Source organism: Salmo salar, chromosome 04, assembly GCF_965601325.2.
Source record: "Salmo salar chromosome 04, fSalSal1, whole genome shotgun sequence".
Lineage (NCBI taxonomy): Eukaryota > Metazoa > Chordata > Actinopteri > Salmoniformes > Salmonidae > Salmo > Salmo salar.
Window position 1 is genome coordinate 90,554,284 of NC_138294.1, and position 72,089 is coordinate 90,626,372.

General features: G+C 42.9%; 1 protein-coding gene and 1 non-coding gene across 2 annotated transcripts; both read right to left on the reverse strand.

Moving 5' to 3' along the window:
• Positions 1–14,535: 14,535 nt before the first annotated feature.
• LOC145878685 (uncharacterized) lies at positions 14,536–18,383 on the reverse strand. Its single transcript, XM_082974813.1, has 2 exons — positions 15,705–18,383; positions 14,536–15,329 (listed from the first exon to the last, which is right to left on the reverse strand). The coding sequence occupies exon 1, from the start codon at positions 17,747–17,749 to the stop codon at positions 16,838–16,840; it is 912 nt and encodes a 303-aa protein (XP_082830939.1). The 5' UTR covers positions 17,750–18,383; the 3' UTR covers positions 14,536–15,329; positions 15,705–16,837.
• Positions 18,384–31,018: 12,635 nt separating this feature from the next.
• LOC106592572 (uncharacterized) lies at positions 31,019–48,238 on the reverse strand. The gene is made up of 2 exons (XR_014392234.1): positions 47,924–48,238; positions 31,019–35,243 (listed from the first exon to the last, which is right to left on the reverse strand). It is a non-coding gene; the product is annotated as an uncharacterized LOC106592572 (transcript).
• Positions 48,239–72,089: the final 23,851 nt, after the last annotated feature.

Here is a 72,089-nt window from a genome sequence, read left to right on the forward strand (position 1 = left end):
TGGGACATGAGGGGTAGGGAGACACTGTGGCCCCGTCCGACAATACCACCGGACAGGGCTAAACGGGCAGGATATAACCCCACCCACTTTGCCAAAGCACAGCCCCCACACCACTAGAAGGATATCTTCAAGCACCAACTTACTACCCTGGGACAAGGCCGAGTATAGCCCACGAAGATCCCCCCCCCCCCCCCCCCCCCCCATGGCACGAACCCGAGGGAGGCGCCAAACCTGGACAAGAAGATCACGTCAGTGACTCAACCCACTGAAGTGACGCACCCCTCCAAGGAACGGGAGGGAAGAGCACCAGTAAGCCAGTGACTCAGCCCCAGTAATAGGGTTCGAGGCAGAGAATCCTGGTGGAGAGAGGGAAACAGGCCATGCAGAGACAGCAAGGGTGGTTCGTCACGCCAGTGCCTTTCCGTTTACTTTCATGCCCCTAGATCATGTCCAATCAAATAACTTTACCAAAAGTGGACTCCAATCTAGTTGTAGAAACATCTCAATGATGATCAATGGAAACAGGATGCATTTGCAAAAAAAATCTAAAAATCTGTTTCTGCTTTGTCATTATGGGGTTTTAACCCGGACGCTTATAAGAAATCCCTCTATGCCCTCAGACAAACCATCAAACAGGCATAGCGTCAATACAGGACTAAGATTGAATCCTGCTACACCGGCTCTGACACTCGTCGGATCTGGCAGGGCTTGAAAAATATTACGGACTATAAAGGAAATCCAGTGAGCTGCCCAGTGACGCGAGCCTACCAGACAAGCTAAATGCCTCTTATGGTCGCTTCTAGGCAAGCAACGCTGAAGCATGCATGAGAGCACCAGCTGTTCCAGACGACTGTGTGATCACGCTCTCCGTAGCCGATATGAGCAACATTCACAAAGCCGCGGGGCCAGACGGATTACCAGGACGTGTACGCAAAGCATGCGGCAAACGTCTTCACTGACATTTTCAACCTCTCCCTGACCGAATCTGTAATACCTACATGTTTCAAACAGACCACCATAGTCCCTGTGCCCAAGGAAGCGAAGGTAACCTGCCTAAATGATTACCGCCCCGTAGTCCTCACGTCGGTAGCCATGAAGTGCTTTGAAAGGCTGGTCATGGCTCACATCAACACCATCATGCCAGAAACCCGAGACCCACGCCAATTCGCATACCGCCCTAACAGATCCACAGATGACGCAATCTCAATTGCACTCCACACTGCCTTTTCCCACCTGGACAAAAGGAACACCTATGTGAGAATGCTATTCATTGACTACAGCTCAGTGTTCAACACCATAGTACCCACAAAGCTCATCACTAAACTAAGGACCCTAGGACTAAACATCTCCCTCTGCAACTGGATCCTGGACTTCCTGACGGGCCGCCCCCAGGTGGTAAGGGTAGGCAACTATACATCTGCCACGCTGATCCTCAACACTGGGACCCCTCAGGAGTGAGTGTTTAGTCCCCTCCTGTACTCCCTGTTCACCTACGACTGCGTGGCCAAGCACGACTCCAACATCATCATTTAGTTTGCTGATGACATAACAGTGGTAGGCGGGATCACAGACAACGATGAGAGCCTATATAGGGAGGAGGTCAGAGACCTGGCAGTGTGGAGCCAGGACAACAACCTCTCCCTCAAAGTAACAAAGACAAAGGAGATGATCGTGGACTACAGGAAAAGGAGGGCCGAACAGGCCCCCATTAACATTGACGGGGCTGAAGTGGAGCAGGTCTAGAGTTTCAAGTTCCTTGGTGTCCACATCACCAACAAACTATCATAGTCCAAACACACCAAGACAGTTGTGAAGAGGGCACGACAACACCTTTTCTGCCTCAGGAGACTGAAAATATTTGGCATGGGTTCCCAGATCCTAAAACAGTTCTACAGCTGCACCATCGAGAGCATCCTGACCGGTTGCATCACCGCCTGGTATGGCAACTGCTCGGCATCTGACCGTAAGGCGCTACAGAGGGTAGTGAGTACGGCCCAGTACATCACTGTGGCCAAGCTTCCTGACATCTAGGACCTATATACTAGGCGATGTCAGAGGAAGGCCCAAATAATTGTCAAAGACTCCAGTCACCCAAGTCTTAGACTGTTCTCTCTGCTACCGCACTGCAAGCGGTACCGGAGCGCCAAGTCTTGGACCAAAAGGCTCCTTAACAGCTTCTACCCCCAAGCCATTAGACTGCTGAACAATTAATCAAATGGCCACCCGGACTATTTACATTCTATGGTTTATTGCGCCTGTCGGTTTTGCAGACTCAAATACAGTTGCAGGAAAAACGTACAGTTTGGAAAGCAAATACTTACTGCTGAAAAGAAAATACTAATCTGTCTGTAGAACCAATAGAAACCATTTTTTATCAACAACTCCCAATTTTATGCGAACAGGAGCACTGGTTTTCAAAGTAGCTCATCTTGAGACAGGCTATTTCCACGCCGAGCGCGTCGGCCATCACCGTGAGTGGTAGCCTGTGGCTTCAACTTCATCATTAGGTGAGTCACTGTGCCACTGGAAATGTTATTTAGTATCCTATGATATATATACTGTATATATATTGCCTCCTAAAATATTATACAATCTGTGTGTCGCTTCATTGGCCTGGGCTGATGTTTGTTTGAATTCAAGACTAGATTCATCTCAATTTGTCAGTCAGATAAGCCACTCATTTCGGTCATTTGTGTGTTATTAAAAAAGATTCAGCTAAGATTTCCTGTCATGTAAATTACATAGAATTGCATGAAATGTTTATTTTTTTTTATTTTTTTTAAAGGCTTATTTTTTTTCAGACCCAGCAACAACAACAACAAAAAAATCCCATGGTGTGGAAATCCTCTGCTCAACTGTAGCCTATGTCACATGTTACAAATGTTATTATGGCTTTATTGTAAAGGATCTTTTTTCTTCAACAGTACATTTACAATGGGCATCTTGGTGCATGGATTTGTTTACCCGAAAATGATGGTGTGCCACGAAACCAAAAGCCCCGGGGCATAAGATTTCTTAATCCGGCCCTGCTGATGGGAACCCGTGATGTCATTGGCCTCCCCCCATAGAATTAGGAATTTAATAGAATCTCTATGCTCCCTCCTTTGCCTGAGGAACAATAGAGGAGCAATAGTGATATGTCTAGTGCTATGTCTAGTGCTATGTCTACTGCTATGTCTTGTGCTATGTCTAGTGCTATGTCTAGTGCTATGTCTTGTGATATGTCTTGTGCTATGTCTAGTGCTATGTCTTGTGATATGTCTTGTGCTATGCCTAGTGCTATGTCTAGTGCTGTGTCTTGTGCTATGTCTAGTGCTATGTCTAGTGCTATGTCTTGTGCTATGTCTAGTGCTATGTCTTGTGATATGTCTTGTGCTATGTCTTGTGCTATGCCTAGTGCTATGTCTAGTGCTGTGTCTTGTGCTATGTCTAGTGCTATGTCTAGTGCTATGTCATGTGCTATGTCTAGTGCTATGTCATGTGCTATGTCTAGTACTATCTCTAGTGCTATGTCTAGTGCTATGTCATGTGCTATGTCTAGTGCTATGTCTAGTGCTATGTCTTGTGCTATGTCATGTGCAATGTCATGTGCTATGTCTAGTGCTATGTCATGTGCTATGTCATGACTTACCTGGACCCCCTATTGAGACCTTTTTGTTTCAGTAAATCCGGTGTTAAATGAGGTGAAAAGGAGACTGGAGTGCCACTTTAAAGGGTGTCTATTCACTCATCTAAGAGGTTTGGGTGGGTAGAGGTAGAAGGCTCATTATAATACTGTAGCATCCTTGGGAGGACATCACCTAACCACCTGGTCAAGAGGTTTGGTCCTCTTGGTGTAAGGTGTAAGGAGTGACCAAGTCAGAGACTCAGGTTTGAGTCATACCATATAGGCATAGCATAATCACATTTTTAAGGAAGGGAGACAAGTATATTTGGCTTTGAAGATTCTCTTCAAACTTATTGGGATTTGGGACAGAGAAAGTGTGTTTTCTGAGAAGAGGCGTGATGTGTTCATGGTTGGGAAAGGGTTAAGGATGGGCATTCCACAACAGGCTGCAGGCCAGGCAGCCAATCAGCATGCAGGACAGATCTTCCAGAGCCCTGATTGGCTGGTGGGTGGCCCCGTTGTCCTGACGATGGGAATCAGGTCCTGTCTGTGTGGTCTGTATCCAGGCGCTGGGGAAGTATGCTGCTGGAAGAGAGAGAGAGGGAGAGAAACACTGAACAACCGGTTCTCTCTCTCTCTGTCTCTGTCTGTCTCTCTCTCTCTCTCTCTGTCTCTCTGTCTCTCTCTCTGTCTCTCTCTCTCTCTGTCTGTCTGTCTCTCTCTCTCTCTCTCTCTCTGTCTCTCTGTCTCTCTCTCTGTCTCTCTGTCTCTCTGTCTCTCTCTCTGTCTCTCTCTCTCTCTCTCTCTGTCTCTCTCTCTCTCTCTCTCTCTCTCTCTCTGTCTCTCTCTCTCTGTCTCTCTGTCTCTCTCTGTCTCTCTCTCTCTCTCTGTCTCTCTCTGTCTCTCTCTCTGTCTCTCTCTATCTCTGTCTCTCTCTCTCTCTCTCTCTCTCTCTCTCTGTCTCTGTCTCTGTCTCTCTCTGTCTCTCTCTCGCTGTCTCTCTCTCTCTCTCTCTCTGTCTCTCTCTCTCTGTCTCTCTATATCTCTGTCTCTCTATATCTCTGTCTCTGTATCTCTCTGTATCTCTCTCTCTCTGTCTCTCTCTCTCTCTCTCTATCTATGTGCCAGGCTATGTGTGATTTCCCTCCATAACCGCCTCATGTTTTTTCTCAGACACGCCAGTAGCGTTTGCTATGAGTAGAATCTCATGACGTCTACAGCGGGTGGTCCCTGAAAACACATCCCGTCTACATCATGACGTCTACAGCGGGTGGTCCCTAAAAACACATCCCGTCTACATCATGACGTCTACAGCGGGTGGTCCCTGAAAACACATCCCGTCTACATCATGACGTCTACAGCGGGTGGTCCCTAAAAACACAGCGCGCTAAACGATCGGCAGACGATCGACTGATCCACAAGCCTTAACTACAACGGTTTAGCCCTATCCTGTTAATGTCAGAGATGATAGAGATAATTGAATTTACCCTCTACCTGGACTTCCTGACAGGCCGACCCCAGGTGGTGAAGGTAGGTAACAACACCTCCGCCACGCTGATCCTCAACACCGGGGCCCCACAAGGGTCAAAAACAGTATGATATTGTTGCCGCACACGTAGCATTGAATACAAAGGAAGGCAGCGAGAATTTGGCCTCCAGCATTGCCAATCATAGCCAATCAGCATTGAACTAAACTGAGCGAGCTCAGCTGTGAATGGTCCTGGCACACCAAAAAAAAGTGTTTAAGGGAAGTCAGTTTGAATTTGGCTTCGCACTATTCACATCACATCAAATGTCATTAACAGAAGAAAGAAAAAAAGCAAATTGTTGCATCTCGTTGTCTTGTTGTCCTCCGGTGGCTAGCTAGCTAAAATTGTAAATTTTCCTAAAATCGCAATGGATGGAGATGGGGATTTGGACTTGTGGTTTTACTTAATTCTCCATACTGGCTAATGATTATAACGGTGATTCTGATCCAACCATTAATTCATACATTGTTGTGCCCCTGACCTGAGAAGATGGAAGCTCAATATGTAGCGAGATATAGAAGGCTAATGCTAACTAGCTAACGTTGACCATGAATGGAAGTTAGGCTAGCGAGCGAGCATTTTAGCCAGGTAGCCAGGGACAACAACACATAAAAGTGTGTACTGTATGAGTCATAGACTGTTTCCTCAACATGAAAGAGAGGAGGATGGCATTAGGGTGAGTCAACAACACACACACACACACACACACACACACACACACACACACACACACACACACACACACACACACACACACACACACACACACACACACACACACAACACACACACACACACACATCACCATGGACAGCCACATCATATTTATCTTAGGTTGATTGGACTAAATTGTTTTTGTATCTTTTAGTTGTATTACACTAAGTATAGGTGATTTGATGATGTAACGGTGCTGGAATAGTGGAGGCAGCAGCTCCTTGTTTTCTTTGTGCCTTGAGGTGACTAACTCTGTGCTTCTAAATCAATAGTTGTTTAGTAGTCCGAAAATGTCGGAAACATTAACTTGCTTGATGTCACGTCCTGACCATAGAAAGCTGTTATTTTCTATGGTAGAGTAGGTCAGGGCGTGAACAGGTTTTTTTTTCTAGTTTAGTTTTTCTATGTTGTCATGTTCTAGTTTTGTATTTCTATGTTGGGTTTTGTTTGGGATGATCTCCAATTAGAGGCAGCTGGTCCTCGTTGTCTCTAATTGGAGATCATACTTAAGTAGGGTTTTTTTTCTACCTGGGTTTGTGGGAGATTGTTTTTTGAGTAGTGTATGTTTTACTCTGTGTCACGGTTTGTTGTTTTTGTTTGTTTGTTTGTTTGTTTGTTTGTTTAGTTTATTTATGTATTGCATAGTTTCACAGTGTAAATAAAATGTGGAACGACACACACGCTGCACTTTGGTCCGCTTCTCCTTACGACAACAGTGACACTTGACCATGCTGAAGGTAACTGTTTGTAACATGCAGTATGCTTTGTGGACTTCATTGGACAGATGTTGCTCTCTGGTTTTGTGATGAAGCACAGGTGTGGTTAAATGTATTCTGCCACTGAGTCTTCTTATTGTCTTGGCCTGTAGGCCTATATACAATTGAAGTCATAAGTTTACATACACTTAGGTTGGAATCATTAAAACTTGTTTTTCAACCACTCCACAAATTTCTTGTTAACCAACTATAGTTTTGGCAAGTCGGTTAGGACATCTACTTTGTACATGACACAAGTAATTTTTCCAACAATTGTTTACAGACATATTATTTCACTTATAATTCACTGGATCACAATTCCAGTGCGTCAGAAGTTTGATGTCATGGCTTTAGAAGCTTCTGATAGGCTAATTGACATAATTTTAGTCAATTGGAGGTGTACCTGTGGATGTATTTCAAGGCCTACCTTCAAACTCCGTGCCTCTTTGCTTGACATCATGGGAAAATCAAAATAAATCAGCCAAGACCTCAGAAAAGAAATTGTAGACCTCCACAAGTCTGGTTCATCCTTGGGAGCAATTTCCAAACACCTGAAGGTACCACGTTCATCTGTACAAACAATAGTGCACAAGTACAAACACCATGGGACCACGCAGCCGTGGAAATCAATCCCAAAACAACAGCAAAGGACCTTGTAAAGAGGCTGGAGGAAACGGGTACAAAAGTATCTATATCCACAGTAAAACGAGTCCTATATCCCATAACCTGAAAGGCTGCTCAGCATGGAAGAAGCCACTGCTCCAAAACCGCCATAAAAAAGCCAGACTACGGTTTGCAACTGCACATTGGGACAAAGATCATACTTTTTGGAGAAATGTTTTCTGGTCTGATGAAACAAAAATACAACTGTTTGGCCATAATGACCATCGTTATGTTTGGAGGAAAAAGGGGGAAGCTTGCAAGCCGAAGAACACCATCCCAACCGTGAAGCACGGGGGTGGCAGCATCATGTTGTGGGGGTGCTTTGCTGCAGGAGGGACTGGTGCACTTCACAAAATAGATGGCATCATGAGGCAGGATCTCAAGACATCAGTCAGGAAGTTAAAGCTTGGTCGCAAATTCGTCTTCCAAATGGACAATGACCCCAAACATACTTCCAAAGTTGTGGCAAAATGGCTTAAGGACAACAAAGTCAAGGTATTGGAGTGGCCATCACAAAGCCCTGATCTCAATCCCATAGAAAATTTGTGTGCAGAACTGAAAATGCGTGTGCGAGCAAGGAGGCCTACAAACCTGACTCAGTTACACCAGCTCTGTCAGGAGGAATGGGCCAAAATTCACCCAACTTATTGTGGGAAGCTTGTGGAAGTCTACCCGAAACGTTTGACCCAAGTTAAACAATTTCAAGGCAATGTTACCAAATACTAATTAAGTGTATGTAAACTTCTGACCCACTGGGAATGTGAAATAAAAGCTGAAATAAATCATTCTCTCTACTATTATTCTGACATTTCACATTCTTAAAATAAAGTGGTGATCCTAACTGACCTAAGACAGGGAATTTTTACTGTGATTAAATGTCAGGAATTGTGAAAAACTGAGTTTAAATGTATTTGGCTAAAGTGTATGTGAACTTCCGACTTCAACTGTATCACGGTGTCAAGACATATGAACTAAAAGGTTATAGAGCAAACAACTCAATCATCACAACACATAGATTGTAATATGGCTATCTTTTCCAGTGATTTTACCCAGACACCACTACTGCTGAGGAGCTGAAATTGTCCCTTCACACGACACCGTGGTGAAGAAGGCACAACAGCGGTCGCTTCAACCTCCAGGAGGCTGGAGAAATTTGGCTTGGCATCTGAGACACTCACAAACTTCTATAGATGCACCGTTGAGAGCATCCTGTCGGGCTGTATCACCACCTGGTACGGCAACTGCACCGCCCACAACCACAGGGCTCTCCAGAGGGTGGTGCGGTCTGCCCAACGCATCATCTACGGTGTCACAGGAAGGCCAAGAAGATCATCAAGGACCTCTTGGTATGTCAGTCATTGGAGAGCTATTTCTAACTTGTCAGAAATGTCCAGATCAACTAGCATGTTCTGTGCTGCTACCTTGTTGTGTTGCTACCATGCTGTGTTGTTATGTGTTGTTGCCTTGCTATGTTGTTGTCTTAGGTCTCTCTTTATGTAGTGTTGTGTTGTTTCTCTTGTGTTTTGTCCAATATTTATATATATATATATATGTTTTAATCCCCCGTCCCCGAGAGGAGGCCTTTTGCCTTTTGGTAGGCCATCATTTTAGATAAGAATTTGTTCTTAACTGACTTGCCTAGTCAAATAAAGGTTAAATAAAATAAACTAGCCCATGTCAGCTAATGTATTTTGATTTTGTTTTTTTAGCCCATAGATATTGTTGTAATTTTTCACTTGAAGACATGGCAAAGTGTATAGAATTGCAAGAAAAGTAGCTTTAAAACTGCAAAATGTGCTTTGCACCCTATGACAACATGTGTAGTATTGCAGGAAATAAGCTTTTAATCCTGCAAAATTCTCTCCACCAACAAGAGTGGTGTGAACAGTTTGTCATGTACCCATAGAAATACAGTGCCTTTGGAAAGTATTCAGACCCCTTGACTTCTTCCATATTTTGTTACGTTACAGCCTTATACTAAAATTATTTAAATAATACATTTTCCTCATCAATCTAATAGCCCATAATGACGAAGCGAAAACAGGTTTTTAGATACAATTGCAAATGTATTAAAAATAAAACACAGAAATACCTTATTTACATAAGTATTCAGACCCTTTGCTATGAGATTCGAAATTGAGGTCAGGTGCATCCTATTTCCATTGATCATCCTTGAGATGTTTCTACAACTTGATTGGAGTCCACCTGTGGTAAATTCAATTGATGGGACATGATTTGAAAAGGCACACAGCTGTCTATATAAGGTCCTACAGTTGAGAGTGCATGTCAGAGCAAAAACCAAGCCATGAGGTCGAAAGAATTGTCCATAGAGCTCCAAGACAGGATTGTGTCGAGGCACAGATCTGGGGAAGGATACCAAAACATTTCTGCAGCATTGAAGGTCCACAAGAACACAGTGGCCTCCATCAGTCTGAAATGGAAGAAGTTTGGAACCACCAAGAGCTGGTCTTCTGGCTGGTCTTCTTCCTAGAGCTGGTCTTCTGGCCAAACTGAGCAATCGGGGGAGAAGAGGCCTTGTCAGGGAGGTGACCAAGAACCCGATGGTCACTCTGACAGAACTCCAGAGTTCCTCTGTGGTGATGTGAGAACCTTCCAGAAGGACAACCATCTCTGCAGCACTCCACCAATCAGGCCTTTATGGTAGAGTGGCCAGACTCCTCAGTAAAACTACCCTAAGACAGCCAAGACAACGCAGGAGTTGCTTCGGGACAAGTCTCTGAATGTCCTTGAGTCGCCCAGCCAGAGCCCAGAGTTGAACCCGATCTCTGTAGAGAACCGAAAATAGTTGTGCAGCAACGCTCCCCGTCCAACTTGACAGAGCTTGAGAGGATCTGCAGAGAAGAATGGGGGAGAAACTCCCCAAATACAGGTGTGCCATTCTTGTAAATGTGATATTTCTGTTTTTCATTTTTAATAAATTAGCAAAAAAAATATAAACCTGTTTTTGCTTTGTCATTATGGGGTATTGTGTGTAGATAGATGGGGGGAACTATTTAATCCATTTTAGAATAAGGCTGTAACATAACAAAATGTGGAAAAAGTCAAGGGGTCTGAATACTTTCTGAATGCACTGTAGACATGACGAATGCGCAGGATAGACACAGGATGTTCACCAATCCTGGAAGGGAGCCCCCGAATGGAAAAAGTTTGGCAACCCCCGATCTAGAAGGTGGAGACAGTACAGGTGCATCAAAGTTGGGATGAGAGACTGATAGAACACAGAGACACTTTTAATAATGTTTACATATTGTTTGACCCACTTTATATACTGTATTCTAGTTATGTCTCATCCTTTATATAACTACTGCTGTACACACCATCAATATGTATATTCCGGGTCTCTGACATTGATATTGCTTGTTCTGATATTTCATAATTTCAATTTTTATTCAAAACCTTTGCTGCATTTTTGGAGTTAGAAACATAAGCATTTCACTGAACGTGAGAAAACATCTGTAGAACTGTGCACGCGACCAATAAACTTTAATTTGAACTTATCACACTAACCTCTAACTAAACACTGTTGGAGATTCCCCTCCAGAGAATCTTCAATAGGAACCCATCAGCTTAGTTAGTGTCCATAAACCTCCAGGGTTGTCAGAGCGTGAGCAACTGGTCGAAAGAAGTCAGGTGCAGGAGAGCAGAGATGAGTGAACAGGCACACTTTATTCAGGCTGAGGAAAAACAGCCGGACGCAGCCGCGTCACAACACTCCGGCCCAAAGAACAAAGCGATAGCGCGCAAATTACACAAAATGGTACAAAATAACCAATCCACGGGTTATAACAATACCCGGCGCAAAACCAGCCTGAAGCGACACGCACGTAATGAAAAAACAATACCACACACAGACATAGGGGGGGAACAGAGGATAATATACACGTAGAGTAATGAGGGGATGTAAACCAGGTGTGCGGGAAAACAAGACAAAACAAATGGAAAATGACAGGTGGAGCGGCGATGGCTAGAAGACCGGTGACGTCGACCGCCGAACGCCGCCCGAACAAGGAGAGGGACCGACTTTGGCGGGAGTCGTGACAAGGGTCCATAATCACAAACAACGACTATGGGTTGTGTAGGCAAACAATGAGAGTTCTGTTGTCTCCTGTTTCTGTGTGCATCCCAAATGGCACTTTATGCCCTTATAGAGAGCACTGGTCAAAAATAGTGCACAGAGGAGGTTGTTGGGGTGAGCTATAGGAGGATGGCTTATTGTCATGGCTGGAAATGGAGTCAATGGGATGGTACCAAACGCATCAAACACAATGGAAACAACGTGTTTTGACTCTGTTCCATTGATTCCATTCCAGACGTTACAATGAGCCCGTCCTCCTATAGCTCCTCCCACCAGCCTCCTCTGGTAGTGCACTATATAGGGAATAATAGGGCAGCCCCAGTCTTTTGCCTGCCTCCCAGCATTCCCTGCCCTCCTCCCTCCCAGCATCCCCTGCCCTCCAGCTCTGGGCTTCTCCCTCCCTGAGGATGCTACTAACGACTCGCTCTGGGACGGTTCTCCCTCCTGCTCTCTAAACTGCTCTGCTCTCTCTCTCTCTCTCTCTCTCTCTCTCTGTGTGGTACTTTGCTGCTGCTTCCAGGCATGACTGTATTTACACCAGTGGCCACATGAGGGGCTCATTGCTCAATGTAAAAAGAAATACAACAACTCCTATCACTGTTGATATGCAACAGGTACAGATGTGTATGTTGTTGTGCAGAGCAAAGACTTTTACATTTTTATTTTATAACTTGCTTCTTCCAGGAATTGTGTACAGATCGTATGCTGAAAATTAGGTGTTGGAGGAGGATGATTGGCACGACAATGGGCCTCAGGGATCTTGTCACGGTATCCTTGTGCATTCATATTGCCATCAATAAATGCAATTGTGTTGGTTGTCCGTAGCTTATGCCTGCCGGACACCCATACCATAACCCCACCTCCACCATGGGGCACTCTGTTCACAACGTTGACATCAGCAAGCCGCTCACCCACACGACGCCGTACATGAGGTCTGCAGTTGGGAGGCTGGTTGGACTTATCCCTAAAATGATGTTGGGGCGGCTTATGGTAGAGAAAGGAACATTCAATTATCTGCCAACAGCTCTGGTGGACATTCCTGCAGTCAGCATGCCAATTGCACACTCCCTCAAAACTTGAGACATCTGTGGCATTGTGTTATGTGGAAAAACGATACATTTTAGAGTGGCCTTTTATTGTCCCCAGCACAAGGTGCACCTGTGTAATGATCATGCTGTTTAATCAGCTCCTTGATATGCCACACCTGTCAGGTGGATGGATTATCTTGGCAAAGGAGAAATGCTCACTAACAGGGATGTAAACAAATTTGTGCACAACATTTGAGAGACTTTTTTTTGTGCGTATGGAACATTTCTGGGATCTTTTATTTCAGCTCATAAAACATGGGACCAACACTTTACATGTTGCGTTTATATTTTTGACTGACCCAATCTACTGGCCCATTCTACTGGCCCAATCTACTGGCCCATGCTACTGGCCCAATCTACTGGCCCAATCTACTGGCCCATGCTACTGACCCACCTACTGGCCCAACTACTGACCCAAACTACTGGCCTAATCTACTAGCCCAACTACTGGCCCATGCTACTGACCCAAACTACTGGCCCAAGTACTGGCCCACGCTACTGACCCAAACTACTGGCCCATTCTACTAGCCCATTCTACTGGCCCAAATTACTGGCCCATCTACTGGCCCAATTTACTGGCCCATCTACTGCCCCAACCTACTGGCCCAAACTACTGATCAAATCTACTGGCCCAATCAACTGGCCCAAAGTAGTGCATTGTATTCCTCAGAAAATGATAGAAAACAATACACAGTTTCATTTCATCACAAATCTACACTTCATATTGGTTATAGTCCACAATGACTGGCTGTTTTACCCATATCACTGTAATTCATCTATTGAATTAGCATATTGTTATAAAGTACTCTATTACATGCTTTGTAACGACCTGTTATTACACAAGTGGAATGAGGAACGATCCCTATTAACTACAGTCACAGTGTTGCTACACAGGGTCACACAGCAACTTCATATAAAATGTTTCCCCTTATTAAAATACCTCATATGTCCCACTCCCCAAAATGAGGCATTACGGAATCGGCCGGGGCCCCCCCCCCCCCCCGCGCCGGCCGGGGAATTTCTTTCCCCTTTTAAAAATACTTCATACATCCCACTCCCCAAAATGGGCACGGGGCCCCCCCCCCCCCCCCTGACGCACAAGGCATTACGGAAGGAATTTCTTTCCAAACCACCTCAGACAGATCGTAAATCTTGATTGTAATTTTTATTTATTTATTTATGTCTCTAAAAAAAACAGTTAATGTAGTTGTTCATGAAACCGCGCTCCTCATTAAAGCATCAGTTTGAGATTCTATTTCAAAAGTGGGTTAGATGACGGCCAATGGCGTTGAGGGGTCAGCAGGGGATACAATTGTCTCTAGTCACTAATCTAAAGGTCAGTATTGTGATTTTACACCCTACTCATGGTTGATCAACTAGTGGTTGATATTTGACCTTTGACTGTCTGGATCTATCGATGACAGCTCCGCGCACCATGGCGATTGCTGCCAGGAAACATCCAGCGACGAACACCAAGTTCTGGTTTAAAGCCACATCAGCAGCTGGAGAGAGAAAATGAATTGATTTAAAAAAATACTAGAAAGGTATTGACATGAGATATGAATCAATATAACACAATATAACAAAATATCTACAGTTGTTGGCTATATACTTTATCCCACCTGACTAAGTATTGAAACCATGACCATATACTGATTCGAAATCTGATTAAGCCATTGACTTGAACAGGTTTTTCAGGATTACCTTTCCTGTCACTGTCAGCGCTCCTCCTCACACGCAAAGGCCCCTGGGAGATGGAGTGCTTGGCGGTCTCCAGGATGGCCTTTCTCCCGTGGCGATGCCGTGCTGACACACCGGGTGCTGGGGTCCCACGCCTCACACAGGATCACCACACAGCTGATGTACACCTGGAAGGGTTAGAGGTCACAATCAAGCTCACAGCCAATCAGGATCAGAGGTGACTGAACTCAAGACACAAAAACAAGGTAGAAAACTTTGTTTACCTTCTCTGAAGTAATGTAGTCTATGTTGATACAGTGCCTTCGAAAAGTATTCAGACCCCTTGACTTTTTCCACATTTTGTTACGTTACAGCCTTATTCTAAAATGGATTAAAAAAAAAATTAAATCCTCATCAATCTACACACAATACCCCATAGTGACAAAGCGAAAACAGTTTTTTAGAAATCTTTGCAGATTTATTGAAAATAAAAAACAGATACCTTATTTACATAAGTATTCAGACTCTTTGATATGAGACTCAAAATTGATCTCAGGTGCATCCGGTTTCCATGAATCATCCATGAGATGTTTCTACAACTTGATTGGAGTCCACCTGTGGTAAATTCAATTGATTGGACATGATTTGGAAAGGTACACACACCTGTCTATATATGACAGACACAGTTGACAGTGCATGTCAGAGCAAAAACCAAGCCATGAGGTTCGAAGGAATTGTCTGTAGAGCTCCGAGACAGGATTGTGTCGAGGCACATACCTGGGGAAGGGTATCAAAAAATGTATGCAGCATTGAAGGTCCCCAAGAACACAGTGGTCTCCATCATTCTTAAATGGAAGAAGTTTGGAACCACAAAGACTCTTCCTACAGCTGGCCGCCCGGCCAAACTGAGCAATCGGGGTAGAAGAGTCTTGGTCATGGAGGTGACTCCTACTGTTGTATATGCTGTGGTATATAAAGTATTGTATATAGTGTTTTAACCGGCAGGAGCGCTGCAGTAAAGTATATAATGAACGTATACAACAAGGAACCAATGTTTTTTTTTTTTTTTTGTCCCTGACCCATTTTGGATGTAGTGGTCAGGATCATTCGGGTTGTCTGAGAGCAGGAATCCACAAACATCTCAGTGTTGAGGACAGAGGTTGTGATCTCCATGGAGACCATCTCCTTCAGATCCACCTGGAACCACAACGAAGAAGAAGGATTACGTTATTTCCTGGACACTGTTCTAAAATCAGATTAACTCCTGACCCCAGAATTATTACGGTTAAGGTTTGGGGAGAGTAAACTAATCCTAAATGTCTGCCAACTACGGTTATTTGTCTGTACATCAGCTAAGTCCTCTTGAGAAGTAAAAAGGGCAGTATTCATTGGCTAACTGAATGCTGCAACATCTGGCTACTTGAAGCTGGGTCATCAGCATGACTCAAGACTGTTAGCCCAATAAGCTAAAACGCTAGGCATTAACTTTGGATGTATAACGTCCGGTCTTAGAGCCAGGTAAGTCATTATTTGAGAGCATAGTTCACTGAACTACCTCCGCTGCATACACACCTCCACTGGGTAACTGGCTGGATCCACCATCCTGATGAAATGACTGTTGTGGAAGATTTCAAACTACTAGGTGAACTTCCCAAAGCCATTCTCTTGGAATATGTGGGGAATCTTGTGGGACAGGAATTCCAGGTTCTCTCACCTTTATTTAACCAGGTAGGCTAGTTGAGAACAAGTTCTCATTTGCAACTGCGACCTGGCCAAGATAAAGCAAAGCAGTTCGACACATACAACAACACAGAGTTACACATGGAATAAACAAACATACAATCAAAAATACAGTAGAAAAATCTATATACAGCATGTGCAAATGAGGTAGGATAAGAGAGGTAAGGCAATAAATAGGCCATGGTGGCGAAGTAATTACAATATAGCAATTAAACACTGGAATGGTAGGATGTACAGAAGATGAATGTGCAAGTAGAGATACTGGGGTGCAAAGGAACAAGATAAATAAATACAGTATGGGGATGAAGTAGATTGGATGGGAATATTACAGATGAGCTATGTAAAGGTGCAGTGATCTGTGAGCTGCTCTGACAGCTGGTGCTTAAAGCTAGTGAGGGGGGTAAGAGTCTCCAGCTTCAGAGATTTTTGCATTTCGTTCCAGTCATTGTCAGCAGAGAACTGGAAGGTGTGATGATCGTCAAAAGGAGTAGACCAAGGTGCAGCGTGTTGAGTGCTCATGATAAATATTTTATTTTTTTAACTCAGAACACTATACAAAAACAATGAACAAAGAAACACGAACGTCACGTTCTGCAGGCTTTACAGAGCAATACAAAAACTATATCCCACAAACCCAGGTGGAAAAAAACCCTACTTAAGTATGATCTCCAATTAGAGACAACGAGGACCAGCTGCCTCTAATTGGAAATCATCCCAAACAAACCAACATAGAAATACCAAAACTATAACCTAACAACATAGACATAGAAAACATAGAATAACTTGTCTGTCACGCCCTGACCTCCTCTACCATAGAAAATAACAGCTTACCATGGTCAGGACGTGACAGTACCCCCCCAAAAGGTGCAGACTCCGAATGTAACTAAAAACAAAACTAAAAAACTAAAAGGGAAGGTAGGGAGGGTAACCAGTGTTTATGGCGGCTCTGGTGCAGTACCCAGAACCTAATCATCCAGCGAATCCTTTAGTAGAGGAGGCGGCTCTGGTTCGGGGCGTAACCCCTGCTCTTCCCGCTGATCCCTCTGCTTCTGTGCCACCGGACCGTGGATCATCGCCGGAGGCTCTGTACTACAGACCGCCGCTGGAGGTTCTGGGCTGCAGGCCGCCGCTGGAGGTTCCGGGCTGCAGGCCGCCGCTGGAGGTTCCGGGCTGCAGGCCGTCTCAGGAGGTTCCGGGCTGCAGGCCGTCTCAGGAGGTTCCATACAGGGGACCGTCACTACAGGCTCCATGCCATGGATCACCACTGGAGGCTTTGTGCCATGGATGATCACTGGGGGCTCCGGGCCATGGTTTATCACTGGAAGCTTTGTGCCATGGATCATCACTACAGGCTCCGGGCCATGGTTCATCCCTACAGGCTTCTTGCCATGGATTATCCCTACAGGCTCCGGGCCATGGATCATCACTGGAGGCTTCGTACGTGGAGCCGGAATAGGTCTCACCGGACTAGGGAATGTCGCTGGAGGCTCCGGACTGGGAAACGTCGCTGGGAGTTCTGGACTAGGGAACGTCGCTGGAGGCCGGGTGCACAGAGCAGGCACAGGGTATACTGGGCCTTGGAGGCGCACTGGAGGTCTGGAGCTTATGCCTGGCACAACCCGTCCTGGCTGGATACTTACTTTAGTCCGGCAAGGGCGGGTCGCTGGCACAGGTCGCACAGGTTTGTGTTGGCGAACTGGGGTTACCGTGCGTAGAGCTGGCGCAGGATAACCTGGGCTGAGAAGACGCACCGGAGACCAGGAACGCTGAGCCGGCATACTCCTTCCTGGCTGAATGCCAACTCTAGCACGGCAACTGTGGGAAGCTTGCACCGAGCGCACTGGGCTGTAGCTGCGCACTGGCGACACAGTGCGCATCCTCGCATAACATGGTGCTTGCTCGATCACTCGCTCCCCACAGTAAGCACGTGGAGTTGGCTCAGGTCTCCAACCTGACTCTGCCAATCTCCCCGTGTGCCCCCCCCAAAAAATGTTTGGGGCTGCCTCTCGCACTTGCCTCGTGGTTGGTATAGTGCCTCATAATAACGCCGCTCCGCTTTCGCTGCCTCAATCTCCTCCCTCGGGCGGCGATACTCCCCAGCCTGACTCCAGGGTCCTTTCCCGTCCAGAATCTCCTCTCATGTCCAGTTGTCCTGACCACGCTGCTTGGTCCTTTTGTGGTGGGATCTTCTGTGACGATCATCAAAAGGAGTAGACCAAGGTGCAGCGTGTTGAGTGCTCATGATAAAATATACACTATACAAAAACAATAAACAAAGCTGCCACCTTGGCAGGAACTAATGAGGATCCATAATAAACCCCAGGAAGAGTAGCTGCTGCCTTGGCAGGAACTAATGGGGATCCATAATAAACCCCAGGAAGAGTAGCTGCTGCCTTGACAGGAACTAATGAGGATCCATAATAAACCCCAGGAAGAGTAGCTGCTGCCTTGGCAGGAACTAATGGGGATCCATAATAAACCCCAGGAAGAGTAGCTGCTGCCTTGGCAGGAACTAATGGGGATCCATAATAAACCCCAGGAAGAGTAGCTGCTGCCTTGGCAGGAACTAATGGGGATCCATAATAAACCCCAGGAAGAGTAGCTGCTGCCTTGGCAGGAACTAATGGGGATCCATAATAAACCCCAGGAAGAGTAGCTGCTGCCTTGGCAGGAACTAATGGGGATCCATAATAAACCCCAGGAAGAGTAGCTGCTGCCTTGGCAGGAACTAATGGGGATCCATAATAAACCCCAGGAGGAGTAGTAGCTGCTGCCTTGGCAGGAACTAATGGGGATCCATAATAAACCCCAGGAAGAGTAGCTGCTGCCTTGGCAGGAACTAATGAGGATCCATAATAAACCCCAGGAGGAGTAGCTGCTGCCTTGACAGGAACTAATGAGGATCCATAATAAACCCCAGGAAGAGTAGCTGCTGCCTTGGCAGGAACTAATGAGGATCCATAATAAACCCCAGGAAGAGTAGCTGCTGCCTTGGCAGGAACTAATGGGGATCCATAATAAACCCCAGGAAGAGTAGCTGCTGCCTTGGCAGGAACTAATGGGGATCCATAATAAACCCCAGGAAGAGTAGCTGCTGCCTTGGCAGGAACTAATGGGGATCCATAATAAACCCCAGGAAGAGTAGCTGCTGCCTTGGCAGGAAGTAATGAGGATCCATAATAAACCCCAGGAAGAGTAGCTGCTGCCTTGGCAGGAAGTAATGAGGATCCATAATAAACCCCACAATAATAAACCCCAGGAAGAGTAGCTGCTGCCTTGGCAGGAACTAATGGGGATCCATAATAAACCCCAGGAAGAGTAGCTGCTGCCTTGGCAGGAACTAATGGGGATCCATAATAAACCCCAGGAAGAGTAGCTGCTGCCTTGGCAGGAACTAATGAGGATCCATAATAAACCCCAGGAGGAGTAGCTGCTGCCTTGGCAGGAAGTAATGGGGATCCATAATAAACCCCAGGAAGAGTAGCTGCTGCCTTGGCAGGAACTAATGAGGATCCATAATAAACCCCAGGAGGAGTAGCTGCTGCCTTGGCAGGAAGTAATGGGGATCCATAATAAACCCCAGGAAGAGTAGCTGCTGCCTTGGCAGGAACTAATGTGGATCCATAATAAACCCCAGGAGGAGTAGCTGCTGCCTTGGCAGGAACTAATGGGGATCCATAATAAACCCCAGGAAGAGTAGCTGCTGCCTTGGCAGGAACTAATGAGGATCCATAATAAACCCCAGGAGGAGTAGCTGCTGCCTTGACAGGAACTAATGAGGATCCATAATAAACCCCAGGAAGAGTAGCTGCTGCCTTGGCAGGAACTAATGGGGATCCATAATAAACCCCAGGAAGAGTAGCTGCTGCCTTGGCAGGAAGTAATGGGGATCCATAATAAACCCCAGGAAGAGTAGCTGCTGCCTTGGCAGGAACTAATGGGGATCCATAATAAACCCCAGGAAGAGTAGCTGCTGCCTTGGCAGGAACTAATGGGGATCCATAATAAACCCCAGGAAGAGTAGCTGCTGCCTTGGCAGGAACTAATGAGGATCCATAATAAACCCCAGGAAGAGTAGCTGCTGCCTTGGCAGGAACTAATGAGGATCCATAATAAACCCCAGGAAGAGTAGCTGCTGCCTTGGCAGGAACTAATGGGGATCCATAATAAACCCCAGGAAGAGTAGCTGCTGCCTTTGCAGGAACTAATGGGGATCCATAATAAACCTCAGAAAGAGTAGCTGCTGCCTTGGCAGGAACTAATGGGGATCCATAATAAACCTCAGAAGGAGTAGCTGCTGCCTTGGCAGGAACTAATGGGGATCCATAATAAACCTCAGAAAGAGTAGCTGCTGCCTTGGCAGGAACTAATGGGGATCCATAATAAACCCCAGGAAGAGTAGCTGCTGCTTTGACAGGAACTAATGAGGATCCATAATAAACCCCAGGAAGAGTAGCTGCTGCCTTGGCAGGAACTAATGGGGATCCATAATAAACCTCAGAAAGAGTAGCTGCTGCCTTGGCAGGAACTAATGGGGATCCATAATAAACCCCAGGAGGAGTAGCTGCTGCCTTGGCAGGAACTAATGAGGATCCATAATAAACCCCAGGAAGAGTAGCTGCTGCCTTGGCAGGAACTAATGAGGATCCATAATAAACCCCAGGAAGAGTAGCTGCTGCCTTGGCAGGAACTAATGGGGATCCATAATAAACCCCAGGAAGAGTAGCTGCTGCCTTGGCAGGAACTAATGGGGATCCATAATAAACCCCAGGAAGAGTAGCTGCTGCCTTGGCAGGAACTAATGAGGATCCATAATAAACCCCAGGAAGAGTAGCTGCTGCCTTGGCAGGAACTAATGAGGATCCATAATAAACCCCAGGAAGAGTAGCTGCTGCCTTGGCAGGAACTAATGGGGATCCATAATAAACCCCAGGAAGAGTAGCTGCTGCCTTGGCAGGAACTAATGGGGATCCATAATAAACCTCAGAAAGAGTAGCTGCTGCCTTGGCAGGAACTAATGGGGATCCATAATAAACCCCAGGAAGAGTAGCTGCTGCCTTGGCAGGAACTAATGGGGATCCACAATAAATAATGACAAGGAATTGCATGATAACTCAAACAGACTGGTACCCAGGCTAACTATGAAATGCATATTTGAGCTCTCAAGTAAGTACTCGTCAGTAACAATATAAAATAAAGAATGTTCAATAAAGGCAATAAGTAGGCAAAAAAAGAGCACAAACATTACTATGTTAATATAATAGGTAAGAAAGTGTGAGAAAAAACACTTTGTATGTATTTTCTTTTTGATGTGTACTGTGCTCTATGACTGATGAATTGCAAAAGTTTGAAAATATAAGAGTCTTACTAGCCTGGGTAGCAGTCTGTTTCTGCTGTCAAATGGAGAACAAGGAGTGGGGATGTTAGCAGAAGCAGACTAGCACCCTGGCTAGAAACTTACAGGAAACAGGTTGAAACCTCCTGGTGGGTTACAGTTGGCGCATTTCCTGTTTTGAGGCAGATGCAAATCTACACGTGACATTGTCTCCACACTCTCCGCAGTTCAAAAGGTGAGTTGGAGGAGACGTTTCTGGTCACGACTCCCTCCATCTGACACCAGATCCCTGTCTCCTCACGGTCCACTACAACTAATGACATGGTATCATGCCCACAGACACACTGCCATGGTATCATGCCCACAGTGCCCACAGACACACTGCCATGGTATCATGCCCACAGTGCCCACAGACACACTGCCAGATGTCATATGAGCAGTGAAAGTCAACCTACAGGTGAGTATAAAACATACAGTTGAGCATGAAAGCCTTGTAGGATTATAACATGAAATGTTTTTACCTCTGAGCTTTAACAGGCAGATAATTCTAGATGTGATTGATAAGTAAAATGTGTGTCATTCCACTAAATGTGTTTTATTTTGTATCTTTATTTTACCAGTCTATTGAGTCTATTTTACCAGTCTGCATAGTCTATTTTACCAGTCTGTATAGTCTATTTTACCAGTCTATATAGTCTATTTTACCAGTCTGTATAGTCTATTTAACCAGTCTATTGAGTCTATTTTACCAGTCTGTATAGTCTATTTTACCAGTCTGTATAGTCTATTTTACCAGTCTATATAGTCTATTTTACCAGTCTGTAGAGTCTATTTTACCAGTCTGTATAGTCTATTTTACCAGTCTGTATAGTCTATTTTACCAGTCTGTTGAGTCTATTTTACCAGTCTATATAGTCTATTTTACCAGTCTGTATAGTCTATTTTACCAGTCTGTATAGTCTATTTTACCAGTCTGTATAGTCTATTTTACCAGTCTGTATAGTCTATTTTACCAGTCTGTATAGTCTATTTTACCAGTCTGTTGAGTCTATTTTACCAGTCTGTATAGTCTATTTTACCAGTCTGTATAGTCTATTTTACCAGTCTGTATAGTCTATTTTACCAGTCTGTTGAGTCTATTTTACCAGTCTGTATAGTCTATTTTACCAGTCTGTTGAGTCTATTTAACCAGTCTATATCCCTTATTGATGTCACTTGTTAAATCCACTTCAATCAGTGTAGATGAAGGGGAGGAGACGGGTTAAAGAAGGATTTTTAAGCCTCGAGACAATTGAGACATGGATTGTGTATGTGTGCCATTCAGAGGGTGAATGGGCAATAATTTCTTTTTAAATGCCTTTGAATGGGGTATTGTAGTAGGTGCCAGGAACACCAGTTTGTGTCAAGAACTGCAACGCTGCTGAGTTTTTCACGCTCAACAGTTTCCCGTGTGTATCAAGAATGGTCCACCACCCAAAGGACATCCAGCCATCTTGACACAACTGTTGGAAGCATTGGAGTAAACATGGGCCAGCATCCCTGAGGAGCGCATTCAACACCTCGAATTGAGCCTGTTCTGGGGGCAAAAGGGGAGGGGGGGGGGGGCGCAACTCAATATTAGGAAGGTGTACCTAATGTTTGTTATACGCAGTGTTTAAATGCAGTGCCTTCATAAAACATTTTTTAAATGTTTTATAGCTGTTCACCATTTCGTGGCCCCCTTTCACCCTGCCTCAGTAGTCTGATGTCACTATGGTTTTATGAGTGTCTGCTAAAGTAACTAAATATAAATGTACAAATGGACAATTCCAAAGCATGCTGAGTATTATTCTAACGAAGAAAGATTTTGTCAAGAAGGGCCGCCGAGCAGGTGGGTTCACAGGCAGCAGGTGGGTCCAGCGGTTGGGTTCCGCGGGGGTCCAGCAGGTTAGGAGCCAGCAGGTGGGTAACACAGCAGGTTAGGAGAATTACACAGCGGAGGGCCAGCAGGTTAGGAGAATAAACACAGCAGGTTAGGAGAATTAACACAGCAGGTTAGGAGAATAAACACAGCGGAGGGTCCGCGGTTGGAGCCGCAGGTGGGAATTAACACAGCAGGTTAGGAGAATAACACACAGCAGGTTAGGAGAATATATCCCATGTTAAGCAGTATCCCATCTAGATATGACCCTGAAACAAGGCCAATAATAATACCCAGTGTGCTTTGCAGTTCATTTTGGTACATTCATTTTCACATATACATTTACAATGTGGTAATTTAGCAGACATTCTTATCCAGAGTGACTTACAGTCAGTGCGTTCATCTTAAGGTAGATAAACAACAACATGTCATAGTCATAGCAAGTAAAAACGTTTCTGTAAACGTTACTGAGAATGTTGATGCTGTTCGGGCCGCCTACTTGCACATGGATTTCTGTATTTTAATTAAATGTCAAAATACATGTATTTTATTCGTTTATTTTGATACACTGATCTTTATTTGTAACTGTATTTTGTCATTTTTGCCCATCTCTGAGCTGTTTTTAACACAGATGAGGAAAAGCAACAAATTAAAAACAGTAAATCGACAGTAAATATACAGTACCAGTCAAAAGTTTGGACACACCTACTCATTCAAGGGTTTTCCTTTATTTTTACTATTTCCTACATTGTAGAATAATAGTGAAGACATCAAAACTATGAAATAACCCACATGGAATCATGTAGTAACCAAAAAAAAAGTGTTCAACAAATCAAAATATATTTTATATTTGAGATTCTTCAAAGTAGCCACTCTTTGCCTTGATGACAGCTTTGCACACTCTTGGCATTCTCTCAACCAGCTTCATGAGGTAGTCACATGGAATGCATTTCAATTAACAGGTGTGCCTTGTTAAAAGTTAATTTGGGGAATTTCTTTCCTTCTTAATGAGTTTGAGCCAATCAGCTGTGTTGTGACAAGATAGGGTTTTTACACAGAAGATAGCCCTATTTGGTAAAAGACCCAAGTCCATATTATGGCAAAAACAGCTCAAATTATCAAAGATAAATGACAGTGCATCATTACTTCAAGACATGTAGGTTAGTCAATCCAGAAAATGTCAAGAACTTTGAAAGTTTCTTCAAGTGCAGTCACAAAAGCCATCAAGAGCTATGATGAAACTGGCTCTCATGAGGACTGCCACAGGAAAGACCCAGAGTTACCTCTGCTGCAGAGGATAAGCTCTTTAGAGTTAACTGCACCTCAGATTGCAGCCCAGATAAATGCTTCAGAGAGTTCAATTAACAGATACATCTCAACATCAGGCTTTCACGGTGAAATTGCTGCAAAGAAACCACTACTAAAGGACACCAATAATAAGAAGAGACTTGCTTGGGCCAAGAAACACGAGCAATGGATATTAGACCGGTGGAAATCTGATGAGTCCAAACGTGATATTTTTGGTTCCAACCGCCTTGTCTTTGAGACACAGAGTAGGTGAACGGATGATCTCCGCATGTGTGATTCCCACTGTGAAGCATGGAGGAGGAGGTGTGATGGTGCTTTTCTAGTGACACTGTCTGTGATTTATTTTGAATTCAAGGCACACTTAACCAGCATGGCTACCACAGTGATACGCCATCCCATCTGGTTTTGGCTTAGTGGGACTATAATTTGTTTTTCAATAGGACAATGACCCAACACCTCCAGGCTGTGTAAGGGCTATTTGACCCAGAAGGAGAGTGATGGAGTGCTACATCAGATGACCTGGCCTCCACAATCACCCGACCTCAACCCCAAATAATATGGTTTGGGATGAGTTGGACCACAGATTGAAGGAAAAGCAGCCTTCAAGTGCTCAGCGTATGTGGGAACTCCTTCAAGACTTTTGGAAAAGCATTCCAGGTGAAGCTGGTTGAGAGAATGCCAAGAGTCTGCAAAGCTGTCATCAAGGCAAAGAATCTCAAAGAATTTGAAGAATCTAAAATATATTTTGACTTGTTGTTAAAGGAATTTTATATCTTGATGATAATAATCAATAATCAATTCGCCTTGACTAATGCCCAAGGTTTGTAAGACAATGGGTTAAAATAATTAGGCAAGGACTCAGCTTTCTGCAAAAGGTTTCTGTAGCTTTATTCAGAGAACGTTCTGGCGTCAGGATAACAAAACAGTCATTATATAGTTCTTGCTTACTTACGCACATGCATTTACACACAATCTGTTGGTGACCTGCAACCCCCATTGACTTCTCACACTGTTATCACTACCTGGCTCAGCCTGTTCCTTTCCTTCAAGGTTAGGAACTCTTTGAAGTTTTACTCCCTTGACCATCTGCTTCTGTAGCTCTCTATACTAATTGCACACACACATTTCTTTCCCTCTCCAGTGGTTCCTGGACTTTCCGGAACTAATCAGACCAATCGATCACTACATTGATCATTACATTGATTATTCATTAACCATGCTGTATGACTAATAATTCATCATGCTTTATTGATTCATTTACCTTTATTAGATAATTCTCTTATCACTTGTTTGACACTTTTTTGGTTACTAAATGATTCCATATGTGTTATTTCATAGTTTTGATGTCTTCACCACAAATAGTAAAAGAAAAAGAAGAAAAACCCTTGAATGAGTAGGTGTGTCCAAACTTTTGACTGGTAATATATATATATATATATATACTGAACAAAAATATAAATGCAACATGTAAAGTGTTGGTCCCATGTATCATGAGCTGTAATAAAAGATCCCAGAAATGTTCCATACGCACAAAAAAAATGTCTCTCAAATTTTGTGCACAAACTTGTTTACATCCCTGTTAGTGAGCATTTCTCCTTTGCCAAGATAATCCATCCACCTAACAGGTGTGGCATATCAAGAATTTGATTAAACAGAATGATCATTACACAGGTGCACCTTGTGCTGGGGACAATAAAAGGCCACTATAAAATGTGCCGTTTTGTCAAATAACACAATTTCACAGATGTCTCAAGTTTTGAGTGAGCGTGCAATTGGCATGCTGACTGCAGGAATGTCCACCAAAGCTGTTGCCATGAAATGTAATGTTAATGTATCGACCATAAGCTGCCTCCAACGTCGTTTTAGAGAATTTGGCATTACGTCCAACCGGCCTCACAGCCGCAGACCACATGTAACCACGCCAGTCCAGGACCTCCACATCTGGCTTCTTCACCTGCGGGATCGTCTGAGACCAGCCACCCGGACAGCTGATGAAACGGAGGAGTATTTCTGTCTGTAATAAAGCCCTTTTGTGGTGAAAGAATTATTCTGATTGGCTGGGCCAGGTTCCCAAATTGGTGGACGTATGTCCTCCCAGACCCACACATGGCTGTGCCCCTGCCCAGTCATGTGAAATCCATAGATTAGGGCCTAATTAATTAATTTAAATTGTCAAATCAAATCAAATTTTATTGGTCACATGGTTAGCAGATGTTAATGTGAGTGTAGCAAAATGCTTGTGCTTCTAGTTCCGACCATGCAGTAATATCTAACAAGTAATCTAACAATTTCACAACAACTACCTTATACATACAAGTGTAAAGCAGTGAATAAGAATATGTACATATAAATATATGGATGAGCGATGGCCGAACGGCATAGGCAAGGTGCAGTAGATGGTATTTAGTACAGTATATACATATGAGATGAGTAATGTAGGGTATGTAAACATTATATAAAGTGGCATTGTTTAAGTGACTAGTGATACATTTATTACATCTATTTATTCATTATTAAAGTGGCTAGAGATTGAGTCTGTATGCAGTATCTCCACTACTGTCCCATCGATGTAGATAGGGGGTGCCCCCTCTGCTGTTTCCTGAAGTCCATGATCATCTCTTTGTTTTGTTGACGTTGAGTGAGAGGTTATTTTCCTGACACCACACTCCGAGGGCCCTCACCTCCTCCCTGTAGGCCGTCTCGTCGTTGTTGGTAATCAAGCCTTCCACTGTAGTGTCACCTGCAAACTTGATGATTGAGTTGGAGGCGTGCATGACCACAGTCATGGGTGAACAGGGAGTACAGGAGAGGGCTGAGAACACACCCTTGTGGGGCCCCAGTGTTGAGGATCAGCGGGGTGGAGATGTTGTTTCCTACCCTCATCACCTGGGGGCGGCCCATCAGATAGTCGTTTAGCTCAGTTACCTTAGTTTTCTTGGGAACAGGAACAATGGTGGCCCTCTTGAAGCATGTGGGAACAGCAGACTGGGATAAGGCTTGATTGAATATGTCTGTAAACACACCAGCCAGCTGTTCTGCGCATGCTCTGAGGACGCGGCTGGGGATGCCGTCTGGGCCTGCAGCCTTGCCAGGGTTAACACGTTTAAATGTTTTACTCACGTTGGTCGCGGTGAAGGAGAGCCCGCAGGTTTTGGTAGCGGGCCGTGTCACTGGCACTGTATTGTCCTCAAAGCAAGCAAAGAAGTTGTTCAGTTTGTCTGGGAGCAAGACATCAGTGTCCGCGACGGGGCTTGTTTTCTTTTTGTAGTCCGTGATTGACTGTAGACCCTGTCACATATGTCTCGTGTCTGAGCCGTTGAATTGCGACTCTACTTACATTTACATTTTTACATTTTAGTGATATAGCAGACGCTCTTATCCAGAGCGACTTACAGTAGTGAATGCATACATTTCATACATTTTTTTTCCTGTGCTGGCCCCCCGTGGGAATCGAACCCAAACACCATTCTCTACCAACTGAGCTACAGGGAAGGCTACTTTGTCTCTATACTGACGCTTAGCTTGTTTGATTGCCTTGCGGAGGGAATAGCTACACTGTTTGTTTCCGGTCGCCTTTCCCTGATTAAAAGCAGTGGTTTGCACTTTCAGTTTTGCGCGAATGCTGCCATCAATCCACGGTTTCTGGTTGAGGAAGGATTTAATGGTCACCGAATCAGCGTATACATCAATGTTATTGTCCGATGCTATCCGGAACATATCCCAGTCCACGTGATCGAAGGAATCTTGAAGCGTGGAATCAGATTGGTCGGACCAGCGTTGAACAGACCTGATCATGGGCGTTTCCTCTTTTAGTTTCTGTCTATAGGCTGGGAGCAACAAAATGGAGTCGTGGTCAGATTTCCCGAAAGGAGGGCGAGGGAGGGCTCTCTATGCGTCGCGGAAATTAGAGTAGCAATGATCCAGGGTGTTGCCAGCCCTGGTCGCGCATTTTATATGCTGATAAAATTTAGGGAACCTTGTTTTCAGATTAGCCTTGTTAAAATCCCCAGCTACAATAAATGCAGCCGCAGGATATGTGATTTCCAGTTTACATAGAGTCCAATGAAGTTCTTTCAGGGACGTCGAGGTGTCTGCTTGGGGGGGATATACACGGCTGTGATTATAATCACAACTAATTCTCTTGGTAGATAATGCGGTCGGCATTTGATAGTGAGGAATTCTAAGTCAGGTGAACAAAATGACTTGAGTTCCTGTATGTTGTTATGATCACACCACGTCTCATTAATCATAAGGCATACACCCCCACCCTTCTTCTTACCAGAGAGATGTTTGTTTCTGTCTGCGCGATGCATGAAGAAACCAGGTGGCTGTACCGACTCTGACAACATATCCCGAGTGAGCCATGTTTCCCGTGAAACAAAGGATGTTACAATCTCTGATGTCTCTCTGGAAGGCAACCCTTGCTCGAATTGTCTACCTTGTTGTCAAGAGACTGGACATTGGCGAGTAGTATGCTCGGGAGTGGTGCGCGACGTGCCTGTCTACGGAGCCTGACCAGAAGACCGCTCCGTCTGCCCCTTCTGCAGCGCCGTTGTTTTGGGTCGCCGGCTGGGAACCGATCCATTGTCCTGGGTGGTGGACAAAACAGAGGATCCGCTTCAGGAAAGTCGTATTCCTGGTCGTAATGTTGACGTTGCTCTTATATCCAATAGTTCCTCCCGGCTGTATGTAATAAGACTTAAGATTTCCTGGGGTAACAGTGTAAGAAATAATACATTAAAAAAAAGAAATACTGCATAGTTTACCAAGAACGCGAAGCGAGGCGGCCATCTGTCGGCGCCAAACATATGAACTGTAACTCAATAAAATGGTTAATTAGTGCGTTAATATTTTTGTTCAGTTGCTGACCAGCAGATGTTACTGATGTGCATTGTGTTAAAAGCTCAGAGTAATGAACCGTTTTTCAGAACAATTTGGTGAAAGCTTCAGAAGCCTTGGTTTCCCAACACTACTGCTACTGTCTTTTCCACTGAACCAAATATATTCACAGCCACCAATATTAGCCACTAGGTGATAAACAGTGGCTCAGTTGGTAGAGCATGGTGTTTGCAACGCCAGGGTTGTGGGTTCGATTCCCACGGGGGGCCAGTACAAAAAATATATATATAATAAATTGCATGAAATGTATGCATTCACTACTTACTGTAAGTCGCTCTGGATAGGAGTGTCTGCTGAATGACAAAAATGTAAAATGCAAAAACAGTACAGTAACTCTGTGGCTGTAGTTTGTACATTTGGAGGGAAAAATTACACATTAAACGCTCTTCGACTTCAAACCATGCGGGTTTATGTTTCTGCGTGACTTCTTTCTCACTCAAATGTCTTCTGAGGACCGAGGTAAATCAACTTCCGGGTTGGCGAACAAAAGCGGCAGTGGGGTGGAGGTAATTGTTGTGGTGGAAAGCCCTTTGAATTAAATTGATATAAGCGACATAGAGTTATTTTATGCTGGACGGGGCATAAATTAGCGCCAGGCTACGTTGACGCGACACGAGCGGTGTGGTCAGCACGTAAACCTAAAAGGCTCTGCATGGTCAATCCAAAATCAGCAGTGGCCATACAGCATTTCCTGTGATGCGGCCTCAGAAGAAGTCAGAGCAAACATACTTTTTGGCTTTGCAGAGCTGTTGTGAAGGAAGTGAGTTTGTGTTTATACAGGAACTTCCGCCCCCCTCCGCATTGTTACAACATTTAAAGAGGTACGAAACTTGATTTGGTCTCTGCATGCCTCCGGAGCCTACAACCACATTATCGGATGAATCTGGCTTTAACCTTAATCCTTTTCCTAACCTCATTCTAATTCATCTAACCTGCCATGTAAACAAACCATTGGTATTGCCACACCGGATCCAAAATGGAACGCAAATCAACTTTCGGCCAGCGCAAAACACGGATACACGGACGCCCGGTTGAAATGAATCGAACCCCCTCATTGGTGAACCATTAAAATGAATCGAACCCCCCTCATTGGTGACCCATTGAAATTCAAGCTAAAACACTATTTCCAGAGGTGCGTCTGCTAAAACTAATGCAATGTTCACGTGGTAGTCGGTACTAGGAAATGTCCTACATGCTAACTGGTTGTAGCTCTACACATGCTAACTGGTTGTAGCTCTACACATGCTAACTGGTTGTAGCTCTACACATGCTAACTGGTTGTAGCTCTACACATGCTACGTTCCAACCAGTTAGCAAGTCGAAAATGTTAGTTTCATAATTCTGCATGTGGCATGACGTAGCAGCCGTGAGGCTAAAACGTTGAATAAAATCAACATCATCACTCGCAGTTGGACTCGCTGTGTACTTCCTTGTTGTGATTAAGGAATACCTGGGATAGGATAAAGTAATCCTTCTAACCCCCCCTTAAAGATTTAGATGCACTATTGTAAAGTGGTTGTTCCACTGGATATTATAAGGTGAATGCACCAATTTGTAAGTCGCTCTGGATAAGAGCGTCTGCTAAATTACTTAAATGTAAATGTAAATGATTAAATATGGTAATTAAAATGTGTCATAAAAATATGTTTAACTTTTTTTTTTTTTTAAATCCCACGTCACCCTATTCTTGCTGCAATACCCAAATTATTTTATTTCACCTTTATTTTGACACTGAGTCAATGCACATCAAAATACAATATACACTAAACATTATACACAACAATAAATGAAAAGAAAAACAAAATCATAAAAAAACCCAGACATTCTTCAGTAAAAAAAAAAAAAGGTAGTCTGAAATACCCTAGTGGGACACTTAAAAAATAAAACACATTAGCCAATTCAGCTGCTAGAAAACATGTTAAAAGTTGTTACCGGTCCATTAATCATATTTTTTTTTAAAAGCAAAGAGAGAAAGAATTGGTTCGAGAGACCGTACACCTCTACCTTTTATAGACTTTATCTACGCCGACAAAAGGTGGAGAAACCATAGACCTATATAATAACTGTCTTTGGGACCAGTAGACCTACTCTGACTTGGGGCTAAGGAAACACCACAGGTATTATTTTTTTTCTCAGCTGGAATGGACATAATAAAACGGATAACCGTGAACATGGATTAACAGCTGTAGTTAAACACCTTGTCACAAAGCTACTTGATGACACAGAGGTGGTTGATTCTGTTCGCTTCAAGACTTTAGTGTCACACTCCTTGATGGAAACAAAATAACACTACAGCCACACTGCTATGGAGTCAGTCTCAGGTGGAAATTCATCATGACAGGCTTTATGAATACCGGGTCCTACTGTCTTACTCTGATAGCCATGGAAGAAAAAAAAAAGAAAGTTGCTTCAAAATGATGTAATAATTTTAGGCAGACATTTTTTGTGAACCATGAGCATTGTCCTTTAACAATAACTAAATTGCTCAAATATCCTGTTTCATTCTTATCAGCAAGGACTCCTGATGCTTACCAATTCACATACTGCTCTCTTAAAAATAACAAACATACAACGAATGTACAAAAGTTTAGGAACACTCGTTCTTTCCACAACAGACGGACCAGGTGAACGCTATGATCCCTTGATGTCATTTTTTTTGGGGGGGGGAGACGTGACCAAATGCACATAGAAATGTGAGTTATAGCTCTGTCATTCTCATTGAAAGCAAGTCTAAGAAGCGGTAGATCTGTTCTATTTCTATGCTTTCCATTAAGTTTCGTACAGCTGTAAAATTTAATATTTTTGGTTATGGAAAATACATTTCCACAGTGGTTTAGATGGTTAAATGATTCTCTACACTATACTTTGTCACAAACTGAAATTAGGTGAATCATAAGACTTTTTGCAACCAGGAAATTGCAACCAGGAAATGCAACCAGGAAATGGCAGAACGATTTCTGCATGGTGCATCTGCAAAATCCACTTCAATCAGTGTAGATGAAGGGGTGGAGCCCGATTCAAGAAGGATTTTTAAGCCTCGAGACAATTGAGACATGGATTGTGTATGCGTGCCATTCAAGAGGGTGAATGGGCAAGACAAAATATTTAAGTGCCTTTGAATGGGGTATGGTAGTAGGTTTGTGTCAAGAACTGCAACGCTGCTGGGTTTTTCATACTCAACAGTTTCCCGTGTGTATAAAGAATGGCCCACCACCCATAGGACATCTTGACAACTGTGAGAAGCATTGTAGTCAACATGGGCCAGCATCCCTGTGGAACACTTTCGACACCTTGTAGAGTCCATGCTCTGATGAATTGAGGCTGTTCTGAGGGGGGAAAACTCAATATTAGGAAGGTGTTCTTAATTTTTTGTACACTCAGTGTAGGTTATAGACAATGTTCTAGTACAAGTTCAGTCATTCCTTTCAACCATGATATGTTTTGCCCTTACCGGTATCAATTAGAATGGACCTTTCATCCTTGGGACTGACACATTTTATACTGTTACGTGTTCTCTCTCTCTCTCTCTCTCTCTAGTGAATATTCTTCATGTGTGATTTAAGGGAACTGATCTGACTAAAGCATTTGTTACAATCATTGCAGCGAAATGGTTTCTCTCCCGTGTGAACTCGTGTGTGGCGTGTCAGATCACCAGACGTTATAAAGCCTTTTTCACACACAGGGCACTTATAAGGTCTCTCACCTGTGTGACTTTTCATATGTTGTGTCAGACCTCCCTTCCAAGTGAATTGTTTGCTACAAATGTTACACAGATATGGTTTCACTCCGGTGTGAATTCGCTGGTGGCATTTTAGAAGACTTGATGTTGTACAGCATATCCCACATACAGGACACTTAAAAGGTTTCTCCCCTGTGTGAGACATCATATGACGAGACAGGCTTCTGCTATAAACAAACCGTTTGCTGCAGATGTGGCACTGATGTGATTTCTCCCCTGTGTGATTCTTCATGTGTTCTATTAGGGTTCCCTTCCAGGTGAAGGTTTTGCTACAAACCGTGCACAGAAAAGGTTTCTCTCCTGTGTGAATTCTCTGATGGATTTTTAGCGAAGAGGCCCACCTGAAGCCTTTTCCACATACAGGACATTTATGCAGCTCTCTCTCTCTGTGAGTCTTCATATGCACCCTCAGGTAACTCATAGTTCTGAAGCTTTTGCCACAGTCGCTGCAGAGATACGACGTTTCCTCAGATTGCTTCTCTTTTGCAGTCTTTCCACAGTGATTCTGCTGGTGGCGTTTTAGAACACTTGAAGATGTAAAACTTTTCCCGCATACAGGACACTTAAATGATTTCTCCCCTGTGTGAGTCCTCATGTGTTCCGTCAGGTGTCCACTCAGAGTGAAGCACTGATGCTGTTTCTCTCCGGTGTGGATTCGCTGGTGGAGTTTGAAATAAGCCGATGACGTGAAACACTTTCCACATACAGGACATTTATGCAGCTCTCTCTCTCTGTGAGTCTTCATATGCACCCTCAGGTAACTGATGGTTCGGAAGCTTTTGCCACAGTCGCTGCAGAGATACGACTCTTTCTCTGATTGATTCTCTTCTGGTTTCCCTCCACAGCGATCCAACTGGTGGCGTTTAAGAACACTTGATGATGTGAGGCCTTTTTCATATACAAGGCGCTTAGATGATTTCTCCCCTGTGTGCATACTCAAGTGTTCTGTCAAGCTTCCCTTCCACATGACGCTTTTGCCACAAACTTCATGATGACAAGGGTCATCTTCGTTTTCACCGTGTTTTTTTAGAGCAGAGAATGATATAAAGCTTTTTTCACATACAGAGCACTTATAAAGTTTCTCCCCTGTGTGAGTCATCATATGCCTGACCAGATGTCCCTTGTGATAGAAGCATTTGTCACATTCTTTGCACTTATGTGATTTCTCCCCTGTGTGATATATCTGGTGTATTTTTAAAAGACTTGCACTAGCGAAGCTTTTAATGCACACAGGACAGTTAAACGATTTCTCTCCTGTGCGAGTGCTCTGATGTACTTTATAATTGGGTAAGGTGTTAAAGTCTGTACTGCACACAGAAGACTGATTGGGTTTCTCACCATGAAGCATCTGGTGTTCCTTTAGACTGCATGGTTTCCTAAAGCCTTTACTGCACACAGGACAGCTGTATGTCTTGGCACCTGGGTGAGCAGTCCTCATATGCTTGTTGAAGTAGTACTTGCATCTGACTGATCTGCCACCTTTTTGGCACTTAAGTGATTTCTTCCCTGTGTGAATTATCTGATGATATTTTAAAGAAGCTGTGCTATGAAAGGATTTACAGCACGCAAGAAATTTCTGTCGTCTCTCTTTCGCACCTTTATGGTGTAGTTTAAGACTGATTAATGAGATAAAGCTTTTATGACAGAAATAACACTTGTATGGTCTCCTGCTTGTGTGAGACTTTAAAGATGCTTTCAGCTCACTGGTTGTCTTGGCCTTAGTGCAGACTTGAGAGCTTTGTTTTTTCTTTGACCTTGACGGTAGTTCTTCACTCTCGTCTTCATCAATACTTACAATGATTTCACTCAGAGCAGAAGAACAGTGTGGATTTACTGCAGAGAGGGGATGAAAGTGACTGGTTAGTTGTGATACTCTGTAATCCTCGTCATCCAATGCTGATTGGGTCTGTTCAGTTGTGTTGCCGGGTAGAGAGTCCGTCTTGCTGTCCTGGTCACAGTCACTTTCCACACAGGGAGGAATAAATATCAATTGTACAACCTCTGTGGTAGCAGACCTAAGTCTTTGAAGCTGCTCTTCCTCCTGACTGGTCCTGAGTTCCTCCTGTTCCTCTGTAATCTGTGTGGGCTCTGGGTCCTCCTGCCCTGGACTGGGGCTCCACTCCTGTTCACAATGCTGCTGCTGCTGCTTAGGGGACACCTCCTCTTCAGGGAGAGTTAGCTGCTGGGGCTCTGGAGAGAGAGGAGAAGAAATAATTCATTCATCTCTAGGTTGAATATATCCAGGTTAGGACAAGAAGAGGATTCTGATATCCAATAATTCTTTGCATAAATGAGAATAAGACAAAAAGCCCCTACAAATTTGTTGCAGGATTTTCTTTTTTAAATCTTTTGTTTTTTACTTTCAAACTTTTAGAAAAAGCTGTTGCACAGCAACTCACTGCCTTCCTGAAGACAAACAATGTATACGAAACGCTTCAGTCTGGTTTTGGACCCCATCATAGCACTGAGACTGCACTCGTGAAGGTGGTAAATGACCTTTTAATGGCGTCAGACCGAGGTTCTGCATCTGTCCTCGTGCTCCTAGACCTTAGTGCTGCTTTTGATACCATTGATCACCACATTCTTTTGGAGAGATTGGAAACCCAAATTGGCCTACACAGACAACTTCTGGCCTGGTTTAGATCTTATCTATTGGAAAGATATCAGTTTGTCTCTGTGGATGGTTTGTCTTCTGACAAATCAACCGTAAATTTCGGTGTTCCTCAAGGTTCCGTTTTAGGACCACTATTGTTTTCACTATATATTTTACCTCTTGGGGATGTCATTCGGAAACATAATGTTAACTTTCACTGCTATGCGGACGACACACAGCTGTACATTTTGATGAAACGTGGTGAAGCCCCAAAATTGCCCTCCCTGGAAGCCTGTGTTTCAGACATAAGGAAGTGGATGGCGGCAAATTTTTTACTTTTAAAACTCGGACAAAACAGAGATGCTAGTTCGAGGTTCCAAGAAACAAAGAGGTCTTCTGTTGAATCTGACAATTAATCTTTGGTTGTACAATCATCTCAAATAAAACTAAAGGACCTCGGCGTTACTCTGGAATCTGATCTCTTTTGACGAACATATCAAGAATATTTCAAGGACAGCTTTTTTAAAATCTTTGTAACATTGCAAAAATCAGGAACTTTCTGTCCAAAAATGCAGAAAAATTCATCCATGCTTCTGTCACTTCTAGGTTAGACTACTGCAATGCTCTACTTTCCAGCTACCCAGATAAAGCACTAAATAGACTTCAGTTAGTGCAAAACACGGCTGCTAGAATCTTGAGTAGAACCAAAAATGTGATCATATTACTCCAGTGCTAGCCTCTCTACACTGGCTTCCTGTTAAGGCAAGGGCTGATTTCAAGGTTTTACTGCTAACCTACAAAGCATTACATGGGCTTGCTCCTACCTATCTTTCCAATTTGGTCCTGCCGTATATACCTACACGTACACTACGGTCACAAGATGCAGGCCTCCTAATTGTCCCTAGAATTTCTAAGCAAACAGCTGGAGGCAGGGCTTTCTCCTATAGAGCTCCATTTTTATGGAATGGTCTGCCTACCCATGTGAGAGACGCAGACTCAGTCTCAACCTTTAAGTCTTTACTTAAGACTCATCTCTTCAGTAGGTCCTATGATTGAGTGTAGTCTGGCCCAGGAGTGTGAAGGTGAACGGAAAGGCACTGGAGCGACGAACTGCCCTTGCTGTCTCTGCCTGGCCGGTTCCACTCTCTCCACTGGGATTCTCTGCCTTTATTACACGGGCTGAGTCACTGGCTTACTGGTGCTCTTCTATGCCGTCCCTAGGAGGGGTGCGTCACTTGAGTGGGTTGAGTCACTGACGTGGTCTTCCTGTCCGGGTTAGCGGCCCCCTTGGGTTCGTGCCGTCGGGGAGATCTTTGTTGGCTATACTGAGCCTTGTCTCAGGATGGTAAGTTGGTGGTTGAAGATATCCCTCTAGTGGTGTGAGGGCTGTGCCTTGGCAAAGTGGGTGTGATTATGTCCTGCCTGTTTGGCCCTGTCCGGGGGTATAGTCGGACGGGGCCACAGTGTCTCCCGACCCCTCCTGTCTCAGCCTCCAGTATTAATGCGGCAATAGTTTGTGTCGGGGGGCTAGGGTCAGTCTTATATCTGGAGTATTTCTCCTGTCTTATCTGGTGTCTTGTGTGAATTTAAGTATGCTCCCTCTAATTTTCTCTCTCTCTCTCTGAGGACCTGAGCCCTAGGACCATGCCTCATAGACTACCTGGCCTGATGACTCCTTGATGTCCCCAGTCCACCTGGTCGTGCTGCTGCTCCAGTTTCAACTGTTCTGCCTGCGGCTGAACTGTTGCACCCTCTACAACCACTGTGATTATTATTATTTGAACATCTTGGCCATGTTCTGTTATAATCTCCACCATCATCCCGGCACAGCCAGAAGAGGACTGGCCACCCCTCAGAGCCTGGTTCCTCTCTAGGTTATGGCCTTTCTAGAGAGTTTTTCCTAGCCACCGTGCTTCTACACCTGCATTGCTTGCTGTTTGGGGTTTTAGGCTGGGTTTCTTCTGTACAGCACTTTGTGACATCAGCTGATGTAAAAAGGTCTTTATAAATACATTTGATTGATTGATTGATTGATGATATTATAGGGTATAATTTATTCTAGAAACATATTTTTAACTACAATTTATTAGCACGCCATTTTCACATAATAGATAATGATATGTATGCTGCTGGAGATATTTAAAATATAGGTGGAACATGTCCTTTAACTACTTCAGGCTAATCAAAGGGATACTAACGTTAACCAACTAGCGTTAGCGCAATGGCTGAAAGTCTACAGGTAAAGTAGCATTTTTAGACTTCCAGTCACCCGTAGAATTCTAGTCCTTTCGCTAATGCTAGTTAGCATTAGCTCGCAAAACTACCACCAAATTCCTTCATACTACATGCAGTGACATAAAAATGGTATCCACGAGTTCATCTGACTCTGGGTAAGTAGAACAAAAAAGGCTTAAAATGCCAGAATCTCACAGTATCCCTTTAACACTAACCTCGTCCCCAGGCTCGAATTGCTTTCGCATGGAGCCTGGTAACACTGTGCCACAAAAGTGGAACTTGAAAGAGGTGTGTGGTTAAAATGAGGCGGGAGCGCCCGCTACACTAGTATTATATGGGACTTTTTTTTTTTAAATGACAGAAACCACTAATCAAAATAAAATGTATCACATTGACCATATTTTTTGGGGCAGCACCGAGCCCTCGATTTCTGGGAAGCCCACGAGTTCAGGCATAAAAAACTTAAATGTGAAAACTAAATTCACTTCCTTGTTTAAATCTGGTGCTTTGAAGCCCACAATGTAAGGGGGAGGTTTTCATTGTTATGCTAGATGTGATAGACAGAGAGATCCACCAATTAAAATCAACGTCTGTTTTCACCGCTCGTGCCATAGACTCTCAGTCAAGTCCCATTCCTTAGGCGCTGTGAAAGCAAACATCTTGACAGAGCGAGTCAAGTTGGTGAGCCAGACTACTTTTAAAAAAACACAACATTTAATGGAATAGTATTTTATACTAGAAGTGCACAGAAAGTGACTTTTTGGAACTGAAAACCAAAATATTCAGGAGATCGAGGTGCTCCAAGTTGACCCATTTTGCACCCCCCCCACCCTAGCAAGACGATTCCATATCTTCATCACTGAAAAAAGATAAACAGCTGAATTTGATATAATTTAAAAGTTTCCAAAAAAAACAGGGCTGTCAAACTGTTTTAGGATAGATTTGAAAAAAAATATTTTTTAAAATAAAAATTGACATTTTTTCATGCTTTTTTACATCAGTTATCATTTTTTTTTTAAACGTTAAAAATAATAATCATCACGTTTATTCAGTATATGTTGTAGCTTAGAACCTATTTGACATCGTCTGAGGTGTTTGTATTGTTCCTGCCATTGGTTGTGACACAGCATGCTCTTGAATACAGGGTGGGTGCCATGTTTTGGCTGACATTTGGTACCACAAAGATGGTTAGATGGTCCACACATCAAAGAATGTTGACTTGAGTGGGAATATCCATTGTTACAAATGAAACTGTCAATCTTCTGTAGGAAACCTATTGAAACCATAGAAATATAGATAATAGAACAGGACATTCCCCATTCAAGTTGACATTCGACGGTGGGTGGACCGGCCATCAAACTGATAGTAATTGGAGGTTAAAATGGCAATGGTGTAAGCAGCTAAATTGCAGAGTTTGAAGGGATAGGTCCATTCTATGAATTCCATTTCTATGATTGAAATGACACCCTGTATTCAAGAGTATGCTGTGTCTCAACCAATGACTGGCACAACGAACACCTCAGATGATGTAAAATATAATAAGAAGGGAAAAAAATGGAGTTATTAAGACTGGGTCAGTTGGAGGAAATAAAAGTAAAGGGCTTGTTGTCGGCAATACTTTTCATATATAAAAGAAAAGTCAGCAAAAAGTTAATCAGGATGCTAAAGTGGGGAAAAAATGTGTTGGGTTGAAAGGTGTATTAGAGTTAATTTCCTGCAATTCTATACATTTTGCCATGGGGCGTATATTTTTGTTGTTGTTTAACAGCTAATTTCCTGCAATTATTCGCAGTTTTTAATATGATATCTGAGTTAGAAAGACCAACAAAAATCAATGGTGCCCCCCCGTCGGTAATTCACCAGCTATCTACAAGTTTAGATAGCTGGTTACACTAACTTACCAATATGAAAATCGTTAGCGGACATGGACAAATTGAGTGACTGTCAGTAACTGACATAAGAGAAACTGATGATGCACAACCAACATTTTCAAAATTGCACCTATTTTTTTCTACTATTTTAACTCCCCCAACTGAGTTTGTTATTTATTGGGAGGGGGCTATTTTACCTGCTAACATTTGGGGTGGGTGGGGGGGACATGTCCCACCTGACTCATACACCCCTGGAATTATTGTTTGGGCTGCCTGAAATGCATCGGATATAGGAAAGCATCAGGAAAACATCGGGGATGAAGAAAAAATGTAATTTGGGACAGGGCCATCTTTACCTACTAACTCCACTTTAGTTGACTGAGGAACGCTCAACTTCGTTCTCTCACACCGAACCCAAACCGGCGTGCATAAATGTATTTTGTCCCCCTCTACACCAAACACGATCACGACACGCAGGTTAAAATATCAAAACAAACTCTGAATCAATTATATTAATTTGGGGACAGGTCAAAAAGCATTAAACATTTATGGCAATTTAGCTAGCTTGTTTGCACTTGCTAGCTAATTTGTCCTATTTAGCTAGCTTGCTGTTGCTAGCTAATTTTGTACTAGGATATAAACATTGAGTTGTTATTTTACCTGAAATGCACAAGGTCCTCTACTCCGCCAATTAATCCACACATAAAACGGTCAACAGAATCGTCTCTAGTCATGTCTCTTCCTTCCAGGCCTTTTCTTCCCTTTTATTTTATATTGCGATTGGCAACTTTTATAAATTAGGTGCATTACCGCCACCGACCTCGTTCGTCTTTCAGTCACCCACGTGGGTACCTGCTTCTATTAACCAATGAGGAGATGGCATGTGGGTACCTGCTTCTATAAACCAATGAGGAGATGGGAGAGGCAGGACTTGCAGACGCTGGTTGGCGCTTGTGAGCAGTGTGGGTGCAATAATTGAATAATATAGATTTCTACATTTATTTTTTCCAACGCTCGCGGTGTAGTCAGCCTGTTATAATCGAGGCGTAATTGAGTTTTGATAACTGGTCGCCTGGATTTTCTAGCAACAACATTGAGTCACCATCAGTCGATTCTTGTAAAAATGTCCATTCTGAAAATGCTTACCTTTACTCAGGGGCAGGATTGGAGATTAACACCCGCCAAATGTGGGTATATTTTGTCATTGGCGGGTAAGAATGTCCATTTCACCAGGCACGTTGGCTTGTTATTACACATTGCATTTGGGAACAGTAAATTTAAAAAGAATAATAATCAAAGCCCACGTAGAAGTTGGTCGAATTGACAAGGCAAGTGTGACTCTGTCCTCGTGTTTCTTTGCCAGTTACATCACTTTTGTTCACATTGGGTTGTTTTTCAATGTTAGTTGCAGGAAACTCAAACTATCTGCTGCTAGGAAGACATCGCAGTCTGAGATGCATTTTTCCTTCACAGACATCAAGTGTCCAAGTTACTATGGTAACGGCCCGTCCCTTAAAGGGGCAGCTGAACATTTTTGTCTCGCCTAATGATTGTGCTTGATTGAGCATGGATCACTCCCAAAAACGTTTATTCATGAACTTTGTAATTTCTTATTAAAAATACTCAAATATTTTTTTATTATTCTCCTAGATTTATTTGTGTGCTTCCACATTTCTACTTAGGAGCACATCATGTACTCCTTGTAAAAAATTGCAACGTAAAAACTATAATAAATAATCCGTTTCACTAGACTTGGGCGGTATCCAGATCTTCATATCGTCATTCCAGGATATTACCGGCATAGCACGGGGACTCTAAAATCACAGGAAAAGAACATTTGGCATCCATTACCAGAATGCTAACAAAATTAGCACAAACTAATAGCGAAATCACAGATGCTGTTAGCAGAATGCTAACAAGCGAAAACGAATATAAACTAATTGCAAAGACAGGCAAATCAGGCTCAAAATTATACAAGCATAGCTAGTAGCTACTGAATGGCATTTTCAGTGAGTGTGGAAATTTACAAGCAACGCCGAATGAGAGAAATTGTGCAAATGAACAAAGTTGTGATGCATGTTTGTCTGAAGGATGGTAGGCTTCAATACCCTAACGGTATACCTAGAACCAGACTACAAGATCCTATGTCGAAATACCAAGACAGCCCCGATGGAGAAATTGTACAATGATTCCTCTGCAAGTGCAAGTCACAAAGCGCGAGCTCTCAAACACCATAACGTGGCGTTAACAACAGATTGTTGGATGTCTATAAACACTCATGTCAAACATCACTGCATCGAGCCATTACATTGATAAGAAGTGGGACATGAAGTACGTACTGACATGGAGGAGAGGCACATAACAGAGAACCTAAACAGCATCGTTGAGTGGGTGGGGGACAGTAATTAAGTGGGCGCCATCTGGTAGGATTTCCACTAGTTACCACAGCCACAGTCAAAATAGCTATTTCATGAAAATAAAAATGATATTTTTGGCCTTAATTTAGGCATAATGTTATCAGTGTGATTCGGTTTAAAATCACATTTTAAAGAAGATGCATTTTAGAAATAGGCTTTTTGACTTTGTAACTACTGACAACCGGTAGGTCGTTAACCAGGACTGCGGTAGATTGAACTGCATTGCCCCCTAGTGGTCATACGCAGAACCACATCTGAATTGTAAATTCTCCTCATTTCGTGTTTTATACATTTTTTACCTTAAAAAAAAAAGGCAGTTAAAACATGAAGACAAATTATAAAATTGTCTCATCCCTAGTCTAAACTTTTCAGAATTGGGCCACTTCCTCATCAGAATGGGGAACTTTACCAACGTTTTCATTAGGAAACCGCTGGGGTATTCTGGGTATTCTGCAGTACGCCAAATAAAAATGTGATTTTTTTTTAATCAAATGTTTATTTTTTACATTTTTTATTCACATTTTTAAACAGTCCATTTATATTTTCCAACAGGGCTGTACATTTGGGTGAGTTTTTTTTCCCCTCGCCTGAGTAGCCTCGTTTCACTGCCAAAAATGTAACCATCTGGTGTTCAGCGAAATAACAACACAATGCCAAACACAGGTAACCCAGTCAAATAATGAACATCCAATCACATTAAGCGTTACTCTCTCACGGGAATTCCACTAATGTAGCTGCTGCTCATTCCGTTTGCTCGAAAATGGATAAATGGTTAAAAAAAAGTAAGGCCCGCATCTATAGAGACACATACCAGCTCTACTGGTAGTACTGCTACTAGTACTACACCTGCTACTACCAGCAGTACTACACCTGCTACTACCAGCAGTACTACACCTGCTACTACCAGCAGTACTACACCTGCTACTACCAGCAGCACTACACCTACTACTACCAGCAGTACTACACCTGCTACTACCAGCAGCACTACACCTGCTACTACCAGCAGTACTACACCTGCTACTACCAGCAGTACTACACCTGCTACTACCAGCAGCACTACACCTGCTACTACCAGCAGTACTACACCTGCTACTACCAGCAGTACTACCAGCAGTACTACACCTGCTACTACCAGCAGTACTACACCTGCTACTACCAGCAGTACTACACCTACTACTACCAGCAGTACTACACCTGCTACTACCAGCAGCACTACACCTGCTACTACCAGCAGTACTACACCTGCTACTACCAGCAGTACTACACCTGCTACTACCAGCAGCACTACACCTGCTACTACCAGCAGTACTACACCTGCTACTACCAGCAGCACTACACCTGCTACTACCAGCAGTACTACACCTGCTACTACCAGCAGTACTACCAGCAGTACTACACCTGCTACTACCAGCAGTACTACACCTGCTACTACCAGCAGTACTACACCTACTACTACCAGCAGTACTACACCTGCTACTACCAGCAGCACTACACCTGCTACTACCAGCAGTACTACACCTGCTACTACCAGCAGTACTACACCTGCTACTACCAGCAGTACTACACCTGCTACTACCAGCAGTACTACACCTGCTACTACCAGCAGCACTACACCTACTACTACCAGCAGTACTACACCTGCTACTACCAGCAGCACTACACCTGCTACTACCAGCAGCACTACACCTGCTACTACCAGCAGTACTACACCTGCTACTACCAGCAGCACTACACCTGCCACTACCAGCAGCACTACACCTGCTACTACCAGCAGCACTACACCTGCTACTACCAGCAGTACTACCAGCAGTACTACACCTGCTACTACCAGCAGTACTACACCTGCTACTACCAGCAGCACTGCACCTGCTACTACCAGCAGCACTACACCCGCTGCTACCAGCAGCACTACACCCGCTGCTACCAGCAGCACTACACCCGCTGCTACCAGCAGCACTACACCCGCTGCTACCAGCAGCACTACACCTGCTGCTACCAGCAGTACTACACCTGCTACTACCAGCAGTACTACACCTGCTACTACCAGCAGTACTACACCTGCTACTACCAGCAGTACTACACCTGCCAACAACACAAGTTGTTCTGCTTCCACGAGCACATCCAACTGTAGCATCAGTAATTCTACATTTGTTGTTAGCCCAGCTAGCATGGACACTGACAGTTGTGAATCTGATGCAGCTGAAGAGCTACTGCCCCCCTTACCCAGGGAAGCACCGAACAACAGACAGGGACGTTGGACCATCGAAGAGGCGCAAATATGATGAGAACTACATTGATTGGGTTTCACTTATATTGGGAGTAGTGCCTTTCCTCAGCCACAGTGTGTTATATGTGATAAAGTACTATCTCACAACTCAAAGAAACCTTCACTCTTGCGCAGACATTCAGAAACAAAACATGCCAGTTTGGAAAATAAGCCACGGAGGTTTTTTGAGTGAGAATTAAGACATGTATAAAAGCAACAGATACCATGAATAAGAAGAGACTAGAAGCGTCTTATATGGTGAGCTACCGAGTGGCGAGGACAGGCAAGCCCCATATTATTGTGGAGGACTTAATTCTTCCTGCTGCCACAGATATGACTGGGACAAGGCTGGGAGAAAAGGTCAACAACAACAAACAAACTGTACACAGACAATGTCTTTATCAAACAACACTGTTTCACGACGCATCAGTGACATGGCAGGAGAAGTTTTGAAACAATTACTGCTTTGCATACAAGCCAGTGAATTCTATGCGTTACAGCTGGATGAGTCAACAGATGTGGCGGGCCTGGCACAGCTCCTGGGATATGTCTGTTACGTTTATGGGGGGGGGGGGGGGGGGGGTCAATTAAGGAAGATATCCTCTTCTGCAAACCAGGACAACATGAGGATATTTTTAAAGTACTGGACAGCTTTGTGACATCAAATGGACTTTGGTGGTCAAGATGTGTTGGTATCTGTACTGATGGCGCAAAAGCCATGACAGGGAGACATAGTGGAGTGGTAACAAAGCGTGCAAGCAGTTTCTCCCGACGCCACTTGGGGTCCACTGCAGCATCCACCGAGAGGCTCCTGCTGCCAAGGGAATGCCTGACAGCTTGAAAGACTTTTTGGACACTGAAAATGGTTAACTTTGTTAAAGCAAGGCCCCTGAACTCTCGTGTATTTTCTGTACTATGAACTGATATGGGCAGCGACAATGTAACGCTTTTACAACATACAAGGGGTAAAATTTTGACACGTTTTTTTTTTTTTTAATTGAGAGATGCGTTACTGACCATAATTTTTCACTTGTCATCGTGCAAGCGGTCAGATGAGTTTCCCACATGACTGGCCTATCTGGGTGATGTTTTTTCTCACCTGAATGATCTGAATCTATGATTAAAAAGTTGGAGCTCTTTTCTGTCTGCATTAACAAGGACAACACACAGGTCTTTCTATCATTGTATGATTTTTTTGTGAGCAAATGAACAAGCTTACGGACAATGTCAAATGTGATATAGCAAAGCACCTGACTGAGCTCGGTCCACAATTACGGAGGTACTTTCCCGAAACGGATGACAAACAACTGGATTCGTTATCCCTTTCATGCCCTGGCTCTAGTCCACTTACCGATATCTGAACAAGAGAGCCTCATCGAAATTGCAGCAAGCGGTTCTGTGAAAATTGAATTTAATCAGAAGCCACTGACAGATTTCTGGATTGGGCTGCGCTCAGAGTATCCGGCCTTGGCAAATCGCGCTAAGACGCTGATGCTCTTTGCAACCAGGTACCTATGTGAGAGTGAATTCTCGGCCCTCATTAGCATGAAAACTAAATACAGGCACTGACTGTGTGGAAAATGATTTAAGACTGAGACTCTCTCCAATACAACCCAACATTGCAGAGTTATGTGCATCCTTTCAAGCACACCCTTCTCATTAACCTGTGGTGAGTTATTCACAATTTTCAATTAACAAATAAGGTTTTATATGTAAGATGGTTAAATAAAGAGCAAAATTATTGATTATTATTATTATTATATGTGCCCTGGTCCTATAAGAGCTCTTTGTCACTTCCCACGAGCCGGGTTGTGACAAAAAAAAAAAATCACACTCATTCTTATGTTTAATAACTGTATCGTATAGTGTGTCTGTGGCAGACTTACAATGATGGCAAAAAAAACACATCTGAGAGCGCTCTGACCCTGGTGCTAGAGGGGGTACGCTGTTGGTGGTTGAATGTTTGAAGGGGACCGGGACTATAAAAAGTTTGGGAACCACTGCGCTAGAAAGATCCATCCTTGTCTCACAAATACCACTCTAGTGCCGATTCAGCGGATTGAGACACGTCCAACGGGTTCTGTTCACGTACACCAGCGGTCACCGCGATCGGCTGGTCGACCACCAAACATTTCTGTAACGATAAAGCCTTGCGTTCTGATTTTGTTATTTGTTTTTCGCGCTGTTGGCAGTAGATACACTTGATTCAGCAGCCCGGATTCAGCAGCAGCAGCCGGATTCAGCAATGTCAACACTTTGTTCAACACCTTTATAAGCCATAAAATGCACTTTCTCCCTACTTCCACTCACACTACAACCAGCACTGCAGCTGTAATGAATGACTACAGCAAACTGTTCCCATAAACTGCCGTTATTATTATTAGTAGCATGTCTTTTTTTAATATCAAGGAATCAGTTTTGCTTTCTCTCTGGTCATAGGAGTAACAACATGAATTGGTGTGTAAAGGCAGAAATAACGCAGTGCGACTTCATCAGCTGAAAGACTGACCGTCCCTCCACTCAGAATAGGGGACAATGAGGCAGTCTCACCGCTGCTCACTCCCTCAGACTGATCATCAGATGCAGGCCATCAGTCCAGTAAAAAAAGAAGCAAATGATTATGCTCATTTAGCTGTGCATCACAAGTAATAAAACAAATGATCCATTAGTTTATATATATATATAATTTCAAAATGGTCTGAGAAGAACAACATTAGCAGGGTAATTCAATTATAGCCAATATGCAGTGATAATATTTTGGACCTATAACCTACTGCACAAACCTCATTGCTACATAACAGTTTTTAATTGGTTAATGTTGCACAGGTTTACGTTTTTATTTTTATTCATGTTTTAATAGAAAGAAAGAAAAAAAGTCGAAGTGTTCTCGACTCAGAAAAGGTTTGTGACCACTGACGTGCACGGTTCTGTACGGCAATTAATAAAGCGCGATGTAACTTATTTGGGTGAAATCTTATATTATCATCATAGGCTCTTTATCATTATCGACATGTAACGACAAAATATTGGCTAAATATCCCACATTCTAATACTTGATACCTGGACCTCGTTCATTTGCCAAAAGTTATCGAACAGTGCAGATAAAAATGTAAGGAATAGAGCCGAGCTGATTCCTTATTCTTCATCTCACAGAGGCATGGGTCCCGTGTGGCTCAGTTGGTAGAGCATGGTGTTTGCAACGCCAGGGTTGTGGGTTCGCTTCCCACGGGGGACCAGTACGGAAGAATTTTTTTTAATGAAATCTATGCATTCACTACTGTAAGTCGCTCTGGATAAGAGCGTCTGCTAAAATGACTAAAATGTTTGTTCCAAAACGTTAGGTGATAAAGACCGAGACCCTAGTGGGAACATGATGGCAGTGGAACAGATTAGGCTGGCCAATAAATAGTGTGATTCAGTAATCAAATGTTGAATAACCTTACGTTAAATCAGTAACGTGATTTTTTTTTTTTTAAATCGCAACAAACCTGCACCAAAATGACCCAGAAGAAGATCCCGTAGACGATCGTTTTCTCCCTGAAACTCTGCGATCGTCTTTTCCACCACGACAAATATCTCAAATGCCGCTGTTGTTAGCCGCTCCTGGTACTCTGCTAACGTCTTTTCCGACGAACCAAATATATCAACAGCCGCAGATATTAGCCGCTCGGTGATAAACACATTCAACAGCTGTAGTTTGGACATTTTGATAAAACACAATGAATAATAATACTACAATTTAGACGCCCTTCGGCTTCAAACCATCACGTTTCTGCGATACTTATTTCTCACTCAAATGTCTTCTTCCGAGGACCAAGGTAAATTCACTTCCGGGTTGGCGAATCTTCGGGCGAAATCGGGGAGGGAGGAGCAGGAGTGCCTCTTCGCAACTAAAAAAGTAATAATCTGTGCCTCTTGGTCATTTTGGCAAAAAGGCAGCAGGTCCGGCTCCAGGCATAAACGGTCGCCTGCCGCTAGGGGGGCCCTGCTGCCTTGTAACGGGACTTTGCCCAGTAGCCCCACGACTCAGCACAATCGAAATTTAGTCGGGGTCTCAATGTATTGTTGTTAGAGTAGTAGAATACACAAGGTGTACATTCGAAATGTGGTTGTGCATCAGTTTTTTTCTTGTTTTGTCATCATTGACAATCACTCAATTAGCCATGTCAGTGAATTTTTTTTAAATTGGTAGTTAGTCTAGCCAGTTATCTAAACTAGTAGTAAACATGGCCGAATACTGACTGGACATGCAGGGCACGTGCCCAAGGGCCCTGACCTCCAGGGGGCCTGACCTCCAGGGGGCCTGACCTCCAGGGGGCCTGACCTCCAGGGGGCCCTGACCTCCAGGGGGCCCTGACCTCCAGGGGGCCTGACCTCCAGGGGGGCTGACCTCCAGGGGGCCTGACCTCCAGGGGGCCCTGACCTCCAGGGGGCCTGACCTCCAGGGGGCCCTGACCTCCAGGGGGCCTGACCTCCAGGGGGCCCTGACCTCCAGGGGGCCTGACCTCCAGGGGGCCCTGACCTCCAGGGGGCCTGACCTCCAGGGGGCCCTGACCTCCAGGGGGCCTGACCTCCAGGGGGCCCACATTGATTTTGTTAGTCATTCTCACTCAGATATCATTAACATCGCATAAGTCATGGCAAAATGTATAGAATTGCAGTAAATTTGCTTTAAAACCACAAAGATCTCTCTTCACCCAATGGCAAAATGGGTAGAATTGCAGAAAATCTTTTTTAAACTGCAAAAAAAAAATTCTGCCCCATGGCAGAATGGGTAGAATTGCATGAAATGTGTTATTAAAATGCTAAATGGCTCTAGAAATAGCACACATAAAACAGATCTACCGCTTCTTAGAATGGCTGTTAAATAAGAATGACAGATCTACAACTCACGTGTGAATTTCAGGTAGCCCAAAAAGTAACATTGCACCTTTAAAAATCGCCAATATCGTGTCATTGTTGAAAGCTTAGCCATAGAATACCATATAATAGGGCAGCTATGATTTTGGATTGTAACTTGGCTGATAAGAGGCATCAGATTGCACCCACACAACTAGAAAAACGGTTTAAAAAAGATGTGTAGATACAGGGCCATCATAGAATTCACACATTAACCCAATATGGCTGCCAAACTGCTTAATGGGGTCTTATTAAATAATTTGACATGATCATACCTGTATGAAATATAATTTTGTAGTATGGCTAAAAATATCTTTAAAATGTTCATAGTGATGTAGAAAACACAATCAAGTGATCCAGGTGTGCCAGATTTATACATACAGTGCCTTTGGAAAGTATTCAAACCCCTAAACTTTTTCCACATTTTGTTACGTTACAGCCTTATTCTAAAATTGATGAAAAAACACACAATACTCAATAATGACCAAGCGTAAACATGTTTTTTAGACATTTTTGCAAATGGATTAAAAAAATAAAAAAAAAACAGAAATACCTTATTTACATAAGTATTCAGACCCTTTGCTATGAGACTTCAAATTGAGCTCAGGTGCATCCTGTTTCCGTTGATCATCCTTGAGATGTTTCTACAACTTGATTGGAGTCCACCTGTGGGTAAATTCAATTGATTGGACAAAACAAGCTGGTTAACAATCGCACAACAGGTGCAATAATCAAGAGCCTAACAAACAAGAGTCGGGTCTCAGCCTCTATAGGAAAATACAACCACTTTAGTGTATGTGGCAGTTCAGAGAGGTGTGTGAGAGAGCTTGGTGGAAACATAGCGTACAAACAAGTGATAACGGCAGTTGTGTTAGAATATTATTAATGACAATATATTTTCATCTTATCCAGAGCAACATACAGTAGTGAATACATACATTTCATGCATTTTAATTTTTTAAATAATTTCTTTGTACTGGCCCCCCGTGGGAATCGAACCCACAACCCTGGCGTTGCACACACCATGCTCTACCAACTGAGCCACAGGGAAGTCCTTTAGTCCTTTCTGCTGATAGAATTGTCGCTGCTAGCCTCTGTTCTCTTCATATCTACACACAGCTGTGCCTTTGAAAGATACGGAAAATGATAGGATGGAGCCCCCCCCCCCCCCCCCCCCAAAAAAAAAACTGGTCACTCTTTTATCTTTGGCCGCGTAACCAAGTTACTAAAAAAAAAACATGAGGGAGAAACACTAGCTTCTTCTTACGAGAGAAAAACAGACTGTGGAAATGGACAGGTTTAAGGCATATACAAATGATGTGCTTAACAGAGTTTGGAAATTTTTGCCACTAGAAAAGTCAGAGCTAGATGAAGGACCATCATTTTAATCAGCTCACATCCACGACTATTCACATGTACATATCCATTTTACAAGTTTAAAAAAAGGTGAAATATTGCAATTATTGATCATAACATCTTCAGAAAGTCAATGATTCTGACAGCTTTTTGGGCACAATCTTACCACAATTCTGTGAATCATTTAACATCTCCATACTATCTGGTACACCTGACTCATGAGGTTGTGTATTCTATACTGAACAAAAATATAAATGCAACATGTAAAGTGTTTGTCCCATGTTTCATGAGCTGATATAAAAAGATCATAGAAATGTTAAATACGCACAAAAAAGCTTCTTTCTCTCCAATTTTGTGAACAAATTTATTTACATCTCTATTAGTGAGCATTTCTCCTTTGCCAAGATAATCCATCCACCTGACAGGTGTGGCATAGCAAGAAGCTGATTAAACAGCATGATCATTACACAGGTGCACCTTGTGCTGGGGCCAATAAAAGGCCACTGTAAAATGTGCAGTTTTGTCAGACAAGACAATGCCACAGATGTGTCAAGTTTTGAGGGAGCGTGCAATTAGCATGCCGACTGCAGGAATGTCCACCAGAGCTGTTGCCAGAGAATTTAATGTTAATTTCTCTACCATAAGCCGCCCCAACATCATTTTAGAGAAGATGGCAGTACGTCCAACTGGCCTCACAGCCGCAGACCACGTGTAACCATGCCAGCCCAGGACCTCCACATCCGGCTTCTTCACCTGCGGGATCGTCTGAGACCAGCCACCTGGACAGCTGATGAAACGGAGGAGTATCTCTGTCTGTAATAAAGCCCTTTTGTGGGGAAAACCTCATTCTGATTGGCTGGGCCTGGCTCCCCAGTGTGTGGGCATATGCCCTCCCAGGCCCACCCAAGGCAGCGCCCCTGCCCAGTCATGTGAAATCCATAGATTAGGGCCTAATGAATTGATTTCAATTGACTAATTTTCTTATATGAACTGTAACTCAGTAAAATCTTTGAAGTTGATGCATGTTGCGTTTATATTTTTGTTCAGTATACATAACTATGAACATTTGAAGACATTTTGGGGAATACTATAATTATATTTCATACAGGTAAATTGTCCAATAAGAACCTATTGAGTTGCACAAGTGACTTGTATGGTGCCTGGGAGGAGACTGTTTAAGCAACTCCGTTCATTCTTCCTCATCAGCCAATCAAATTAAAATAGCTCTCCCCACCTCCTTGCTTGTTCTGCCCACTATGGTTCATTCATTGGAAATGACAGGATGTGGTCTATCTTCGGTTAGTTATACAAATCTTTGGTAGTGACCATCAGAGCTAGCTAACGTTAGCACATCACAAAGGAAAGCAACAACAAAAAAACTACACAAAATGGCAATAAAATGTCTTTATTATACTGGCTAATATATAAAACACTAAAATGGCAAGACTATTTCCAAATTATACTGGCTGACATACTGCGCCTTCATAAAGTATTCACACCCCTTGACTTTTTCACATTTTGTTGTGTTACAGCCTGAATTTAGAATTTATTAAATTTAGATTGTGTCACTGGGCTACACACAATAATTCTACTTCAACATTATGGGTTATGTTTTTACAAATGAATAAAAAACGAAAAGGTGAAATGTCTTGAGTCAATAAGTATTCAACCCCTTTTGTTAAAAACCTATTCGGGATTGGTGTCCCGTCCACGGGATGATTGAGCTAACGTAGGCTAATGAGATTAGCATGAGGTTGTAAGTAACAAGAACATTTCCCAGGACATAGACATATCTGATATGGGCAGAAAGATTAAATTCTTGTTAATCTAACTGCACTGTCCAATTTACAGTAGCTGTTACAGTGAAAGAATACCATGCTATTGTTTGAGGAGAGTGCACAATTTTGAACATGAAAAGTTATTAATAAACAAATTAGGCACATTTGGGCAGTCTTGATACAAAACTTTGAACAGAAATGCAATGGTTCATTGGATCAGTCTAAAACTTTGCACATACACTGATGCCATCTAGTGGCCAAAATCTAAATTGCACCTGGGCTGGAATAATACATCATGGCCTTTCTCTTGCATTTCAAAGATGACGGTATAAAAAAAATACAAAAGAACAGTTGTTTTTTTTCTTTGATTTATCTTTTACCAGATCTATTGTGTTATATTCTACTACATTCCTTTCACATTTCCACAAACTTCAAAGTGCTTCCTTTCAAATGGTACCAAGAATATGCATATTCTTGCTTCAGGGCCTGAGCTACAGGCAGTTAGATTTGGGTATGACATTTTAGACGAAAAATTGAAAAAAAGGGGCATATCCTTAAATTTAAGGCAAGCCTAAATAAGTTCAGGAGAACACATGTGCTTAACAAGTCAAATAATAAGTTGCGTGGACTCATTGTGTGCAAAAATAGTGTTAAACATGAATGTTTAATGATTACCTCATCTCTGTACCCCACACATATAATTATCTGTAAGGTCCCTCAGTCGAGCAGTGAATTTCAAACACAGATTCAACCACAAAGACCAGGGAGGTTTTCCAAAGCCTCGCAAAGAAGGGCACCTATTGGTAGATGGGTATAAATAAAACAAGCACACATTGAATATCCCTTTGAGCATGGTGAAGTTATTAATTACACTTTGGATGGTGTATCAATACACCCAGTCACTACAAAGATACAGGCGTCCTTCCTCAGTTGCCGGAGAGGAAAGAAACCGCTCAGGGATTTCACCATGAGACCAATGGTGACTTTAAAACAGTTGCAGAGTTTAATGGCTGTGATACGAGAAAACTGAGGATGGATCAACAACATTGTAGTTACTCCACAATACTAACCTAAATGACAGAGTGAAAAGAAAGAAGACTGTACAGAATACAAATATTCCAAAACATGCATCCTGTTTGCAACAAGGCACTAAAGTAATACTCTGGCAATGCAATTAACTTTTTGTCTTGAATACAAAGTGTTATGTTTGGGTCAAATCCAATACAACACATTACTGAGTCCCACTCTTCATTTTTTAAGCATAGTGGTGGCTGCATTATGTTATGGGTATGCTTGAAGTCATTAAGGACTGGGGAGTTTTTCAGGATAAAAAAATGTATGGAATGGCGCTAAGCACAGGCAAAATCCTAGAGGAAAACCTGGTTCAGTCTGCTTTCCACCAGACACTGGGAGATGAATTCACATTTCAGCAGGACAATAACCTAAAACACAAGGACAAATCTACACTGGCGTTGCTTACCAAGAAGATAGACATTTCCTGAGTGGCTGAGTTACAGTTTTGACTTAAATCTACTTGAAGTAGATGTTTGTCTGGCAATGATCAACAACCAACTTGAAGAATTTTGAAAATAATAATGGGCAAATGTTGCACAATCCAGGTGTGGAAAGCTCTTAGAGACTTACCCCAAAAGACTCACAGCTCTAATCGCTGTGAAAGGTGCTTCTACAAAGTATTGACTCAAGGGTGTGAATACTTATGTAAATTAGATATTTCTGTATTTCATTTTTCAAAAGTTTTCTAGAATCTATTTGATCCATTTTGAATTCAGGCTGTAACACAACAAAATGTGGAATAAGTCAAGGGGTATGAATACTTTTTTATATTTTATTTACAATGACGGCCTACCCTGGCTAAACCCTAACCTGGACGACGCTGGGCCAATTGTGTACCACCCTATGGGACTCCCGATCACGGCAAGTTGTGATACAGCCTGGAATCAAACCAGGGTCTGTAGTGACGCCTCTAGCACTGAGATGCAGTGCCTTAAACTGCTGCGTTACATGGGAGTACTTTCTAAAGGCACTCTCTAAATGAGATTAACTACTTTGCTGGTTAGTTATCTTTTCAAAAGAGCTACCTTAGCTTGCTTGCTAGCTAGCTGTAGATTGGCTGGCTATTTAGCTAATGCTTTTTATCTAACTACATAATGCAGCACGTACAGCTACTACTTTTACTAACTGCTTAGCTAGCTATTTTCTCTGGAACAATGAGCTAAAATAGCAAGCTATACATCTTAGCTGGCTAGCTGCATCTTTGCTGGCTGTTTAGCTAGTTAGCTAATGTTTTTAATCGTCTAACTAGCTAATGTTACATGTTATAGCAAGTACAGCTACTATTTTTACTAACTGCTTAGCTATTTTCTCTGGGGCAATGAGCTAATATAGCAAGCTGTATCTTAGCTGGCTGATAGATATATAAATATATTTTCATCTTATTAACACAATCGCAGGCTGGTGTATAATTAAAAGGTTCCTCGTATGCTTGTCAATGTAAATAGGAGCCTCTCGGGCTGGTGTATAATAAAAGGAAAGAAGTTCCATAAATGAACTTTTAACAAAGCACACCTGTTCATTGAAATGCATTCCAGGTGACTACCTCATGAAGCTGGTTGAGAGAATGCCAAGAGTGTGCAAAGCTGTCATCAAGGCAAAGAGTGGCTACTTTAAAGAATCTCAAATATAAAATATATTTTGATTTGTTTGACACTTTTTTGGTTACTACATGATTCCATATGTGTTGTTTCATAGTTTTGATGTCTTCACTATTATTGTACAATGTATAAAATAGTACAAATAAGGAAAAATCCTTGAATGAGTAGGTGTGTCCAAACTTTTAACTGGTACTGTATATCTTTAAAACTAGTAATGTGACTTTCCTACTTGTCCAATATTTATGTTTACCACTTTGTTGTCCTAGGCATACAGAACCCTGCCAGCACCCACATCAACCCCTCAGAAACCAGCCAGACAGCCCCCACCCCACCTTCTCCCCCCCCCCCCCCCCCAAGCAACCCCAACCAATCCATCCCCAAAAACAACTCTGGCCCTTTCATGTCTGCCTGCTCTTCCCCGCCCCTTCAGGATACCCTTCCCTACCCCTCAGAAGTCTGCCAGCCCCCACAAATCCCTGCTATAGTCCCTGCCCAGGAAAAACCTTTTCGCAATGTGGAATGTGTTCTTCCATTAGCTTTTGGGCACAGAAAGAAGATGTAGGTTATATGATTTTTTTAAAGCAAATTAATCTATGCTCTTGGGGCATATGAAGGGTCATATAAGCTCTAAATGGATGTGGATGGTCTTTACATGACATAGATTTTAAAGGCTGCCGCCTAGATTCAATCAGGGAGTGCTGGAAGGTCCGTGTTATAACGTGATTGACATTTAAAAGGCAATGTTCCTGCATGTGTCAAGTCATTCGTGGAGACATCGTTCACAGTATAATGCTGCATGTGTCAAGTAAATCAGAAACGACCTTTACATGTCAAACACGCTATAAAGCTGATCTTTCCCGGATTTAATCTAGCCCTCGTTTAAAAAATAAATAAAAATATGTTTTCATACCTACAGAGCTAGTAACATTCTAAACAAGTACACGTTTGTATCTGTTCATAAGATTTGCTGTGGCAATAGATTTACATACATGCAAAAACAACCAATTAAACGTAGTTCATGTCACGGGGTAGTTCTACTCAACTTCCTAAACGTAGTTCATGTCACGGGGTAGTTCTACTCAACTTCCTAAACGTAGTTCATGTCACGGGGTAGTTCTACTCAACTTCCTAAACGTAGTTCATTTCACGGGGTAGTTCTACTCAACTTCCTAAACGTAGTTCATGTCACGGGGTAGTTCTACTCAACTTCCTAAGGTGCCAATCATCACGCACAGTCCTTCACAGGCACACACACACACACACACAGAGACATCACACACACACAGATCACACACACACACACACACACACACACACACACACACACACACACACATCACACACACAGAGACATCACACACACACACACACACACAGTGTAGGATTTAAGTTTCACTGGGATTCTGCTAAATAAGCTTTGCACAAAAAACCTTATCGACCGTGTTGAGGATATACAGGTTTCCTGTCACTTTCGGTTACCTCAGAGAGCTGATCAACTCCACAACTGAAAACAAAATCAAGGCCTAAGGCCAGAACTTCAACCTGGCCAACCAACTCCTTGAAGTTTACAAAATAATGTTTATGCAATGTGTACTGTGTACTAGAATGTTATGATTGTCTGGTGTTTTTAGTTCACAAAACAAATGTTTTATTTGCTGGCCACAAGCCAATCTTGTTATCCTAACGGAGGTGTAGATTACATCTATCATCCTGTAGATTACATCTATCATCCTAATGGAGGTGTAGATTACATCTATCATCCTGTAGATTACATCTATCATCCTGTAGAATACATATATCATCCTGTAGAATACATCTATCATCCTAATGGAGGTGTAGATTACATCTATCATCCTGTAGATTACATCTATCATCCTGTAGAATACATCTATCATCCTGTAGATTACATCTATCATCCTAATGGAGGTGTAGATTACATCTATCATCCTGTAGATTACATCTATCATCCTAATGGAGGAGTAGATTACATCCATCATCTTTCATCCTAATGGAGGTGTAGATTACATCTATCATCCTGTAGATTACATCTATCATCCTAATGGAGGAGTAGATTACATCTATCATCCTGTAGATTACATCTATCATCCTGTAGATTACATCTATCATCCTGTAGATTACATCTATCATCCTGCACAACATTGCAAACTCTGTCACAACTCCTGGTCTCAGACACACATGGGCTCTGGCATTTGAAACCATTTTCATTTTTCACTCATTTAACTCACCACACTTTTCTAATCACAAAAGCACCCACCCCATCTTCCATCACAACCACACTCCCCCCACATACTGTGTGGTATGCTACAGTTTGTTACCACCATCTGCTCTAGAATACACTCACCGAACAGCATTCTAAACAGCATCGTACAGCATTCTAAACAGCACCGTACAGCATTCTAAACAGCACCGTACAGCATTCTAAACAGCACCGTACAGCATTCTAAACAGCACCGTACAGCATTCTAAACAACACCGTACAGCATTCTAAACAGCACCGTACAGCATTCTAAACAACACCGTACAGCATTCTAAACAACACCGTACAGCATTCTAAACAGCACCGTACAGCATTCTAAACAGCACCGTACAGCATTCTAAACAGCACCGTACAGCATTCTAAACAGCACCGTACAGCATTCTAAACAGCACCGTACAGCATTCTAAACAGCACCGTACAGCATTCTAAACAGCACCGTACAGCATTCTAAACAGCACCGTACAGCATTCTAAACAGCACCGTACAGCATTCTAAACAACACCGTACAGCATTCTAAACAGCACCGTACAGCATTCTAAACAGCACCGTACAGCATTCTAAACAACACCGTACAGCATTCTAAACAACACCGTACAGCATTCTAAACAACACCGTACAGCATTCTAAACAACACCGTACAGCATTCTAAACAACACCGTACAGCATTCTAAACAACACCGTACAGCATTCTAAACAACACCGTACAGCATTCTAAACAACACCGTACAGCATTCTAAACAACACCGTACAGCATTCTAAACAACACCGTACAGCATTCTAAACAACACCGTACAGCATTCTAAACAGCACCGTACAGCATTCTAAACAGCACCGTACAGCATTCTAAACAGCACCGTACAGCATTCTAAACAGCACCGTACAGCATTCTAAACAGCACCGTACAGCATTCTAAACAACACCGTACAGCATTCTAAACAGCACCGTACAGCATTCTAAACAACACCGAATCTGTTCTGAATGTTTTTAGAATGTAAAACTGCCTTAATTTTTCTGGATCCCAACATGAGTAGACATAAACCCCAGGAAGAGTAGCTGCTGCCTTGGCAGGAACTAATGGGGATCCATAACAAACCCCAGGAAGAGTAGCTGCTGCCTTGGCAGGAACTAATGGGGATCCATAATAAACCCCAGGAAGAGTAGCTGCTGCCTTGACAGGAACTAATGAGGATCCATAATAAACCCCAGGAGGAGTAGCTGCTGCCTTGACAGGAACTAATGAGGATCCATAATAAACCCCAGGAGGAGTAGCTGCTGCCTTGGCAGGAACTAATGAGGATCCATAATAAACCCCAGGAGGAGTAGCTGCTGCCTTGGCAGGAACTAATGGGGATCCATAATAAACCCCAGGAAGAGTAGCTGCTGCCTTGGCAGGAACTAATGGGGATCCATAATAAACCGCAGGAAGAGTAGCTGCTGCCTTGGCAGGAACTAATGGGGATCCATAATAAACCCCAGGAAGAGTAGCTGCTGCCTTGGCAGGAACTAATGAGGATCCATAATAAACCCCAGGAAGAGTAGCTGCTGCCTTGGCAGGAACTAATGAGGATCCATAATAAACCCCAGGAAGAGTAGCTGCTGCCTTGGCAGGAACTAATGGGGATCCATAATAAACCCCAGGAAGAGTAGCTGCTGCCTTGGCAGGAACTAATGGGGATCCATAATAAACCCCAGGAAGAGTAGCTGCTGCCTTGGCAGGAACTAATGGGGATCCATAATAAACCCCAGGAAGAGTAGCTGCTGCCTTGGCAGGAAGTAATGAGGATCCATAATAAACCCCAGGAAGAGTAGCTGCTGCCTTGGCAGGAAGTAATGAGGATCCATAATAAACCCCAGGAAGAGTAGCTGCTGCCTTGGCAGGAACTAATGGGGATCCATAATAAACCTCAGAAAGAGTAGCTGCTGCCTTGGCAGGAACTAATGGGGATCCATAATAAACCTCAGAAAGAGTAGCTGCTGCCTTGGCAGGAACTAATGGGGATCCATAATAAACCCCAGGAAGAGTAGCTGCTGCCTTGGCAGGAACTAATGAGGATCCATAATAAACCCCAGGAAGAGTAGCTGCTGCCTTGGCAGGAACTAATGGGGATCCATAATAAACCCCAGGAAGAGTAGCTGCTGCCTTGGCAGGAACTAATGGGGATCCATAATAAACCCCAGGAAGAGAAGCTGCTGCCTTGGCAGGAACTAATGGGGATCCATAATAAACCCCAGAAAGAGTAGCTGCTGCCTTGGCAGGAACTAATGGGGATCCATAATAAACCCCAGGAAGAGTAGTTGCTGCCTTGGCAGGAACTAATGGGGATCCATAATAAACCCCAGGATGAGTAGCTGCTGCCTTGGCAGGAACTAATGGGGATCCATAATACACCCCAGGAAGAGTAGCTGCTGCCTTGACAGGAACTAATGGGGATCCATAATAAACCCCAGGAAGAGTAGCTGCTGCCTTGACAGGAACTAATGGGGATCCATAATAAACCTCAGAAAGAGTAGCTGCTGCTTTGACAGGAACTAATGGAGATCCATAATAAACCCCAGGAAGAGTAGCTGCTGCCTTGACAGGAACTAATGGGGATCCATAATAAACCTCAGAAAGAGTAGCTGCTGCCTTGGCAGGAACTAATGGGGATCCATAATAAACCCCAGGAAGAGTAGCTGCTGCCTTGGCAGGAACTAATGGGGATCCACAATAAATAATGACAAGGAATGGCATGATAACTCAAACATACTGGTACCCAGGCTAACTATGAAATGCATATTTGAGCTCTCAAGTAAGTACTCGTCAGTAACAATATAAAATAAAGAATGTTCAATAAAGGCAATAAGTAGGCAAAAAAAGAGCACAAACATTACTATGTTAATATAATAGGTAAGAAAGTGTGAGAAAAAACACTTTGTATGTATTTTCTTTTTGATGTGTACTGTGCTCTATGACTGATGAATTGCAAAAGTTTGAAAATATAAGAGTCTTACTAGCCTGGGTAGCAGTCTGTTTCTGCTGTCAAATGGAGAACAAGGAGTGGGGATGTTAGCAGAAGCAGACTAGCACCCTGGCTAGAAACTTACAGGAAACAGGTTGAAACCTCCTGGTGGGTTACAGTTGGCGCATTTCCTGTTTTGAGGCAGATGCAAATCTACACGTGACATTGTCTCCACACTCTCCGCAGTTCAAAAGGTGAGTTGGAGGAGACGTTTCTGGTCACGACTCCCTCCATCTGACACCAGATCCCTGTCTCCTCACGGTCCACTACAACTAATGACATGGTATCATGCCCACAGACACACTGCCATGGTATCATGCCCACAGTGCCCACAGACACACTGCCATGGTATCATGCCCACAGTGCCCACAGACACACTGCCAGATGTCATATGAGCAGTGAAAGTCAACCTACAGGTGAGTATAAAACATACAGTTGAGCATGAAAGCCTTGTAGGATTATAACATGAAATGTTTTTACCTCTGAGCTTTAACAGGCAGATAATTCTAGATGTGATTGATAAGTAAAATGTGTGTCATTCCACTAAATGTGTTTTATTTTGTATCTTTATTTTACCAGTCTATTGAGTGTATTTTACCAGTCTGCATAGTCTATTTTACCAGTCTGTATAGTCTATTTAACCAGTCTATTGAGTCTATTTTACCAGTCTGTATAGTCTATTTTACCAGTCTGTATAGTCTATTTTACCAGTCTGTATAGTCTATTTTACCAGTCTGTTGAGTCTATTTAACCAGTCTATATCCCTTATTGAGGTCACTTGTTAAATCCACTTCAATCAGTGTAGATGAAGGGGAGGAGACGGGTTAAAGAAGGATTTTAAAGTCTTGAGACAATTGAGACATGGATTGTGTATGTGTGCCATTCAAAGGGTGAATGGGCAAGAACATTTTTTTAAGTGCCTTTGAATGGGGTATTGTAGTAGGTGCCAGGAACACCAGTTTGTGTCAAGAACTGCAACGCTGCTGAGTTTTTCACGCTCAACAGTTTCCCGTGTGTATCAAGAATGGTCCACCACCCAAAGGACATCCAGCCATCTTGACACAACTGTTGGAAGCATTGGAGTCAACATGGGCCAGCATCCCTGAGGAGCGCATTCAACACCTCGAATTGAGCCTGTTCTGGGGGCAAAAGGGGAGGGGGGGGGGGGGGCGCAACTCAATATTAGGAAGGTGTACCTAATGTTTGTTATACGCAGTGTTTAAATGCAGTGCCTTCATAAAACATTTTTTAAATGTTTTATAGCTGTTCACCATTTCGTGGCCGCCTTTCACCCTGCCTCAGTAGTCTGATGTCACTATGGTTTTATGAGTGTCTGCTAAAGTAACTAAATATAAATGTACAAATGGACAATTCCAAAGCATGCTGAGTATTATTCTAACGAAGAAAGATTTTGTCAAGAAGGGACATTTCAAAATGTACTTTTCGTAGCAGGTTAGGAGAATTAACACAGGCAGCAGGTTAGGAGAATAAACACAGCAGGTTAGGAGAATTAACACAGCAGGTTAGGAGAATAAACACAGCAGGTTAGGAGAATAAACACAGCAGGTTAGGAGAATTAACACAGCAGGTTAGGAGAATTAACACAGGCAGCAGGTTAGGAGAATAAACACAGCAGGTTAGGAGAATTAACACAGCAGGTTAGGAGAATAAACACAGCAGGTTAGGAGAATTAACACAGCAGGTTAGGAGAATTAACACAGCAGGTTAGGAGAATTAACACAGCAGGTTAGGAGAATATATCCCATGTTAAGCAGTATCCCATCTAGATATGACCCTGAAACAAGGCCAATAATAATACCCAGTGTGCTTTGCAGTTCATTTTGGTACATTCATTTTCACATATACATTTACAATGTGGTAATTTAGCAGACATTCTTATCCAGAGTGACTTACAGTCAGTGCGTTCATCTTAAGGTAGATAAACAACAACATGTCATAGTCATAGCAAGTAAAAACGTTTCTGTAAACGTTACTGAGAATGTTGATGCTGTTCGGGCCGCCTACTTGCACATGGATTTCTGTATTTTAATTAAATGTCAAAATACATGTATTTTATTCGTTTATTTTGATACACTGATCTTTATTTGTAACTGTATTTTGTCATTTTTGCCCATCTCTGAGCTGTTTTTAACACAGATGAGGAAAAGCAACAAATTAAAAACAGTAAATCGACAGTAAATATACAGTACCAGTCAAAAGTTTGGACACACCTACTCATTCAAGGGTTTTCCTTTATTTTTACTATTTCCTACATTGTAGAATAATAGTGAAGACATCAAAACTATGAAATAACCCACATGGAATCATGTAGTAACCAAAAAAAAAGTGTTCAACAAATCAAAATATATTTTATATTTGAGATTCTTCAAAGTAGCCACTCTTTGCCTTGATGACAGCTTTGCACACTCTTGGCATTCTCTCAACCAGCTTCATGAGGTAGTCACATGGAATGCATTTCAATTAACAGGTGTGCCTTGTTAAAAGTTAATTTGGGGAATTTCTTTCCTTCTTAATGAGTTTGAGCCAATCAGCTGTGTTGTGACAAGATAGGGTTTTTACACAGAAGATAGCCCTATTTGGTAAAAGACCCAAGTCCATATTATGGCAAAAACAGCTCAAATTATCAAAGATAAATGACAGTGCATCATTACTTCAAGACATGTAGGTTAGTCAATCCAGAAAATGTCAAGAACTTTGAAAGTTTCTTCAAGTGCAGTCACAAAAGCCATCAAGTGCTATGATGAAACTGGCTCTCATGAGGACTGCCACAGGAAAGACCCAGAGTTACCTCTGCTGCAGAGGATAAGCTCTTTAGAGTTAACTGCACCTCAGATTGCAGCCCAGATAAATGCTTCAGAGAGTTCAATTAACAGATACATCTCAACATCAGGCTTTCACGGTGAAATTGCTGCAAAGAAACCACTACTAAAGGACACCAATAATAAGAAGAGACTTGCTTGGGCCAAGAAACACGAGCAATGGATATTAGACCGGTGGAAATCTGATGAGTCCAAACGTGATATTTTTGGTTCCAACCGCCTTGTCTTTGAGACACAGAGTAGGTGAACGGATGATCTCCGCATGTGTGATTCCCACTGTGAAGCATGGAGGAGGAGGTGTGATGGTGCTTTTCTGGTGACACTGTCTGTGATTTATTTTGAATTCAAGGCACACTTAACCAGCATGGCTACCACAGTGATACGCCATCCCATCTGGTTTTGGCTTAGTGGGACTATAATTTGTTTTTCAATAGGACAATGACCCAACACCTCCAGGCTGTGTAAGGGCTATTTGACCCAGAAGGAGAGTGATGGAGTGCTACATCAGATGACCTGGCCTCCACAATCACCCGACCTCAACCCCAAATAAGATGGTTTGGGATGAGTTGGACCACAGATTGAAGGAAAAGCAGCCTTCAAGTGCTCAGCGTATGTGGGAACTCCTTCAAGACTTTTGGAAAAGCATTCCAGGTGAAGCTGGTTGAGAGAATGCCAAGAGTCTGCAAAGCTGTAATCAAGGCAAAGAATCTCAAAGAATTTGAAGAATCTAAAATATATTTTGACTTGTTGTTAAAGGAATTTTATATCTTGATGATAATAATCAATAATCAATTCGCCTTGACTAATGCCCAAGGTTTGTAAGACAATGGGTTAAAATAATTAGGCAAGGACTCAGCTTTCTGCAAAAGGTTTCTGTAGCTTTATTCAGAGAACGTTCTGGCGTCAGGATAACAAAACAATCATTATATAGTTCTTGCTTACTTACGCACATGCATTTACACACAATCTGTTGGTGACCTGCAACCCCCATTGACTTCTCACACTGTTATCACTGCCTAGCTCAGCCTGTTCCTTTCCTTCAAGGTTAGGAACTCTTTGAAGTTTTACTCCCTTTACCATCTGCTTCTCTATCTCTCTATACTAATTGCACACACACATTTCTTTCCCTCTCCAGTGGTTCCTGGACTTTCCGGAACTAATCAGACCAATCGATCCCTACATTGATCATTACATTGATTATTCATTAAACCATGCTGTATGACTAATAATTCATCATGGTTTATTGATTCATTTACCTTTATTAGATAATTCTCTTATCACTTGTTTAACACTTTTTTGGTTACTAAATGATTCCATATGTGTTATTTGATAGTTTTGATGTCTTCACCACAAATAGTAAAAGAAAAAGAAGAAAAACCCTTGAATGAGTAGGTGTGTCCAAACTTTTGACTGGTAATATATATATATATATATATATATATATATACTGAACAAAAATATAAATGCAACATGTAAAGTGTTGGTCCCATGTATCATGAGCTGTAATAAAAGATCCCAGAAATGTTCCATACGCACAAAAAAAATGTCTCTCAAATTTTGTGCACAAACTTGTTTACATCCCTGTTAGTGAGCATTTCTCCTTTGCCAAGATAATCCATCCACCTAACAGGTGTGGCATATCAAGAATTTGATTAAACAGAATGATCATTACACAGGTGCACCTTGTGCTGGGGACAATAAAAGGCCACTATAAAATGTGCCGTTTTGTCAAATAACACAATTTCACAGATGTCTCAAGTTTTGAGTGAGCGTGCAATTGGCATGCTGACTGCAGGAATGTCCACCAAAGCTGTTGCCATGAAATGTAATGTTAATGTATCGACCATAAGCTGCCTCCAACGTCGTTTTAGAGAATTTGGCATTACGTCCAACCGGCCTCACAGCCGCAGACCACATGTAACCACGCCAGTCCAGGACCTCCACATCTGGCTTCTTCACCTGTGGGATCGTCTGAGACCAGCCACCCGGACAGCTGATGAAACGGAGGAGTATTTCTGTCTGTAATAAAGCCCTTTTGTGGTGAAAGAATTATTCTGATTGGCTGGGCCAGGTTCCCAAATTGGTGGACGTATGTCCTCCCAGACCCACACATGGCTGTGCCCCTGCCCAGTCATGTGAAATCCATAGATTAGGGCCTAATTAATTAATTTAAATTGTCAAATCAAATCAAATTTTATTGGTCACATGGTTAGCAGATGTTAATGTGAGTGTAGCAAAATGCTTGTGCTTCTAGTTCCGACCATGCAGTAATATCTAACAAGTAATCTAACAATTTCACAACAACTACCTTATACATACAAGTGTAAAGCAGTGAATAAGAATATGTACATATAAATATATGGATGAGCGATGGCCGAACGGCATAGGCAAGGTGCAGTAGATGGTATTTAGTACAGTATATACATATGAGATGAGTAATGTAGGGTATGTAAACATTATATAAAGTGGCATTGTTTAAGTGACTAGTGATACATTTATTACATCTATTTATTCATTATTAAAGTGGCTAGAGATTGAGTCTGTATGCAGTATCTCCACTACTGTTCCGTCGATGTGGATAGGGGGTGCCCCCTCTGCTGTTTCCTGAAGTCCATGATCATCTCTTTGTTTTGTTGACGTTGAGTGAGAGGTTATTTTCCTGACACCACACTCCGAGGGCCCTCACCTCCTCCCTGTAGGCCGTCTCGTCGTTGTTGGTAATCAAGCCTACCACTGTAGTGTCACCTGCAAACTTGATGATTGAGTTGGAGGCGTGCATGACCACAGTCATGGGTGAACAGGGAGTACAGGAGAGGGCTGAGAACACACCCTTGTGGGGCCCCAGTGTTGAGGATCAGCGGGGTGGAGATGTTGTTTCCTACCCTCATCACCTGGGGGCGGCCCATCAGATAGTCGTTTAGCTCAGTTACCTTAGTTTTCTTGGGAACAGGAACAATGGTGGCCCTCTTGAAGCATGTGGGAACAGCAGACTGGGATAAGGCTTGATTGAATATGTCTGTAAACACACCAGCCAGCTGTTCTGCGCATGCTCTGAGGACGCGGCTGGGGATGCCGTCTGGGCCTGCAGCCTTGCCAGGGTTAACACGTTTAAATGTTTTACTCACGTTGGTCGCGGTGAAGGAGAGCCCGCAGGTTTTGGTAGCGGGCCGTGTCACTGGCACTGTATTGTCCTCAAAGCAAGCAAAGAAGTTGTTCAGTTTGTCTGGGAGCAAGACATCAGTGTCCGCGACGGGGCTTGTTTTCTTTTTGTAGTCCGTGATTGACTGTAGACCCTGTCACATATGTCTCGTGTCTGAGCCGTTGAATTGCGACTCTACTTACATTTACATTTTTACATTTTAGTGATATAGCAGACGCTCTTATCCAGAGCGACTTACAGTAGTGAATGCATACATTTCATAAAAAAATTTTCCTGTGCTGGCCCCCCGTGGGAATCGAACCCACAACCCTGGCGTTGCAAACACCATTCTCTACCAACTGAGCTACAGGGAAGGCTACTTTGTCTCTATACTGACGCTTAGCTTGTTTGATTGCCTTGCGGAGGGAATAGCTACACTGTTTGTTTCCGGTCGCCTTTCCCTGATTAAAAGCAGTGGTTTGCACTTTCAGTTTTGCGCGAATGCTGCCATCAATCCACGGTTTCTGGTTGAGGAAGGATTTAATGGTCACCGAATCAGCGTATACATCAATGTTATTGTCCGATGCTATCCGGAACATATCCCAGTCCACGTGATCGAAGGAATCTTGAAGCGTGGAATCAGATTGGTCGGACCAGCGTTGAACAGACCTGATCATGGGCGTTTCCTCTTTTAGTTTCTGTCTATAGGCTGGGAGCAACAAAATGGAGTCGTGGTCAGATTTCCCGAAAGGAGGGCGAGGGAGGGCTCTCTATGCGTCGCGGAAATTAGAGTAGCAATGATCCAGGGTGTTGCCAGCCCTGGTCGCGCATTTTATATGCTGATAAAATTTAGGGAACCTTGTTTTCAGATTAGCCTTGTTAAAATCCCCAGCTACAATAAATGCAGCCGCAGGATATGTGGTTTCCAGTTTACATAGAGTCAAATGAAGTTCTTTCAGGGACGTCGAGGTGTCTGCTTGGGGGGGATATACACGGCTGTGATTATAATCACAACTAATTCTCTTGGTAGATAATGCGGTCGGCATTTGATAGTGAGGAATTCTAAGTCAGGTGAACAAAATGACTTGAGTTCCTGTATGTTGTTATGATCACACCACGTCTCATTAATCATAAGGCATACACCCCCGCCCTTCTTCTTACCAGAGAGATGTTTGTTTCTGTCTGCGCGATGCATGAAGAAACCAGGTGGCTGTACCGACTCTGACAACATATCCCGAGTGAGCCATGTTTCCCGTGAAACAAAGGATGTTACAATCTCTGATGTCTCTCTGGAAGGCAACCCTTGCTCGAATTGTCTACCTTGTTGTCAAGAGACTGGACATTGGCGAGTAGTATGCTCGGGAGTGGTGCGCGACGTGCCTGTCTACGGAGCCTGACCAGAAGACCGCTCCGTCTGCCCCTTCTGCAGCGCCGTTGTTTTGGGTCGCCGGCTGGGAACCGATCCATTGTCCTGGGTGGTGGACAAAACAGAGGATCCGCTTCAGGAAAGTCGTATTCCTGGTCGTAATGTTGACGTTGCTCTTATATCCAATAGTTCCTCCCGGCTGTATGTAATAAGACTTAAGATTTCCTGGGGTAACAGTGTAAGAAATAATACATTAAAAAAAAGAAATACTGCATAGTTTACCAAGAACGCGAAGCGAGGCGGCCATCTGTCGGCGCCAAACATATGAACTGTAACTCAATAAAATGGTTAATTAGTGCGTTAATATTTTTGTTCAGTTGCTGACCAGCAGATGTTACTGATGTGCATTGTGTTAAAAGCTCAGAGTAATGAACCGTTTTTCAGAACAATTTGGTGAAAGCTTCAGAAGCCTTGGTTTCCCAACACTACTGCTACTGTCTTTTCCACTGAACCAAATATATTCACAGCCACCAATATTAGCCACTAGGTGATAAACAGTGGCTCAGTTGGTAGAGCATGGTGTTTGCAACGCCAGGGTTGTGGGTTCGATTCCCACGGGGGGCCAGTACAAAAAAAATATATATAATAAATTGCATGAAATGTATGCATTCACTACTTACTGTAAGTCGCTCTGGATAGGAGTGTCTGCTGAATGACAAAAATGTAAAATGCAAAAACAGTACAGTAACTCTGTGGCTGTAGTTTGTACATTTGGAGGGAAAAATTACACATTAAACGCTCTTCGACTTCAAACCATGCGGGTTTATGTTTCTGCGTGACTTCTTTCTCACTCAAATGTCTTCTGAGGACCGAGGTAAATCAACTTCCGGGTTGGCGAACAAAAGCGGCAGTGGGGTGGAGGTAATTGTTGTGGTGGAAAGCCCTTTGAATTAAATTGATATAAGCGACATAGAGTTATTTTATGCTGGACGGGGCATAAATTAGCGCCAGGCTACGTTGACGCGACACGAGCGGTGTGGTCAGCACGTAAGCCTAAAAGGCTCTGCATGGTCAATCCAAAATCAGCAGTGGCCATACAGCATTTCCTGTGATGCGGCCTCAGAAGAAGTCAGAGCAAACATACTTTTTGGCTTTGCAGAGCTGTTGTGAAGGAAGTGAGTTTGTGTTTATACAGGAACTTCCGCCCCCCTCCGCATTGTTACAACATTTAAAGAGGTACGAAACTTGATTTGGTCTCTGCATGCCTCCGGAGCCTACAACCACATTATCGGATGAATCTGGCTTTAACCTTAATCCTTTTCCTAACCTCATTCTAATTCATCTAACCTGCCATGTAAACAAACCATTGGTATTGCCACACCGGATCCAAAATGGAACGCAAATCAACTTTCGGCCAGCGCAAAACACGGATACACGGACGCCCGGTTGAAATGAATCGAACCCCCTCATTGGTGAACCATTGAAATGAATCGAACCCCCCTCATTGGTGACCCATTGAAATTCAAGCTAAAACACTATTTCCAGAGGTGCGTCTGCTAAAACTAATGCAATGTTCACGTGGTAGTCGGTACTAGGAAATGTCCTACATGCTAACTGGTTGTAGCTCTACACATGCTAACTGGTTGTAGCTCTACACATGCTAACTGGTTGTAGCTCTACACATGCTAACTGGTTGTAGCTCTACACATGCTAACTGGTTGTAGCTCTACACATGCCACGTTCCAACCAGTTAGCAAGTCGAACATGTTAGTTTCATAATTCTGCATGTGGCATGACGTAGCAGCCGTGAGGCTAAAACGTTGAATAAAATCAACATCATCACTCGCAGTTGGACTCGCTGTGTACTTCCTTGTTGTGATTAAGGAATACCTGGGATAGGATAAAGTAATCCTTCTAACCCCCCCCCTTAAAGATTTAGATGTACTATTGTAAAGTGGTTGTTCCACTGGATATTATAAGGTGAATGCACCAATTTGTAAGTCGCTCTGGATAAGAGCGTCTGCTAAATTACTTAAATGTAAATGTAAATGATTAAATATGGTAATTAAAATGTGTCATAAAAATATGTTTAACTTTTTTTTTTTTTTAAATCCCACGTCACCCTATTCTTGCTGCAATACCCAAATTATTTTATTTCACCTTTATTTTGACACTGAGTCAATGCACATCAAAATACAATATACACTAAACATTATACACAACAATAAATGAAAAGAAAAACAAAATCATTCAAAAAAACCCAGACATTCTTCAGTAAGAAAAAAAAGGTAGTCTGAAATACCCTAGTGGGACACTTAAAAAATAAAACACATTAGCTAATTCAGCTGCTAGAAAACATGTTAAAAGTTGTTACCGGTCCATTAATCATATTTTTTTTTAAAAGCAAAGAGAGAAAGAATTGGTTCGAGAGACCGTACACCTCTACCTTTTATAGACTTTATCTACGCCGACAAAAGGTGGAGAAACCATAGACCTATATAATAACTGTCTTTGGGACCAGTAGACCTACTCTGACTTGGGGCTAAGGAAACACCACAGGTATTATTTTTTTTCTCAGCTGGAATGGACATAATAAAACGGATAACCGTGAACATGGATTAACAGCTGTAGTTAAACACCGTGTCACAAAGCTACTTGATGACACAGAGGTGGTTGATTCTGTTCGCCCCAAGACTTTAGTGTCACACTCCTTGATGGAAACAAAATAACACTACAGCCACACTGCTATGGAGTCAGTCTCAGGTGGAAATTCATCATGAGAGGCTTTATGAATACCGGGTCCTACTGTCTTACTCTGATAGCCATGGAAGAAAAAAAAAAGAAAGTTGCTTCAAAATGATGTAATAATTTTAGGCAGACATTTTTTGTGAACCATGAGCATTGTCCTTTAACAATAACTAAATTGCTCAAATATCCTGTTTCATTCTTATCAGCAAGGACTCCTGATGCTTACCAATTCACATACTGCTCTCTTAAAAATAACAAACATACAACGAATGTACAAAAGTTTAGGAACACTCGTTCTTTCCACAACAGACGGACCAGGTGAACGCTATGATCCCTTGATGTCATTTTTTTTTGGGGGGGGAGACGTGACCAAATGCACATAGAAATGTGAGTTATAGCTCTGTCATTCTCATTGAAAGCAAGTCTAAGAAGCGGTAGATCTGTTCTATTTCTATGCTTTCCATTAAGTTTCGTACAGCTGTAAAATTTAATATTTTTGGTTATGGAAAATACATTTCCACAGTGGTTTAGATGGTTAAATGATTCTCTACACTATACTTTGTCACAAACTGAAATTAGGTGAATCATAAGACTTTTTGCAACCAGGAAATTGCAACCAGGAAATGCAACCAGGAAATGCAACCAGGAAATGGCAGAACGATTTCTGCATGGTGCATCTGCAAAATCCACTTCAATCAGTGTAGATGAAGGGGTGGAGCCCGATTCAAGAAGGATTTTTAAGCCTCGAGACAATTGAGACATGGATTGTGTATGCGTGCCATTCAAGAGGGTGAATGGGCAAGACAAAATATTTAAGTGCCTTTGAATGGGGTATGGTAGTAGGTTTGTGTCAAGAACTGCAACGCTGCTGGGTTTTTCATACTCAACAGTTTCCCGTGTGTATAAAGAATGGCCCACCACCCATAGGACATCTTGACAACTGTGAGAAGCATTGTAGTCAACATGGGCCAGCATCCCTGTGGAACACTTTCGACACCTTGTAGAGTCCATGCTCTGATGAATTGAGGCTGTTCTGAGGGGGGAAAACTCAATATTAGGAAGGTGTTCTTAATTTTTTGTACACTCAGTGTAGGTTATAGACAATGTTCTAGTACAAGTTCAGTCATTCCTTTCAACCATGATATGTTTTGCCCTTACCGGTATCAATTAGAATGGACCTTTCATCCTTGGGACTGACACATTTTATACTGTTACGTGTTCTCTCTCTCTCTAGTGAATATTCTTCATGTGTGATTTAAGGGAACTGATCTGACTAAAGCATTTGTTACAATCATTGCAGCGAAATGGTTTCTCTCCCGTGTGAACTCGTGTGTGGCGTGTCAGATCACCAGACGTTATAAAGCCTTTTTCACACACAGGGCACTTATAAGGTCTCTCACCTGTGTGACTTTTCATATGTTGTGTCAGACCTCCCTTCCAAGTGAATTGTTTGCTACAAATGTTACACAGATATGGTTTCACTCCGGTGTGAATTCGCTGGTGGCATTTTAGAAGACTTGATGTTGTACAGCATATCCCACATACAGGACACTTAAAAGGTTTCTCCCCTGTGTGAGAC

Bases quoted from the DNA above. Each gene is read 5' to 3' on its own strand.
- LOC145878685 (XM_082974813.1), bottom strand. From the start codon at position 17,749: ATGCGCACTGTGTCGCCAGTGCGCAGCTACAGCCCAGTGCGCTCGGTG.